This window comes from Babylonia areolata, chromosome 10 (assembly GCF_041734735.1).
Source record: "Babylonia areolata isolate BAREFJ2019XMU chromosome 10, ASM4173473v1, whole genome shotgun sequence".
In the NCBI taxonomy this organism is placed as follows: Eukaryota; Metazoa; Mollusca; class Gastropoda; order Neogastropoda; family Buccinidae; genus Babylonia; species Babylonia areolata.
Genome location: NC_134885.1, coordinates 21,935,331 through 22,006,983, shown reverse-complemented (window position 1 = coordinate 22,006,983; position 71,653 = coordinate 21,935,331). Strand labels below are relative to the sequence as shown.

The following is a 71,653-nucleotide window of genomic DNA, read 5'->3' as shown; positions in this document are numbered from 1 at the left end:
ATGTGTGGGTGTATGTGTGTCTTCATGTTTTACATTTATTTGCTTATTTATCATCATTGTTGTCTTATTTATTTATTTATTTATTATTATTTTATTATTATTAATATTACTACGACCTTTTTTTTATTCTTTTTTTTTATTATAATTATTATTTATTTGCTTATTTATGTAAGCTTATCTATTATTTATTCACCTTTTTTTTCTTTTTTTTTCTTTTTTTTTTTCTCAAGGCCTGACTAAGCGCGTTGGGTTACACTGCTGGTCAGGCATCTGCTTGGCAGATGTGGTGTAGCGTATATGGATTTGTCCGAACACAGTGACGCCTCCTTGAGCTACTGAAACTGAAACTATGCACGATGATCTCCTGTGGGAATACAGAATACTTTATTATCTCAATAAGAGAAATTCATATGTGGTGCATGCTACGCAGACAATACACGAAATTCACTGTCACTGAATGTAAAAACATAGAGGACATAAAATAAAATGCTGAAATCCTAGGTTGATGTGGAATGGGGATTCATTTACAGCTTGGTCTTTCGCGAAGGACTATGGTTCTTTCAAACTAGGAGGCACAATTGCACTGGCTCTTAGTGCTGCAGCCTTAGGGCCAGTTGGCCTTTCGGGACCATCCCTAATGCTAACTGTCCTAAAGCCCTCTTGGCTGAGAGAGTAGGGGTGTAACTTAGGCAAGGCACTCTCCTTTGTAATCAAAATCTACCCCAGATAATGTATTTTGATATAAAAACTGAAAACTGAACATCAGTACTAACTAAAAATAATGAAAATTGAACATTGGTACTGAAATATTCATCTGTCTTTTTCAGCAGTGGTGTAGCAGATGAATTGTTTATTTGGCTTTGTTTTGAAAAAACTATAGAATTTTATTAATGTATATGGGAATCCAGATATATATCAGCGTTGTTTATGGAGTCACTGGATTGAATTGTGTTGGCATTGTTATAGAATGGTGATTCTTCACTTGTTGTTGTTGTTGTTTTCAATATAAAAGCGTAGAAAACGTGAGGACAGAATGCTGTGTGTATACTTGTGACATTATCTCGTACCATGATTACTTCCCCTGTGGACCAGGTACGACTTTTTTCGTACCAACACACTGATCTAATTTTGTTCATTCTTTCTTGCTACAGTTGACATTGTAAACTGAACCATTTACAGATTCCAGAAGCGTGAAAACAAAGCTTTGTTTGACCGATTAAATCAACAATTTTCCATCTGTTTTCGTTGTTTTAGTGAACCACCCTGTTTTTTTTTCTGCATTGGTCTCATGTAGTGCTGGTCCAGGGGAGTTGTATCAGGCATGTAGCTGTGGGGTGGAATGAATTAAGATTTAGTGTACTGTATTTTACAAAGCATGAGGTGATTCATTTTTCCTTTACTTCAGCCATGAGCCTTAGAATATAGTGCGCTTAATGTATGTTAAAATCTGTCAAAACGATGTCATGAATCAAAGTCGTATCTCATCAGCCTCAACTTCTAAATCCAGAAGTTTTGTGCTCATGGCAATGAAAATGAATGAAACCTTTCGATGAATCAGAATGAAAACATCTCACAGTCAGCTCACATCAACAGAGCAGACAAGCAAGCAGATGCCGCAAAAAGTGAAGAGACTGCGATGATGATGCCAGTGTCTTGGCATCGACTCTGCTGCTCCTGCAAACTTGGCTACAGCCCTTTGGTATTAAGAAAATAGATAAATGAATAGATACATTTGAAACTTTGCCACAGTTGTTTGATATAAAGATAGATAAATAAATAAATACACTTGCTGACAGAAAAGAATTAAGGAATAGCAGGTTTTCCATCAGTGCTTGACCTGTCTTTCACTTGGATGTGAAACTGTGTAGGCATACATGACCATAAATCTGTTTTGTTAATTGAAAAAAAAAAGAATAATAATTTGCTGAGAGAGAGTGAGAGGATGAAAGGATGTGCAGTGAAGTAGACACCTAAATGAATCCCCTTGCAGGTGGGGGTGTGGCTCCCCAGGCATCAGCAGCAACAGGTGGCTTCTTCGGTTTAGCTCCACCCGCTTCCTCCACCGCTGCTGCCTCCGTCCCCGCTTCCACCACCTCCACCACCACCCCGTCCTTCTCCTTTGCCACTCCAGCAGCCGCCACAGCATCCACTGCTGGTGGGTTCTCCCTGGGTACAGGTGCACCCAGTCTGGGTTTGGGCGCACCGAAGTTGGGTCTGACGACAACCACAGCTGCTGCAGCCAGCACTACTGCAACAGGGTTCTCTCTGAATCTGACGTCGTCCACACCCAGGTGAGGAAACAAATGAACGGACCTAGGTATTGGAATGAATGGAAGAACCTAAGTATGGAAATGAATGAGTGAATGGGTGAAGAAACTAGGTATGGAAATGAATTGGTAAAGAACCTGGGTGTGGCAATGACAGAATCTAGTTTTGGGAATGAGTGAAAGGACACAGGTATGGGAATCATGACGATATGGATACTTATATAGCATCGATCCTCAGTCAGAGACCGAGCTCTAAGTGCTTGACTAACACAGAGTCATTTGCACAACAGGGTGCCTACCCAGCTTGAGCCAGCTGACAGCAGCCATTGGGCGCTCATCATTCATTTCCTCTCTCATTCAATCAGGTTTCAGTCACACACTCACATACTCATACAGACATGTGATATTTTACGTGTGTGACCATTTTGCTTATTTACCCTGCCATGTATGCAGCCATACTCCATTTTCGGAATGGATGAAAGAACCAGAGTATGGAAATTTAAAGAGTGAATTGGTGAAGAAACCAGGTTTGGAAATGAATTGTTTAAGAACATTGGTTTGGAAATGAAAGAATCTAGTAATGGGAATCTGGGAAAGAACCGAAGCATGGAAATTAATGAGTGAAGTGGTGAAGAAACCAGGTATGGAAATGAATTGTTATGGAACCTCTGTATGGAAATGAATGAAAATAGCTAGGTGTTGAAATGAATGAAAGGACCTAAGTTTGAAAATGAATGAAAAGAGCTAGGTGTTGAAATGAATGAAAGGACCTAGGTACAGAAATGAATTAAAAGAGCTGGGTGTTGAATGAAAGGACCTAGGTACAGAAATGAAGGAAAAGAGCTAGGTGTTGAATGAAAGGACCTAGGTATGGAAATGAATGAAAAGAGCTAGGTGTTGAATGAAAGGACCTAGGTACAGAAATGAATGAAAAGAGCTAGGTGTTGAATGAAAGGACCTAGGTATGGAAATGAATGAAAAGAGCTAGGTGTTGAATGAAAGGACCTAGGTACAGAAATGAATGAAAAGAGCTAGGTGTTGAATGAAAGGACCTAGGTACAGAAATGAATGAAAAGAGCTAGGTGTTGAATGAAAGGACAGAGGTACGGAAATAAATTGGTGAACTGTTGAAAGAGCTAGGTATGAAAATGAAGTGAGATACAAAAAGTATCCAGAGTACTGAAACAGTTAATTTGTGTGGAGATTCTTCCAGTTAACTATTGCACACACGTGCTTGCATGCATACACACACACTTGCAAGCACACATGCTCACTTTTGCTCACATTTACAGGCTGTCCCACCGCTTTGCGTGAAACCCTAATAAACTTATTGTTGTTGTTATAATTAAAAACATGAACCCAATCAACCCTGAGGAGTTTACAGCCACAGCAAGTTTCTATGCCACACTGTTGCATAAAAAACGCAGAGAAAATACTGTTTTTCCTCTAAATAACATATGGACACATCTGGAAGTTCTGTAAAAGTTAGTTCCCTTTCCTTGTGGTTTATGCATATGTATGATAGTATGATAGTTGTTTTCATCTATGACCATCAGAACAGCAAAAGGAGGTAACTGCTGTCCCGGCTAGAATTTGATTATAGTGAGAGTGTCTTGCCCAAGTTACATCCCCACTCTCTCAGCCTAGAGGGTTTTCGGAAAGTCGGCGTTGGGATGGTTCCCAAAGGCCAACTAGCCCCCATGGCAGCAGCACTAAGAGCCAGTGCAATTTTGTAGTAACGTGAAAACTAGACAAATGTTTACTCCAGAGCAGTGCTGGGACACAGGGCCTAATGATTTAAAATCATGGCAAAAGCAGGTCACCGGGAGTGGAACACACCACTAAAAAAACACACACACTGTCAACTCTCCTCACCAGCCTCGCCACATCCACCACCACCACCAGTGCCGCAGCCCCAGCATCCACGGCAGGCGGGGACAGCGGGGCGAAAGCGGGTCGCCAGATGACCTACAAACAGCTGGAGGAGGAGACCAACAAGTGGATGTCGGAGCTGGAGGAGCAGGAGAGGAACTTCCTGCTGCAGGCCACGCAGGTCAACGCCTGGGACCGACTGGTCATCGAGAACGGGGAGAAGGTGGGTGACAAGTCTTTCGCATTCATATAAGAGTTTGGTGGGTGTTTGCTAAGGGAAACCAGTCTTTTGCCAGCATGTTGTGTGCCTCTGTTTGTTTGGTGGGTGTTTGCTAAGGGAGTCTTCCACATTCACATAGCGTGCCAATGAGAGTTTGGTGGGTGTTTGCAAAGGGAGGAAGGTTTTTCGCATACACTTAGTGTGCCTGAGTTTGATGGGTGCTTGTTAAGGGAGACCAGTCTTTTGCAAGCATTTAGTGTGCCAATGAGAGTTTGGTGGGTGTTTTCACATTCACTTTGCGTGCCTATTAGAGTTCAGTGGGTGTTTGCTAAGGGAGACAAGTGTTTTACATCCACTTAGTGTGCCTGAGTTTGATGGGTGCTTGTTAAGGGAGACCAGTCTTTTGCAAGCATTTAGTGTGCCTATAAGAGTTTGGTGGGTGTTTGCTAAAGACGACAAGTCGTTTGCATACACCTTGTGTGCCTATATTGAATTTTTGTCAGTGTTTGCTAAGGGAAGGGAGACGTCTTTTGCATTCACTTTGTGTGCCCATAAGAGTTTGGTTGGTGCTTGCTAAGGACGTCAAGTCTTTCGCAGTCACGTAGCGGGCCTATAAGAGTTTGATGTGTGTTTGCTAAGGGAGGCAAGTCTTTCTCATTCACTTAGCATGCCTGTAAGAGTTTGATGGGTGTTTGCTAAGAGTGACAAGTCTTTCTCATTCACTTAGCATGCCTGTAAGAGTTTGATGGGTGTTTGCTAAGAGTGACAAGTATTTTGCATTCGCTTAGCATGACTATAAGTTTTCCGGGTGTTTGCTAAGGGAGACATGTCATTCACATACTTTTTTCGTGCCTGTAAGAGTTTGGTGGGTGTTTGCTAAGGACAACAAGTCTTTCGTATTCACTTAGCGTGTCTATGTGAGCTTGGTGTGTGTTTGCTAAGAGAGACACAAGTCTTTCCAATGCACTTTGTGCATTTATGAGAGTTTCACTTTCAAGGTATCAAAGCATGCAAACTGATCAGTTTGCGCTACATCACATCTGCTGTCAAAAAACAAAAGAAGAAAAAGAAAAGGGGGCATAATGCATGTAAAACAACAGGCCTATAAGAACTAAAGGCAACAAAAGTTGCATGTTAAATGAAATTCAACTTTAATATTAAAAATAATAATAATAAATACACCCACTTGCAGACATAGAAAAAATAAAATAAAATAATGGATCGTGAAGCGCTGTAGCAATGATAAACGAAGGTGATGTATAGTATGCACTTTGTACGCACAAAAACCCTGTGGCCATCAGCTGGTTTGCCCTTGGCAAAAAAAAAAAAGCACTTTGATTGGTCTGGTTTGCTACCACCTGGTTTGGTGGACAATTTCCATGTCTTCTTTAGTCACTGGCACCCAGACTTTGTTGGTAAAAACTTTCACACAGTGTCCAGCACAGTTCTCTTCTTTCCACAGTGAGTGTTGAACTTCAGTGACAGATTCAGAAAATCCACAAACAGTGAGCATAGTTAGTGACAGATTCCATGAAAAGAACCTGGTAAGTGTGAGATCCAGAAAATTCCCAGACAGTGAACATAGTGACAGATCTGGAAAATCCCTTACAGTGGACCAAGCTTGCTTAGTGACAGATCCAGAAAAACCCCTCAGAGCAAGAGAAGTTTGTGACAGATCCAAAAAAAATTCTAAGAGTGAGCAAGTGAGCATGGTTACAGACAGATCCAGGAAATCCTCTAACAGCTGATACCTTATCCCCACGGGATACATTGTGACACACAAACATCTACAGTCTTCCTCCATGGGGGTATAGTGACATAGGACATTATTATACACACACCACTGATGTCGTGATAGGATTTGATTTTATATGGATGCTTGTATAACGCCTGTCCTCTGTCAGAAACCAAGCTCTAGGCGCTTTACAGATTCAGTGTCATTTGCACAATGAGCTGCTTACCTGGGTGGAACTGATTGACGGCTGCCACTGGGCGCCCGTCATTCATTTCCTGTGTCATTCAATCAGATTTCAGGCACTCACACGTACACACTTAGACAGGTGTATAATATTTTACGTGTATGACCATTTTGTTTATTTACCCTGCCATGTAGGCAGCCATACTCCATTTTTGGGGGTATGCATGCTGGGGATGTTCTTGTTTCCACAACCCCACCAAACACTGACATGGATAACAGGATCTTTAACGTGCATATTGGATCTTCTGTTTGCATATACACACGAAGGGGGTTCAGGCACTAGCAGGTTCTCAGATATGTTGACCTGGGAGATGGAAAAAAATCTCCACCCTTTATCCACCAGGCGCCGTTACCAAGATTCGAACCTGGGACCCTCAGATTAGATTGAAAGTCGAATGCTTTAACCACACGGCTATTGTTCCCAATGTGACAGATCGTGCAGCTGAACGCAGACCTGGAGCGAGTGAAGCTGGAGCAGCAGAAGTTGGACCACGAGCTGGACTTTGTGCACAGCCAGCAGAGGGAGCTGGCCGACCTTCTGACCCCACTGGAGGCCGCCCTGGAGGCCATGCCGGCCATCTCCTATCAACAACACGCCGACCTGGAGCGTGAACACACGTCAGTACTGTGTGTGTGTGTGTGTGTGCCTTGGGTGTTGTCACTGTTATTACTTCGTGTTCTTGTGTGGATATTTGAAGTGTTGCATTACTATGTGTGTCTGTGCCATGGGTGTTTTTCACTATGATTCCTTTCATGTTGTTGTCTGGATACATGTAATATTGTATTGTCACTGTCATTACTTTCACTGTTGTGAATACTTTTTGTTTTTTGGTTCGTCATTGTGCATCAAAAAGTTCTTCCTTTATATATATATATTATATTACATCTGTGTGTGTGTATAGATATACAGAGTGAGAGATATGGATAGAAAGCATAGATATAGATAGGCAGCTGTAGGCAAAATGCAAACAAAGCAGGGAAATATCTTTATATTACAAATAAAACATTTGCATTTTCTCTTATATTTCTAACAAATGTCTGCGTAAGAAACTGCTATGTTTGTGAATTGTATGGACTTCATAGACACATCTTTTGTTGTGTTGCTTAAATATCCTGACCGACACTGGAAGCATGTATATTTCTCAGGCCTAGTTGACACGGGATATATTTTGAAAAGAAGCGTAAAATACAGCTTTGTCAGGTAATCCCAAATCTCACTAGACTTCCTCAGCAACATTATCATCCCCACCATCATCAGTAAACAAAATATTGAAAATGAAATGTCCCAAATACCTTAGCACCCAAAAGATAAGTGTTCAGTACACTGTGAGGACTGTTTGATGCAAAATGTATAAACAATGGATGGGAATAGCAGCAGCTGTTTCACCATTGATGGCATGAATCATTCTACCGTCCGTCTGTGATGTGTGCAGTTACCAGCTGGCAGAGAACCTTGACGCTCAGCTGAAGCGCATGGGTCAGGACCTGAAGGAGATCATTGACCGCCTGAACTCTTCCAACACCAAACCCGACCCCGGGGACCCTGTAAGACACAGAGATTGGTACAGACAGAGGAACAGAGATCGATACAGACAGAGAGATAATAAGATATATAGAGAGAAATACAGATAGAGAAATAGATACAGAAATTGTCAGAGATACCAAGAGACAGAGAAATAGTTAACATGCAGAGAAACTGAGATCTATACAGACAGAGAAAGAAAGAAACAGAGGAGATACAAAGAGAGAGAGAGAGAGAAATATTTATATCTGCACACGCGTGTTCACACAAACAAACTTATCATTTTTGGTATTGTGTTCTTTATGTATTTTTTATAGTTTAGAAATCTTAGAGAAGGGATAAAACAAAAATTAGGTTACATAGATCTACTGCTTCATACTTAGAATGAAAGTGTAAAGATTGATAGCTTGAGTCGAGTCTTCTATGACGAACGCAACACTCTCTCATTTTGATGTTGTAGGTGGACGTATCTCATACCTGTTTTTTATTCTGTGCTCGTGAACTGTGGACAGCATACTTCTCACATACATGTTGTGGACAAATGATGTGTGAAAGAACAAGATGAATAGAGAGAAAGAATGCTGTTAAACCATGGGTGTCGTGTCCTTCTTCAGGTGCAGCAGATCACCAAGATCCTGAACGCCCATATGGATTCGCTTCTGTGGATTGATAGACAGACAGGTAAGACACGCAGAAGTGATTGAGTAAAGGACAGGTGAGAGAGTTTTTATATGTAACAGACAGGTGTGACACAGAATTGGTTAAAGGGCAGGTGAGTTTTTATAGCTCACAGACAGTCGTGACACAGATCTGAAAGAGTGAAGGATAGGCGAGTTTTAAATTCTCACACAGAGGTAGGACATACAGATCTGATTGACTAAAGGGCATGTTAGCTTTTTTATTCTTACATACAGCGCAAGCTTCGTGAGATTCAAAATGGGTGGTGGACCAACCTGGCAGAGAGGGCGCAGCTTTGTGCAGACACTGGTGACTACCGGGGCTTATACGAAGCCTTGAAGGCGGTGTACGGTCCCTCATACCAGGTCCAGAGTCCTTTGCGCAGCGCAGACGGCCAGGCGCTCTTCACAGACAAGACGTCGATCTTGAACAGGTGGTCGGAACATTTCCAGGCCCTCTTCAGCGCCAACCGCACGGTTCAAGACTCGGCAATTCTCCGCATCCCACAACAGCCAGTGAAATTACAACTGGATGAGCTACCAACCCTAGAAGAGACTGTCAAGGCCATTGAACAGCTGAAATGTGGCAAGGCAGCAGGGGTTGACGGAATTCCGCCGGAGGCGTGGAAGAATGGAGGCCCAGCACTACACTCCAAACTCCACAACCTCTTTGTCTGCTGCTGGGAGCAAGGCAAACTACCACAGGACCTCCGTGACGCAGTCATCATCACCCTGTATAAAAACAAGGGAGAAAAGTCGGACTGCTCCAACTACAGGGGGATAACTCTGCTCTCCATCGCAGGCAAGATCCTCGCCAGAGTCCTCCTAAATCGGCTGGTGCCTACTATCGCCGAAGAACATCTCCCAGAGAGTCAGTGTGGCTTTAGAGCCAACAGAGGCACCACTGACATGGTCTTCGTTCTCAGACAGCTACAAGAAAAATGTCGGGAACAGAACAAAGGACTGTATGCGACATTCGTCGATCTCACGAAAGCTTTCGACACCGTGAGCAGAAAAGGTCTGTGGGAGATCATGAAACGTCTAGGATGCCCCCCAAAATTCCTCAGCATGGTCATCCAACTACATGAGGAACAGCGTGGACAGGTCAGACACAGCAACGACCTTTCGGAGCCCTTCCCAATTGGAAATGGAGTGAAACAAGGTTGTGTCCTCGCGCCGACCCTCTTCACGATCTTCTTCAGCATGATGCTCCAACAGGCCACTGAAGATCTTGGCGACGACGACGGTATCTTCATCAGATACCGCACTGATGGCAGCCTATTCAACCTGAGGCAGCTACAGGCCCACACCAAGACACTGGAGCAACTCATCAGAGAGCTTCTGTTTGCCGACGATGCTGCCCTCGTCGCCCATACAGAAGCGGCCCTGCAGCGTATAACGTCCTGCTTCGCAGAGGCTGCGCAGCTCTTCGGCCTAGAAGTCAGTCTGAAAAAGACGGAAGTTCTCCACCAGCCTGCCCCACAGGAAGAATTCCACGCTCCTCACATCAACATCGGTGAGACAGAGCTGAAGTCAGTCCACCAGTTCAGCTACCTAGGCTGCACCATCTCGTCTGACGCCAAGATCGACAAGGAGATCGACAACAGACTTGCAAAGGCAAACAGCGCATTCGGCAGGCTGTACAAGAGAGTGTGGAACAACAAACACCTGAAGAAAGACACAAAGATCAGCGTGTACAGAGCTGTTGTACTGCCCACCCTGTTGTATGGCTCCGAAACCTGGGTCACCTACCGGCACCACATACGACTGCTTGATCGCTTCCACCAGCGCTGCCTTCGCACCATCCTCAGCATCCACTGGAGTGACTACATCACAAATGTCGAGGTCCTGGAGCAGGCAAAGACTATCAGCATCGAGGCAGTGCTGCTAAAGACCCAGCTACGTTGGGCAGGGCACGTGTCCAGGATGGAGGACCACCGCCTGCCCAAGATCGCGCTGTATGGCGAACTGTCCACTGGCCACCGTGACAGAGGAGCACCCAAGAAGAGATACAAAGACTCCTTGAAGAAAGCTCTCGGTGCCTGTCACATTGACCATCGCCAGTGGTCCGCAGTAGCCGCTGATCGAGAGACCTGGCGACGCACCATCCACCAAGCTGTCTCCTCCTTCGAAAACAACCGCAGGGCCAGCCTTGAGGACAAACGCAGAAGGAGGAAGAACCACGACGCTGCAGCCGCGAACCCAGACCAGACTTTCCCTTGCAACCGCTGCGGCCGACTCTGCTTTTCCCGCATTGGCCTTGTCAGCCATGAGCGTGCCTGCATCAGACGTGGACAACGCCCTTCCTAGATCTTCGTCAGCGAAGCCAGGCCATGACAGGTGTTACACAAATCTGAGTGGAGAATAGGTGAGTTTTTAATTCTCAGACAGGTAGAACTTTGAGATCTGATTGAGTAATGGGCTGGTGAGATTAAATTCTCGCAGAAAGGTGAGACGTAGATGTGATAGAGAAAAGGGCCGATGTGTTTTTTTTAATTCTCACAGACCGGTGTGACACATATCTGATTGAGTGAAGGATAGGTGAGTTTTTATTTAATTATCGGATATGAAGGACACATAGATCTGATTGAGTAATTCTCACAGGCAGGTAAGACACATAGATGTTACATTGTTGTCAATCAGCAGAAGTGATTCTGGTTATCCTGATGAGGGTTACACCCTCCCAACTACATCAACAGGTAGGAGGTGTGGTCATGTTGGAAGTGGTCGTAGAACAAAAATAACTTGAATTTAGCTTGAAGCCTTCATTTGGGGGTTTCTTTTTCTAGGAAACCTCTGGATGAAAGCTTTAAGCTGAAATATTGTTTACAATATGTTGTATGACTGTATGATAATGTGGATGTGTGACTGTGTATAGAACATGATAGTGGAGGAAAACAGCATAACTGCACTTTGTTGTTGTGTTAAATACATTTGCAGGTGTTTAGTTCCATTTCCGCCCAAAAAATACTGACTTGAATTTTCCTCTCTTTTTTCTCCAAAATAGTTTGTATATATATATTTTTTTTTAATCTTAGTTATCTTCCAATGATTGTCTCATCTTGTCATCACTGAACATGTTATCATAATGTCCATTCATTTTCTTTCAGTGAAACATTGAGATACTTTGAGCATTTTAATTTTTGTGTTTTTTTTTTTTTGTGAGGTTGGTGAGTTTTTGGCAGAAATTGCCAATAAAAAAGAGCACCTTTGACTGAGATTCAAGCCTAGGACCCTCGGATTGAAAGTCCAAGGCTTTGAACGCTCAGCTGTTGAGCCTTTCTGTGTTACTTTTTTTTTTTCTTTTTTTTTTTTTTCATCACTTGCATACAGGTCATGGAGCACCTGCTTTTTTGACTCACTTGTGTAAACAAAGTGAGTCTATGTTTTAACCCGCTGTTCGGTTGTCTGTGTGTGTGTGTCCGTGGTAAACTTTAACATTGACATTTTCTCTGCAAATACTTTGTCAGTTGACACCAAATTAGGCATAAAAATAGGAAAAATTCAGTTCTTTCCAGTCATCTTGTTTAAAACAATATTGCACCTCTGGGATGGGCACAATTTTTTTTTTTTTAAAGCCTAATTATATGCAAACTGCATTTACTGTTATATTTATATTTTTTGTATTCTCTAAACTTGGCACTTTGACCTCTTATTCGACACAACAACAAGAGGAGTCATTATTATCATTTTTTGTTCAAACAGGAACTTCTTTTGCTAAGCATGGAATTTTTATTTATTTTGCAAACGTTTTGGTGCAGATAGTAAAAAAGGGAAATTACTCTGTAATTAATGCTAGGGGACTTAATTTATCACAAGTGAGTCTTGAAGGCCTTGCCTCTCTTGTTTTTCCTTTTTTTTTCCCTCGTGCTTCACAAAAAAACACACCCAAAATTCTTCTTTAAAAAAACAAAAACAAACTTTTTTCTTTTTTTCTTTCTTTTTTTTTTCCACATCACTCTTTCATGAATCCTAATTTTGTCTTTCACCTACATATACCACTCTTTCATCATCTCAAGGCCAGACTAAGCGCCTTGAGTTACACTGCTGGTCCGGCATCTGCTTAGCAAATGTGGTGTAGAGTATAATGGGTTTGTCCGGACGCAGTGACGCCTCCTTGAGTAACTGAACTAAACAGTGGCTTCATGGCTAACTTCTGTCGTGGCAGGTTCCCTGAACCGTCGGGTGGAAGAGATGGGGAAGGTGATGGAAAGCGAACGCAAGGAGCAGGAGAGGAACTTCCGTCTGGCCTACAGTTGAGGCCCCTGACAAGGCCTGCTGTTCTGGCCCCTGACAGGGCCTACAGTTAAGGCCCCTGGCAAAAACAAGAGTTAGGTGCTGGCTTCATGGGAGGAGCTGATGGGACTGGAAGGAATAAACTTGAAATGATTGTGGATAGACTTTCTCTTCTTTTTTTTCTCTTTTTTTTTTTCTTCTTTGTATCTGGATAGACTTTTTTTTTCTTTTTTTTTTTTTTCCTCCACAGATTTACAAGGTGAAAGTGTGTTCAATGTTTGCTCTTTGAATATTTTGAAATGCATGCACAGAATGTGCTCATCAAGAATATAAAAAAAAAATTTTTTTTAAATAAAAAGATAGAAATTTGTTTGTTTTGTTGTTTTCGTAATGTCTGTATATGTCTTACTTTGAAATAGTATCAAAGATGTTATTGTGATCAAAGAATACACTGTTGCACCATTCTTGAGCTTGAAGCAGTACACTTTTTGTATGAAAGAATCTGAATGACTTTCCTTTTTTCTTTTTTTCAATTTGATTTCTGGCCTCTCGTGTTGTTGTTTGTGTGTGTGTGTGGTTTTTACTTCCTGACTTACTCATTCGAAGGACAAATACCACAATTTCCAGCTCATGAGGTGTATAACTTTTTACTCAAATCTTACCCAGTGTTCTTTTACAGGATCCATGCACCCTGTCTGTATCTGAGAACTAAGTTCTGATTGTCACTTTCTTCATCATCTGCACCATTTCAGTGGCATTACTCCCAAGCTGCTCATTCCGAGTCCCCCAAACACAGCCACACCCGGGTTCATCTGTCGTGGTCCCAGTGCCCGCTGTCCACAGACCACCTCTTACACTTAAGAATAAATCACATATGACACCAAATATAAAGTGAAAATAATCAGGATTTGCCCTTAGGACAGAACAAAAGAACAGCATTTGAGCTGGGGATACAGTTATGACAAGAAAAATTGAGAAATTAGTATTATATGTATGTTGTTGTTTTTTGATTGTTTTTTTAACTTGCAAAGCAAGATGGCAGCCAGGACCGAAAGCAAAGCTAGCAGATGATTCTGATTTCTGATTTCTGATTGATAAGTTGATACACTGGAACTTGACAACAACGCAAGTTTGACTGAAAAACTGGTGAAATTGTACCAGCTGTTGAAGAAGCAGATAACAAAGCTGATTCAACTAGCAGAAAAAAACATTTTCAGATTCTAATCTAGTTTCCAAAAATGACGCCACGAATCAGAAAACAGCACGCATGGTCAGCAGAGCCGTATTGCACAAATTGACTTTGACCTCTTTTTGTGAATTTTGGCAGATGTGGCTTATCAGAATATGTATGGTTTTTATCGTTCAAAACAACTTTTTTCTTTAAAACCGGGATGTGTAAATTGCTCACCAAATGGCATTTTATGCTTGAAATTACTGTATTTACCAGCTCTCGCTCTCTCTCTCTCTCGCTGTCTCTGCATTTTTTGCTTGAATGTCCAAAATTCAGTGAACTCATGGATGAATTAATTCCAGTTTGACATCAGGAAGCAGAGTTTAAGTTTTTGATTCCTTCTGTATAAGCATTGTCCACTCCACTTGTAAAGGGTCAAGCCCTGTACAATTAAACCATCTCTCTCTCTCTCCTTTCACTGTGTCATACTGTATTTTGACTCATTTTGATGGATTTCCCATCTTTATTCAGATTAGTAACTATTTCCCATCTTTATTCAAATTAATAAGTATCAGTGTGTTTGATAAAATTTTAAAAAATTAAAGTAGAGATATGAAGATCTTTGAATATACAGTTGACAGCTTTTGCTCACACATTTGCACAGTGAAACACAAAACAATACAATCATGCAATCATGCTAGCATGCATTCACTATGATACATGAAACAATGATATGCATACATACAGAACATAAACAACTGTGTTTTAACCTTGTCAAGAGTTACTCATGACGAGAGTGAGTACTCACAGAGACAACTGAATGAGGAACTTGTGTCTCAAATCCTACTTTCACTTCTCATGCACCAAAGCCGGTTTGTCATGTTACAAATGGATAGAAGTTTGCCAGTGACCCTTGATACACAGATCCTTGGAGGAGGGTGCACTCATAGGAACTGTGGATGGAAGGACTCCTGTTTCAAAACTAACTTTCTGTTCAAATAAAATTAGAATTTGAATTGATAAATGAAATAATGGAATGGAGTAAAGTAAAAACTTTGTAAACTAAAAGTAATGAATAAGAGTTGGCTTCCTACAGAGATAGCACACACACACACACACACACACACACACACACAATCACACAACACAGATATGTTGTCTCAAGGAAGCCTAGACTGTGCCTCCACCAACATGCGTACAATCCCAGTCCCCACCCTCCAAATACCCAATTTTCACAATGACATGTGTTAGGTACATCACACAGGCACAAAGCATGACTTAGCTAACATGATGCATGCACACACACAATTCCATAAACCCCATAAAAAAAATTGTCACCTGTATACATTTGTTCAGCTGCACTCAAACCCAGCTCACACATGCACACACACACAAGTTTCAGTTCAGTTTCAATGTGCTGCTGAACAAGCACACACACACACACACACACACACACACAATACCATAGATCCCACAAACGTAAGGAACCTGCATTCATTTGTATACCTACACTTCAATTTGCACACACAAAAAACACACACACACATCGGCAGAATGTGAGTGTGAGGCTGACAGGCAGCGGGCACGAGCTCCTGTGGAAACATCTTAGTCCTGACGTTTTAGTTTTGGTTTGGAACTGAATAAGGAATTGCATGGAGAATTTGACCTGAGTGTGGTATGAGTCTACACGGGTGCATGACAGAACAACCCTTCACACCTCGTCCCCCCCCCCCCCCCCCAGGCCCTACAAAAAGAAAAGAGTTATGGTGAAAAGGGTGTGGGAAGCCTCAAGAGTGAAAAGGTGGCTAGTCAAAGTCGCCGGTTGGTTTGTGTTGAGCCCAGTGATCGACAAATCCACCCATACCTTATCCTTCGCGTACTGCGTGGGTGAAAAATTACCCACTCTTTCAAAACTTCATTATTCAGTTGTTTTTGCAACTATTTAATTGAAATTTGATGGCATTGTCTATTCATAACTTGTGCATATCCCCATCGAAAATGGTGCTGTTTTGCTTATAAACAAAGGCGTAAACGAACAATGAAATCGGTGTAATACCCTCGTGTTACCATCAGTGTTTTATCTGTAATCTGTTTTATCTGTAATCTCAAAACAAGCATCAGTGTTTTATTTGTAATCTCAAAACAAGCATCAGTGTTTTATCTGTAATCTCAAACGCCAGACACGATGGGTGACCAGGCACCCATACTGCTCATAAAAAATATAGTCTACATGCAGCCTTTTCATTCTCACGCGGTTGCCTGGTCACCCACGCCCAGCAAAGAGGCAGCTCCTATGGTTACAGAAAGTAGTGTCTTTACTTTGTGTGTTTGAGTGTGTGTGTGTTGCATGCGTGTATATGTATGTATGTTGCGGGTCCGTGTGTATGTGTGTGTCGAGGTGGGGTGTTGTGTAACATACCGTATGTGTGTGCGCACACGCATGCCAATGTGTTGTGCGTGTATGTTGTGTACATGGTTTTTTTTTCTGTATGTCTGTGTGAGCGGGTGCATGTGCTGTGCCGGTGTGTTTGGCGTCGTGTGTGTATTGCGTGTGTGTGTGCGCGCGTCCGTGTGTGGGTGGGGGGAGGTGCGTGCGTTTTGTGTGTCAGTGAGTGTGTGTGCGTCATGTTGCGCCGTTGTGTGCGTTTTGTGTGTCAGTGAGTGTGTGTGCGTCATGTTGCGCCGTTGTGTATATGTGCGCGCGCATGCTGCGCCCTGTGTGTTAGAAAGCGAGAGTGCGTTGTGTATTTTGCGCGCGCCCGCATGTGTTGTGTCCGTTTGAGCGAGCACATGATGTACTGCGTGTTGCTATGTGTGCGTAACATTCTTATAAGGCATTTCTTTCACACCCACAACTTTAAAACGATCAACTTTGCAATGAGATGTCCAACCCACTTGGGAAGACGAGGGTGGCCCTAAAAAGGGCCTGGGAGAAGCTGGAGCAGCTGGAGCTCTTCACTTCTTGGCCGGCTTCTTGGCAGCAGCCTTCTTGGGGGTCTTGGCCTTCTTGGGCTTCGCTGCCTTCTTGGCTGGAGACTTGGCTACCTTCTTGGGCTTGGCAGCTTTCTTGGCTGGAGACTTGGGCTTCTTGGCAGCAGCCTTCTTGGCCGGAGACTTGGCCTTCTTGGCAGCAGGCTTCTTGGCTTTGGCAGCCGGCTTCTTGGCAGGCTTTTTGGGAGACTTGGGCTTCTTGGCTTTCTTGGGCTTGGCAGCCGCCACCTTTTTCTCTCCCAAACGGAAAGAGCCAGAAGCTCCAGTGCCCTTGGCCTGCTTCAGGGTGCCGGCCTTCACTCCAGCCCTCAGGGCCAGTTTCAGATGAGCGTTGATCTTGGTGGCTTCGACGCCCACCTTGTAGTTGGCCATGATGTACTTGAGGATGGCCTGGCGGGAGGAACCACCGCGCTCCTTCAGAGAGGTGATGGCAGCGGCGATCATGACGTTGTACTTGGGGTGTTCTGCAGGCTTGGCTGGCTTCCTGGGCTTGGCGGCCTTCTTGGCAGGAGCAGGGGCTGGTGCGGCGTCAGACATGGTGTAGAGCGTTGTGGCTGGTGGCGGCGAGATCTGCTTGCTAGCTGAACAAAAGAGCGAATGAAAACTTCAGCCGGCCGAACCTTATTTATACAGCGCGAGCGAACTGCAAAGCCAGCGCCACGTGGCTGCAAGCAAACTGGCCCTCGCGAGGCCTCGATTTGGCAAAGTTGTGTTTGTTAGTGTTTATTTCAGGGCTTTTATTTCACCGAAAACAACAAGAAGACCAACACATTGCATATCACCAGAATCGTCGATAAATTTTCTTTCTTTTGATGCATATTGCGGGACTATGTTTACTCTTGGTGAAAAGAAATCTTGAAATAAAGCTCTTTTTTGTGACCAACTGAAACGAGTTCGTTGCACGAAATTATTCAGTTCACTCAGAATATCGATACTGCCAATGACGATATGTTAAAAACATTTTTTTGGAACATTAATCTAGCCATTCGTGTAAGCTGTTTGTTTCCATTTGGTACCTGGAGCGAGTATAAAGCAGTTTTCTGGGCACCACAAAACACAAAATTGAACCCACCTGCCATTGTCCCCTTTCTCTCTTTACGCTTACTAAAGTTTCCGACCACTGGTTTTCGTACATTTGCGTTTGAAATCTAACCTTTGTACTGTATTTTAATAGATATTCGACAAGGCAAACAGATGATGTTATTGATTTTAACATAGTGACAGAATTTAAGGCCTATTCATGACTGTTTTTGTCCCTTTACCGAGTCAATCTGTTTCGTTAGTAATGGCGTTGTATTTACAGGCCTCAGTCCGTCGAATATTTATTCTCAATACACAGCTTTGTTCGAAGTAATGTGTGTACATAAATGAATAAAACATGCTTATTATTCGACAATATTCTTATCTGAATGCTTTTGTGCGTAGTTTTTCGTATCAGGTGCGTGTATAAGTTTGTTTGTCTGGGGGCAATATCAGAGAAATGGAGACCAGCATGGCTTGTCACTTTGTTTGTCCCCGAATCGGATATAAACAGGTTTTATTTGTCTTCGAAATAAAATTGTGCATTCACTCACTATTCTGCATGCCTATAGCATCCGTCTGTTGTTCTAATTGTGTTGTATTCGATGTGTATTTTGTTATTTTTCTGGCTCGAAATTCAAAAAGAAATGGCGGGCGTTCGAACAGCACTCTCAGTCAAGGATCGAGAGATCAAAAAACTTTGTCGTTTGATTGTATTATGTGCTGTGTTTTTTTGTAGGATATTATTATGAGTAATATGGTTTAGATTATTTTTTCTGTGTTCTAATACATGTGAAAATTGTATTTGAATGGCATAATTCTGAAAGAAATAGAGAAGAAATTATGGTGGGAAATCTAGGTCAGTTGATGTAGACCGCTCGAATACCAATGTGTTCATCATGTGTGTGTGTGTGTGTGTATGTTTGTGTCTGTGTCAATGTGTGTCTCTGTGAGTGTGTGATGTGTTGTGTGTGTGTGTCTCTGTGTGTGTGATGTGTTGTGTCTGTGTGATGTGTTGTGTGTGTGTTTGTGTCTGTGCCTGTGTCAATGTGTGTATCTGTGGGTGTGGGTGTGTGCGATGTATTGTGTTGTGTGTGTGTGTGTGTGTGTGTGTGTGGGGTGAGTGTGTATGTACGTTTTGTCTCTGTGGTGTCTGTGTGATGTGTTCAGTAGTGTGTATGTGCGTGCGTGTGGTTTTGTTTGCTGTAGTTTTGTTTTGGCATTTGAACGGTTTTGAAAGTATGTGCCCCTTTCGGGTGCAAAGGCCTACTGGTACACGATCGACGTGTGTGTGTGTGTGTGTGTGTGTGTGTGTGTGTGTGTCACAGTGTGTGTGTGTCAGTCAGTGTGTGTGTGTGTGTGTGTCACTCAGTGTGTGCGGCCAGTATATATGTGTATGTGTGTGTGTCAGTGTGTGTGTGTGTGTGTGTGTGTGTGTGTGTGTGTGTGTGTGTGTGTGTGTGTGTGTGTGTGTGTGTGTGTGTCACAGTGTGTGCCTGTCTCAAATGGATAATCAGTATACGGCTTTGTACGACATGCGGGCTAGCCGACAGACGGAGTCACCGTCCATGATGGTACACTACCAGGCCATCTTTACTTAGTATTTCTTGATAACTTGCTCCCTCTGTACTTGGCCAAGGGAAGGGGGGGGAAGGGGAGAGGGTATTGGGAGGGGTGTTGGTGGGGATAGATGCCATGGAAGGGGGGTGGGGGGAGAAGAGTAGGGAGGTAGGAAGGAGGGGTCCATCAGTGCGCAGTGTGTCTGAGAAAATCCCATGCTTCCACAATAGGCGCCTGACACACTATAACATTAGTATTATTATTATTATTCATGATAATCCATGAGTCATTTTATACATCTCAATCAGATCCCCACGCAGTCTTCATAACTCTTAAAGTAGGTAACTGAAGTGTTTTCAGTCTACTATTCACAGTCCATATCAGTCAGCAAAGCCAGTACTATTCTTTTAGTATATTCGTTGAATATTTTCAATACTGTCTATGTTTCACTAAGCCTGTATTCCACTGAAACAACATTCCCATATATTCCAAGACCGGACTGACCAATGACTTAAATAATGGCACCTTTTTCTTTCTCTCTGTGTCTCTGTCTGTCTGTCTATCTGTCTCTGTCTGTCTCTGCCTCTGTCTCTCTCTCTCTTAAGCGCTGTGCACACCCAAGTCACTCGAAGGTCTAAAGAAGACGGCGTGGACAGGAGATTGAAGATTGAAGACAAACCCATACGAGTTCGGCAAAACGATGCTTTGTTAAATCCACTTCCGGTTTACTCCACACGTGTTCTTGCCGTTGTTGATAGATCGCAGTTTGCAGAGTCAGGTGGATGGTGCATTATTCACGTTGTGTTTTGACCACGAGTGATTATCAACGAAAGGCAGGTGAGGACGAAATGTAGTTCACCATATTAAGCCAAATTATGCAGTATAGAATGGCTCAGTAAATGGAAAAGCTTCGGGTCAGTTTCCACGACTAATAGTGATACCCCATTTTACTTTTTGACTAAATAAGTTACTTCAGGTTCTTCTTCTTCTTCTTTCCCTTGATTACCGCCTTCATCATTGTGAAGATTCTGTAGACTATAAAAAAGGTTCAGCAATGGCAGTAAGTGCCTGATTTTTAAAGGCATTTTTCGTGCACGTGGTTGTGCAGGCATGAAAGAATTTACGCTCAACATACAGCTTTTTCTTTTGAGATCACGTGTAAGACATGGATTTACATTATAGGTTAGGTAAACTTATAGTGTACTATAGTAGAATTTAAATGGTACATCTTTAGACCGTGTACATAAAATCTTGGTGAGAGAAAGGAGCACAACAGAAACTTCACGGGCATTACGACGCACAGAGGCCAGTGTTCCAGTCGTCACTTAGTGGGAACCTCAGAGGCAACACCCTAAAACTCCAAAAACAACGCTTTCGCCTTGATGTCAGGGGGAATTATTTCTCTAACAGAGTAGTGACACAATGGAACGGGCTCCCAGACTCTGTGGTCCTGGCGCCATCAGTCAATGCCTTCAAAACCCGCTTAGATAAACACTGGAGGGGCCTACCTGGCCTGTATAACCCAGCCTGTCAGACAACTGATCTGGTCTAGCCGCGCTCGCCACGCATGCTACTATTTCAGTAATAGTTCTTTAGGAACACGAACAGGCCTCGGGAGAGGCCTAAACCGTCATCTAGTCAAGTCAAGTCAAGTTACTGTTTTGTGCGTAATACTAACACTAATGACTATAGTGTTTGTTGTTTGAAGATTATGTTCCTCAATATCCAGTTATATAAAGATATATTTTAATCAAATGTAATAGAATATACCAAATTATTTTGCCATGTAATAATCAGCATCTTGTAAAATTAATATTTTATTGATAAGCTAACAAAGAAAGGAAAAACGGAATTATATATTTCATTTATTATATATGTATCATTAATCAAATTTTGTAAAGCTGTGGTTGAGCAATTACTGTATAAATTCACCAATATGCTATCAAATATGAAGCATTAAAAACCACAAAAAGACTGGCAGTTGGTAAAAAAGAAAAAGAAAATTCAAATAACTTTAAAAGAAAAGAAACAAAATGAATGACTCTGACTGACATAAGATTTAAAAGATAATTTATTTAACCCATTCAGTGCCAGGGAATTTATGTAAAAAAAAAAAAAATAATAATAATTTTTTTTAATTAAAAATTAAGTGCTGTCTCTATGCCAGAGATTTCAGGGGTAATATAATATGTTTTTCAATTTAATTTTGTACGAAAAACTATACAACTTACGAGATACAGAATCAGAGTAAACATTTTTATGATGGAAAATGAATATGGATTCTCCATTTAGTTTCTTTGTTGATAACCATTGAGGCATTTCAAAGTGATGTTGATAATTTTTTTGCACCAAAAAAGTATAATAGCTCCATAGAATGATACCAGGGGGAAAAAAGGCGAAATAGCATGGTTTTAGTCAGATTATTATCATTATATCTGTGGATGAAAATAAAACAATGCTTGTATGCATATCACTTTGGTAAGTGAATAACTGTCCCAACAATGACAAAGGAGGGTTCTGTAAAGATAAGAAGTCAGTCATGTTCTCAGAAACTGAACAGTCAAAATGTTTTTTCTTCTTCTTTTTTTCTTTCTTTCTTTTTTTAAAAATTTATATATATATATATATATATATATATATATATATATATATATATATATATATACACCAAAGAGCATTCCTCATTTAGAAATAGGGGTGGGGTGGGGAGAAGCTCTTTGATGATATTTTCTCCCTCCTGATTTCAGTTGAGCTGAAAAAGTGTCTGCTGTGCATCTGGTTTGTCTGCTCCACTAACGAGTCACTCAGTCAGTCAACAGATCACTCATCAGTTACAGAAAGTGTGAAAAATAAAATCAGAAGATTTCCATCCACTGTCTGTCAACCCTGGTTTCATGGAAATTGTTTATGATTGGCTGTTGTCCAGTTCCTGCCAGATGAACACTGTGAAAGACAGTTCACTGAAGTCATGGACATGCCCCTTACTGCCTTAGCCACGCCCTCTGTCTGGTCTTTGAGTCGAGTTTGACCTGTTGTCTTACACCACTCCACTCTCTTCTCCCCCTCATCTCAAATTACAAGTAATGCACCCTTACACTTACAGTCACTGAGTCAGTCATTGTCGCCTGCTCAAAATCGATGTCTGATTGGAAAGGACAGAGCACTAAATATCGCTGGCAGTTTTGTCACTGCTGTTGTCATCAGACAAGATAGATGCATCCCTCATTGCTTTACGGTGTAATCTCTTAATGAGGTTTTAGAATCATGACATGTATGTGCTTTTATATTTTCTGTTAGATTCTTTTGTAAAAATGGGGGAAATCAAAACTATCTTATATTTTCAGTTGTACGCACGTGATTGACAGCTGACATGGAGGAAGGGGACAAGAAGGAGAAGAAGAGCACACTGAGGAAAATCGACAACCGCATCCGAATCCTGATTGAAAATGGGGTGGCCAAGCAACATCGCTCCATGTTTGTTGTGGTGGGGGATCACGGAAAGGATCAGGTGAGTTCAGTTGCCTTTGTAGCTGGGTTTGTTGTTTTTTGTTGTTGTTGTTGTTCTTGTTTTTTCTGCTGAAATTCAGCTCTAAGCACCACCCTTTCCACACAAAAAAAGAGGAAATCTCCAAAACAGCCAGAACAACCATGCCATTACTCTGATCAGCCTTGCTAGCAAACTAATGCGCAAAATCATTCTGATCAGATTACAGCCGTAAGCAGACACCTTTGTTGCTAGGGATCAGGCTAGAGTCTTGCTGGGGGTTGGCAGGTCTGTGGAATAAAGAAATTTAAAAAAGAAAGAAAGAAAAAAACAGCCCAACCCATGATTTTCAGATTAATCAGTTATCATGGTGTTGCAGTGTCAGAACAATTTCAGTGAAGTTGTACCAATTTTCAAACACACTTCATCAGTTCAATCATGGTGGCCAAAGGTTAGACTCGGTGTTACCTTCACACTTCAGACAAACCGGTCGGTACTGACAGTTGTGAATTATTGACTCTTGTGTGAGGAGTGTACCTGTATCAATATGATATAGTATGATTATCCCAATTTAGTGTCTGTAAGAACATTACTATAATAGACTAATTCATCCTGATTTAGTGGCTTTGTGGATGTAACTATAATAAAGAATAAAAGCATGATCATCCTGATTTAGTGGCTTAATGAGCATGACTATCATAGTACTAGTACAATCATGCTAATTTAGTGGCTGTTTGAACATGACTATAATGTAATATGTATATAAGATCATAAGTAGAATCATGCTGATGTACTGGCAGTTTGAACATGACCATAGTGTAATGTATAAGTATATAATCAATCTGATGTACTGGCAGTTTGAACATGACCATAGTGTAATGTATAAGTATGTATGATTTTATATATAATCAATCTGATGTACTGGCAGTTTGAACATGACCATAGTGTAATGTATAAGTATGTATGATTTTATATATAATCATTCTGATGTACTGGCAGTTTGAACATGACCATAGTGTAATATATAAGTATATAATCAATCTGATGTACTGGCTGTTTGAACATGACCATAATGTAATATGTAAGTATATAATCAATCTGATGTACTGGCTGTTTGAACATGACCATAGTGTAATATGTAAGAATATAAATTATAATCATGCTGAAGTAGTGGCTGTTTTAACATGACCATAGTGTAATATATAAGTATATAATCAACAAACTAGGCCTATTGGTTTGCTCTGCTTGGCCAAATTTCGCGCGGCTAACAGTGAAAAGATGGGCCCACCGCTCTCAGCCAATCAAACGCCTCTAAAAACTATAAGCGCTTAATCATTCCGTGGCCATGAACAAAAATGCCCCATGAGAACCACGGCGGAGACGCGGGGACGGACGGGCGGGCATTCGAGTTTGACATGGTAAGTATATTTAACACCAAACATGGAGTATAATACAAACTCCTCCTTTTGGTGTCATATACTGTACCATGTCAAACTGATGCAGAATTTAAAGCAAATGGAGGCGGGCAACGCCTACTGGTTCATATGGGGAGCCCTTGTAACTGAGACGGCAGTGTTAGCCGCGACAAAGGAAATCCCCTTGGAACCGTCAGCCCTGGTCATACGGAAATTCCTGAGGTAGAAGTTGATGAAGGGATTCTCACGACGGCCAGAAGGCTGCCTCCAAGACATGCTGCGTTGGCACTGAGTGCTGGAAGGCAGCCGAAGTAGCTATGGCCCGCACTTCGTGTGCCCTGGGATGAAGACAGCTGATATCCCTGTGTGCATGAGAGTAGGCTCTACGAATGACTTGGGAAACCTGGCGGGAAATGGTGCCTGCAGCGATGTCTTTCTTGTAATTCTCATTGAGGGAGATGAGCAGACCCCTCTGAGAAGAACGCCTATGGCGAGACCTATCCCAATAATATTTGAGACACCGAACAGGACAGGTGCCTATCCTCATCATCTTGGGCAAGAATATCAGACAAAGGTCTGACCCTCGGAGAGGGGGAAGGAACCTCAGGGTCTTGGTTCTTAGCCAGAAACTCTGGAAGAAAACGAATAGTGATGGAACCATCTCTGTGGAAGGCCAGATCTTGTGGCATTTCACTAAGCCCGTGCAGCTCACTTCTACGACTGCCTGTGGCCAGCCACAGAAGGAAAGTGGTCTTGAGGGTGAGGATGTCAACAGGAATAGTCCCCAATGGTAGGAAGGGCTGTTTTCGAATGAAATCCAGCACCAGGAACAAGTCCCAGAGGGGCACTCTTCTGGGGTCTCTAGCTTCCTTCAGAGGGGCACCCCTAGCCACCTCTCTGAGCAGGCAATCCACTTCAAAGGCGGAACCACCTAGCTGTTTGCATTGTGGTACAGAAGGCAGACCTGTACCCTCGCACAGAACTAGCAGACAGGATGAACCGAGGAGCAGAGAGCCAGAAAGTTGGCCAGCTGCATGCTCGTAAGGTTCGTAGGGGTAATGCCCTGAGCTGTACACCACCGCAACCATATCTTCCAGCGAAAGTCATACAAAGTCTCCATTCCCTGCCTCCTTGCTCTGGTGACTATGGAGAGGAGGTCAGAGGAGGCAGACCCCTGGGTCAGCACAGCCGACACAGAGGCCGACCGAGGGGTCGAGGACTTCAATGGTGATGCTGACAGTTCCGACCGCACAGCAGCCATGCGTGCTGGTGGAGCAGTTGAGGATTGGAATGCGGAGTGCCCGAGTGAGGCTGCCTCAGCAGATGAGATTTGGTTTCAAGTTCCAGGGGTGGGAACATGTGTCAGGGACTGAAGGTCCGGAAACCAGGTCTGGGCTGGCCATTTCGGCGCAATGAGGATCGGCTGCGGGTGTTCCAATCTGTCTTTCCGTATCACCTTGGACAGAATTGGAAAGGGAGGAAACGCGGAGGCAATCAGACTGCTCCAATCTAGAGAGAGAGCATCCACTGCCCACGCTTCTGGGTCGGCAACCGAAGACACGGAAGTGGGAAGTCTCTTGTTGAACAAGGTCCACCATCGGCCGAAACCACTGTTCCCACACCCCCTAAAGGCTGTCCTTGTCCAGGGTGCACTCTGTGCGCATGACACTCTTGGGCCTGCTAAGAGCATCTGCCAAGAAGTTGGTTTTTCCTGCTCAGTGTCTCGCTGAAAGTGCAATGCCCTTGCTGTGGCACCAAACGGAGGAGAGCCTCAGTCCGCATTGAGAGGTCTGCCGAGTGCGCTCCCCCCATTTGTTCACATAACATGCGACCGTCGTCTTGTCCGTGAACAAGCGGATGGTCTTGCCAGTGGCCTCCCCCATGAAGTGCAGGAGAGTCCTGCGAACTGCCTCCAGTTCCAGAACATTGATGTGGCATAGGCGCTCCTCCGGGGACCAAGTCCCTGCTGCATAGAGTGAGTCCATGTGGGCTCCCCAGCCCAGGGAGGAGGCGTCTGTGAAGAGTGCCACCTGAAGAGTAGGTGGGGCTCAGGGCACCCCCTGTGTCCAAAGGGGGTGATTAACCACTCTGATGTCACCTCGAGGAACCACTCGCCCAGACATATCTGGGTATCCCATGGCTGAGTGCTCTGGGACTGGCGTAACCTCAGTACCCTCTGGAGAGGGCGCTTGAGAACCCTGTCCAGGGGAATGAGAGGTGCCGTGGACTCCATCATGACCAAGAGGGAAGAAAGTGTCTGCGCTGTATCTTGGGAGGAGTGGCGCCAGTGGCTGAGGAGGCCTGCCAGACGGTACCAGTGATCTGGCGCCAGAGAGACTATCATAGACCGCATGTCGAATCTCATCCCTAAGAAGTCGAAGGACTGACATGGGGACAGATCGCATATCTGCTGGTCCATGAGGAAGCCCAGTTGGGAGCAAAGGTCTAGAAGTCTGGCCGTATGACTCAGGCACCGGGCCTGCGACTGGGCCAGGATAAGCAAGTCGTCCAGGTACACACAGAGACAAATGGATTCCGAGCGGACGATGGACACCAATTCCCGCACCACCTTGGTAGACAGGAAAGGGGCAAGGGACAGACCAAATGGGAGGGCCGGGAACTGGATCCCCTTGTCCCTCCACACGAACCTCAGGTACCGACGGGATGCCGAATGGATGAGTATATGAAAATAAGCATCTTCCAGATCGATAGAGGTAGGCCAATCACCTTGTTGGATGGTCTCCCGAATCTGTGCCTGTGTGTCAATCTTGAGTTTGATTTTGGGGAGGAATTTGTTGAGGGGGGACAAGTCCAAAACTGGTCTCCACCCTCCCGAGACCTTTGGAATCACCAACAACCAGCCGTAAAAACCGGGGCCCGGGTCCGAGAGTTGAGATATAGCCCCATGAGGAGTGGGTGCGATATCTCTTTTTCTAGGACGTTCTCCTGCTCCGTTGAGCTGGGCACCTAAGGAGGAAGAGTGGATCTTTAGAGGGGGGAGATCCTCCACCCAAGACAGCATGTACCCCGACTCTAGCACCGACATAATCCCGTCGTTGAGTCCCAGAGCACACCACTGATGTGCATGCCGGGACAAGTTTCCTACTTGGAGGGGCTGAACGACTGGCGGTGCTGAATCGGGGCCCAGTCATTGGGGGTGCTGCCTTCTGGCCTTGGGCATGGCCGGTCGGCTTGGACAGACCTAAGGTGGTTTATTCCTCTGCCACTGATTCGGCACACGCTGCCTTGACAGGCGGCGTGGTATATGGAGGGGCCCTGGTGGCCAGTCTCTTCAATGGCATAGAACCCTGGAGCCCATGAGAGGTGTGGGCCAAATATGAGGCCACCTCCCTGTTTGTCTCTGCCCTGTGGCTGACAAAATGGAGCGGGAACTGGCCGAAGAGGGAGTGCTGCTGTGCTGGGATGGACCGCAGGGCAGCCCTCTCCTCCACAGGAATGTTAGAGAGGCTGAAAATGGCATCACGCCGCGCTAGCACAGTATTGAAGTGAAGGCTGGTAGCTGTGTCTGCAGCTGCCGTGAGACCAGATGCTACCCTATTGCCAAAAGCGTGTAACCTCTGGTCGGTGAAGAGGCCCGGCGGGACAGAGGAAGGAGACCCCTTGTCCTGATTAACTGGACACTGTTCGCACAGGTCATTGGCCCTGTGAAGGAACGTGTCGAAGGTGTACGCCGTGGAAACCTCGAGGGGGCAGCGGCGGGCCAATTTGTCCCACTCTGCTAACGTTTTAAAGGATAGGTTAGCTGAAGTGGGGAAGGTGGTGCGCTGTGAGACCAACATCCTGTCCTGTGCGGAGGGCTCTGCTCCGCTGTAGGCAGGGTGGTCCTGCGTGTACCAGGACCACAACCCTCCCTTGTAGGAATCTTTAAGAAACTTTCCCGGGGAAAAGGCGCCCGGGGCAGAGAGGGACTCCCTGCCTAGAGGAGGGATGGAAGCAGCACCCCTGACAGTGCGGGCTGACTTAATAAGCCATACCTGCACCATTTCTGGCACTCTGAGTTGCCTTGTGGTTCTGGAGTTAGAGTCACATGGCGTAAGGAGGGTCAAGGGTAACAAAGTAGCCTGAGGGACTGCTTCAGCATACGTGGCCCTATTGGGGAGGGTCAGTTCGAGCTCGGCAAAGTCCGGGTTTGGTTCAGGCTGGTCCCTAGGGAGGCACGGGCTCAATCTGTCCCCCCTGGGATGTGGGCGAAGAGTGCTCATCTGCTTGTTCGTCCTCATCCGAAGACAGGGGCTCCCACTCTTGTTCGCAGTCCATCCCCTGCTGGGTGCCATCCCAAGTGGATGTACCCACTGGGGCGTCCTGTGAGCTGTGGTCAGCCCATCGGGATGAGCTGGGACGATCCCGAGCCGGGACCATGGCCGCCACTGTTATGTCCTTGACACCTGAAGCGGGTGGGGAGCGTGTGGACCGTAGGGAGCCCAGACCTGGTTTCCGGACCTTCAGTCCCTGACACATGTTCCCACCCCTGGAACTTGAAATCTCATCTGCTGAGGCAGCCTCACTCGGGCACTCCGCATTCCAATCCTCAACTGCTCCACCAGCACGCATGGCTGCTGTGCGGTCGGAACTGTCAGCATCACCATTGAAGTCCTCGACCCCTCGGTCGGCCTCTGTGTTGGCTGTGCTGACCCAGGGGTGCAAACTAGGCCTATGGTTTGCTCTGTTTGGCCAAATTTCGCGCGGCTAACGGTGAAAAGACGCCCCTCTTAGTCTGGCCCGCTCTTAGCCAATCAAACGCCTCTAACAGCTATAAGCGCTGAATCATTCCGTGGCCATGAATGAAAATGCCCCATGAGAACCACGGCGGAGACGCGGGGACGGACGGGCGGGCATTCGAGTTTGACATGGTAAGTATATGTAAACACCAAACATGGAGTATAATACAAACTCCTCCTTTTGGTGTCATATACTGTACCATGTCAAACTGATGCAGAATTTAAAGCAAATGGAGGAGGGCAACGCCTACTGGTTCGTATGGGGAGCCCTTGAAACTGAGACGGCAGTGTTAGCCGCGACAAAGGAAATCCCCTTGGAACCGTCAGCCCTGGTCATACGGAAATCCCGGAGGTAGAAGTTGATGAAGGGATTCTCCGACCGCCAGAAGGCTGCCTCCAAGACATGCTGCAGTGGTACCGAGTGCTGGAAAGCAGCCGAAGTAGCTATGGCCCGCACTTCGTGTGTTCTGGGATTAAGACAGCTGAGATCCTTGTGTGCATGAGAGTAGGCTCTACGAATCACTTGGGAAACCCAGCGGGAAATGGTGCCTGCAGCGATATCTTTCTTGTAATTCTCATTGAGGGAGATGAGAAGGCGCCTCTGAGAAGAACGCCTATGGCGAGACCTATTGCAATAGTATTTGAGGCACCGAACGGGGCAGAGATGCCTATCTTCATCATCTTGTGCCAGAATATCCGACAAAGGTCTGACCCTCAGAGAGGGGGAAGGGACCTCGGGGTCTTGGTTCTTAGCCAGAAACTCTGGAAGGAAACGAAGAGTGATGGAACCATCTCTGTGGAATGCTAGATCTTGTGGCAGACCACTAAGACCATGAATCTCACTTCTACGACGGCCCGTGGCCAGCAACAGAAGGAAAGTGGTCTTGAGAGTGAGCAGGTCAAAAGGAATAGTCCCCAATGGCTCAAAGGGCTGTTTTCGAATGAAATCCAGCACCAGGAACAAGTCCCAGAGGGGCACTCTTCTGGGATTCCTAGCTTCCTTCAGAGAGGCGCCCCTAGCCACTTCTCACCCAGCGAAAATCCGACCCCCAACAGAGAAAGGAAAGACAGGATCGACTTAGAGGCAGAAAAAATCGAACGAATCGAGGGTGCCGAGTCGAATCGAGTACACAGAATGTAAGAATACAATAAACACAAGCCGCATGCAACAAAATAAGGCCAAAAGGATACGCTGAACAGCCGAAAAAAGCGTAAGACGAGACAGAGCGTAAACCTGACAAGATGGCGTGGAGAGCCTTGGCCAAAGGAATGATTAAGCGCTTATAGTTTTTAGAGGCGTTTGATTGGCTGAGAGCGGTGGGCCCATCTTTTCACTGTTAGCCGCGCGAAATTTGGCCAAGCAGAGCAAACCAATAGGCCTAGTTTGCATCAGTTTGACATGGTAAGTATATTTAACACCAAACATGGAGTATAATACAAACTCCTCCTTCTGATGTACTGGCAGTTTGAACATGACTGTAGTGTAATGTATAAGTATGTATGGTTTTATATATAATCATTCTGAGGTACTGGCTGTTTGAACATGACCATAGTGTAATATGTAAGTATATAATCATGCTGATGTACTGGCTGTTTGAACATGACCATAGTGTAATATATAAGTATATAATCAATCTGATGTACTGGCAGTTTGAACATGACCGTAGTGTAATGTATAAGTATGTATGATTTTATATATAATCATTCTGATGTGCTGGCTGTTTGAACATGACCATAGTGTAATATATAAGTATATAATCATGCTGATGTAGTGGCTGTTTGAACATGACCATAGTGTAATATATAAGTATATAATCATGCTGATGTAGTGGCTGTTTGAACATGACCATAGTGTAATATATAAGTATATAATCATGCTGATGTAGTGGCTGTTTTAACATGACGAGTGTGTAATATATAAGTATATAATCATGCTGATGTAGTGGCTGTTTTAACATGACGAGTGTGTAATATATAGAAGTATAATCATGCTGATGTAGTGGTCCGTGTGTGTCCCTGTGTTGTTCAGGTGGTGTTCTTTCATCACATGCTGTCCAAAGCCATGATCAAGGCCAGGCCCAGTGTTCTTTGGTGCTACAAGAAAGAGCTGGGCTTCAGCAGGTGAGTTTGTTTTTTGTTTTGATTATCTTCTGTTGAGCGTGTAATGTGTGTGTGTGTGTGTTTGTGTGTGTGTGACTGTGGTGTGTGTCAGCACATGCAGCAGGTTTGTGCCGTTGGCTGCATGCTCAGTGTGGTTTCTAGTTTAACATGAATGGGTTTGTTTCATGTCTGTTTAGTATTCAGTATTCTATATGCGTAGATGGTGAGTGTGTGTGTGTGTGCGCATGTGTATGTGTGAGAAGGGTGTGTGTGTTTATCACATGTGTCTGTGAACTACACATGTATTATTATTTATCTCTGTGACAGTGTCATGTGCTGTCGTTTATACGTAGGCATTTGTATCACATGTACACTTTTGACATTTTTTTTAATTCTATTGTCATAAATTTACCATGCACATACAGTGCATTTCTTACCATATTTAGGCAGCACAAGACTCTTTCCATCTGATTTTCAAAATGTAATCATTGCGTTTTTGTGTTTTTTAGGATAATGAGTTTATGTGTTTCAGTTGTTTTTTTCCAGGTAATTATTGTTGACCTTGTGTCTCTTTCAGTCACCGAAAAAAGCGAATGAAGAAGCTGGACAAGAAGATCAAGAGTGGCCGGATGAACGTAAACACTGATGACCAGTTTGAGCTGTTCATTGCTGGCACTAACATTCGATACTGTTACTACAAAGATACCCATAAAATCCTGGGTAACACCTTCGGCATGGCAGTATTGCAGGTGAGCTGCAGTTAGAATAGGCATGGTTTAGATTAGCCGTCCCTTGCAGGTGTGTGTTAATTTTCCTACCTATACCACCTGTGGATCTGCTCATGCATGTAAATCAGAGTTTGTCGTTAAGCTTCTGTCTGTGCCATGTTGATATTTGTTCATAAAGAAACTATCACTGATACAGTCATTGGCAGGGTCTTTTTCATGATTGTACTGAACAGGTATGTCTGCCATATGATTATCTGCATACAAATATATATAAATGGTGATCAGTTATGAATTCAGTGAACAGGTCTTCAGATAATGAAGGAACCAACAAATTTTTTAAATGCCAGTAATTTGAAGGTCTGGCTACAACTGAAAACTGGGGATATGGCTACTACTGGGGATATGGCTACTACTGAAAACTGGGGATATGGCTACAGAAGCATGATGTGTCTGGTAGGCAGGTCTGCAGTGTTTAGGAGACAAGTCACTGACATTCAGTTGTTAGAATAATTTTTGGGTGAAGAGTTGGATGTTTCCAATGTTTGTTTTCAGGACTTTGAAGCAATGACGCCAAATCTTCTGGCCAGATCCATTGAAACTGTGGAAGGAGGGGGGCTTGTCATTGTCTTGCTTCCTCCTAAACAGCTGAAGACGTTAAGCATGGTGAGTAGTATATAACTCTTTTGTGTTTGTGGGGGGAGGCGGAGGGTTGTGTGTGTGGGAGCGGGGGGGGGGTGCATCGCACAGAAGTAGTAATAAGAAATTTGAATTCTGCCTGATCCTGTGTATTTGATGTTGAAATTGAAACTGGAAGGCTTACTTCAGTTGTTTTGTTATATGTAAATTTCAAATAATAGCTTTGGTTAGAACTTTGGATTCTGCTTGATGCTATGTTAATGTAGAAATTGAAGGCATGGCAAAACTGAGTCCTTTTCATTTTGGGAACCTAATTTCAGCAGGGCATTTTTCTACAGCTTTATTTATCTTGGTTTTACTGTTACATTTCTGAATCTACTTAACAGCAAAAGCAGTCAAAAACATACAAGGAATACAATGATATTGTTTTCTTACCCAAATCACTGAGCTGTTGTTTAAAAGGAAAGCACAAGAAACAGCCACCATTCACACACAGAGTAGTGGCCTAGTGGTAGTGAGTCTGGTTAGGAAGCAAGAGAATCTGAACATACGGGATCGAAACCCACACTTGCCACAATTTTATTCCCCTCTGTTAGACCTTGAGGGGTGGTCTGGATGCTAGTCATTTGTATGAGACAGTAAACTGAGGTCCCATATTAGTATGTATTTGATGCACATAAAAGAACCCACAGCAACAAGAGAGTTGTCGTCTCTGTTAAAATTTTGTCAGTAAAATCCACTCTGATATACATGTATGTATGCGTGTTTGTGTGTGTGTGACTGAGGCCTCACTGTATGACACAGGAAACAAATGATGAGCACCTAAAGGCAGCTCTCACTTTCATTCAGATCTACACAGGTAGACAGCCTGTTTTGCAAATAACTTCATTTTTGTAAATTGCTTAGAGCTTGGTCTCTGATTTAGGATAGATGCTATATGTTATTGTATGATTTTCAGTCATGTCAGACTATGACCATCAGAACAGCAGAGGAGGCAACTACTGTCCCCAACTATCTGGGCTAGAATTTGATTTTTGTGGATAATGTCTTTCCCAAGTTACATCCCCACTCTCTCGGCCAAGAGGGTTTTAGGACAATCTGCGTTGGGATGGTTCCCAAAGGCCAACTAGCCCCCAAGGCTGCAGCACTAAGAGCCAGTGCAATCTTGCCTCCGAGTTTGAGAGTCATAGTCCTTCACAAAAGACTAGGCTGTGAATGACTTCCCATGCTGTATAAGTATCCATATAAATCAATCAAAAAATGTGTTTTTCATGTTGAAACAATCCTTCTCTACAGGATGTTCATGCTCGCTACAGAACAGAGGCCCATCAGGATGTCTCTGCACGTTTCAATGAGAGGTAAGTGCTGTGCATCCTGTTACTTTTTTATTTCTGTTGCTTCATTCTTGGTTAGTGATCCCATAGCCATTACAGTGGTATTAGTGAGAGCAGGGATTTCACATCCACTGTGTCTAGGGCTCGGCATGGGAAGGTGGGGGCCCAGTCCTCTCCTTACACCATTTAATCTTCACCAGTGTTGATGAATGAAAGTAGCTGTTTTAATGTAATTTGTATTGCTTTGTGTTACTGTTGTTTTTCGTTTTCTTGTGACAACAGATTTATGTGTTGATTTTCTGCCATTTTCCCTTAGAAAGAGCACATAAACATCCCAGTGCTGTTCACTTTTTTTTTCTTCTTTTTTTTTCCCATGTATTTTGTGTTCTGACTGTTTCAGCTATACAAGCGAATCAGTCACCCATATTTTTTCCCCCACCATCTTGCCTACAAAATGGTTTCTATGTGATGTGTTTGACAAGTGTTTGGAGTTTTCAACATGAAATATCCAAGCCAGAAAGCAGTGATTAAGCCAGAACAAGGCTATAACATCAGTAGATATTGATTCAACCATACCTGTTGCCTACACATTAAAACAGTGAAGTGCCGACTAATCTGGACAGGACCGTCTGAATTACATGGAAATGTTCTCTCTCCTGCACATAACTTTCAGTTTTAACAAGTTTCCTGATGGTGAGGGGGAAAAAAAGCATAATTTGAATCAGTTGGATGCAGTTTTACATGTCATCTTTTAGCAGTATCTTTTTTTTTTTAATCATTTTTATGAGGTCATGCTTTACAAATTGAGTTTAAAGCCAGGGTTCCGATCCAGTCATGGAAGCTGAACAGTCACAGAAGTAAATTCTTTACCCTGCAAGATATGGAAAAGTCTGAGACTTTTCATGGTAACTGTCACCTCACCTGCAGTGTCGAGGAAGATGTTGTTGATGCAAAAGGAAACATTTTAGAAAGAATAAAAAAGAAAGGTATTTGATCAAAGTGATGAAAATTAAGTACAATGAGTCTCTTTTTCTCTCTCCTCCCACCATCCATACACCCTCCACTGATTCCTTTACAGTCTCTCCCTCATTCTCTCTCTCTCTCTCTGTGGAAAGTCTGATGTGTATGTGTTTGTGCATACTTGTATGTTTGCACATGGCTTTGTTTGTACTCTCTCCTCCCACCATCCACACTCCCTTCCCACTGTTTCATTCACAATCTGCCCCTCTCTCTCTCTATGGAAAGTCTGATGTGTGTGTGTTTGTGCATACTTGTATGTTTGCACATGGCTTTGTTTGTACTCTCTCCTCCCACCGTCCATACTCCCCTTCCATTCTTTCGTTCACAATCTCTCCCTCTCACTCTCTCTTTCTCTCTGAAATTCTGATGTGTGTGTGTTTGTGCATACTTGTATTTTTGTGCGTGACTTTGTTTTTGGGGCCTTGAAAATGTAACACAAGGTTTTGGAAAAAGTATGTCGAAGGGTATGGGATTTTGTTTGTTCCTAATTGTGTGAGTCCTGATTATTGAAGGGTCAAATGCCCCCGAAAGCGGAGTATGGCTGCCTACATGGCGGTTTAAAAACGGTCATAACGTAAAAGCCCACTCGTGCATATACGAGTGAATGTGGGAGTTGCAGCCCACGAACACAGAAGAAGAAGAAGAAGGGTCAAATGTTTCTGTAGCTGTGCTGGATGTGTCATCAGGTTCATGCGATCACTGTCCATGTGCGGGTCATGCATGGTGCTGGACGACAAGCTGCAGGTTCTGTCACAGAACTTCTCCATCGAACCCATTCCTGCTGGATCACTGGTCAGTACGTGTGTGTGTGTGTGTAGGGTTTGTGTGTAGGGTTTGTGTGTGTGTGTGTGTAGGGTTTGTGTGTGTAGGGTGTGTGTGTGTGTGTGTGTGTAGGGTTTGTGTGTGTAGGGTGTGTGTGTGTAGGGTGTGTGTGTGTGTGTGTGTAGTGTGTGTGTGTGTAGGGTGTGTGTGTGTGTAGGGTGTGTGTGTGTGTAGGGTGTGTGTGTGTGTAGTGTGTGTGTGTGTGTAGTGTGTGTGTGTGTGTGCGTGTGTGTAGGGTGTGTGTGTGTGTGTAGGGTGTGTGTGTGTGTAGGGTGTGTGTGTGTGTAGGGTGTGTGTGTGTGTGGTGTGTGTGTAGGGTGTGTGTGTGTAGTGTGTGTGTGTGTGTGAATGGGTGTATACACTGTATGCCTGTACAAGTGGCTGTGTGTGTGCGTGTGTGTGAATGGGTGTACGTGTGTGCAAGTTGGGATAGGTGTGTGCATTTTTAACACTTTATTTGTGTGTTTATGTGTGAATGGGTGTATACACTGTATGCCTGTGCAAATGGGGCGGAGGGGTTGCATGTGTGTGAATGGGTGTATGTCCGTGCAAGTGGGGATACATGTGTGCATTTTTAACATTTTATTTGTGTGTGTGTGTGTTAGTGTGTGTGTATGAATGAGTGTATACGCTGTGCCTGTGCAAGTGGGGGTACATGTGAGCATTTGTGTGTGTCTGTATGTGTTTATGTGTGTGTGTGTAAGGAACTGCTAAGATAAATTCATCTGCATAACCAAAATGGTCTGGTAGATTTGTGTTTCTGTGTGTGTTGTGTTATTTATACCTTTTTCTTTGCTTTGGTTTTTTTTCTCTTTTTTTTTTCTTTACATTCTAATTTGGTATGATTTACATTTTGTTATAGGAAATCACATTTACATAATGTGTACTTTGTTGTTTCTTAGACACACTGTAAGTCGGTAAGTGAATGAATACCTAATTTTTTAGACACTTTTTTTTTAGTTGGTATTGATTATATGTAAATTGTTCTGTAAATGGGACTGTGCAGGACATCTCAGACTGACCCTTCGGTTTGTAATCAAGCAGTGGCAGAGTTATGTGATGAAGACAAGCAGTTTCTGTGTCCCATGCCTGTTGCCTGCACATTGAAACATTTTGTTTTCTACATTCCAGTGATGATGGAAACGATGAATATGCTGTTATGGGGGCCCGTTTAGACTTAGGACCACTTGACAAGGCTGTACTCTCATTATATTTCCCAGTGTCAACCAGGCTGAGAGATGCAGACACCTGCAGTGTTGGTCAGGAAATTTTAGCAACACTCAAAGATGCGACCATAGAATGGATGACCCTGGACTGAGCGGTCCCAGTCTTCCCATTTGAGTCCATAGCACACTCAGCTGTGGGTAGGAGCCGGCCGCTGGTCGAGAAACCCTCACCTCTGATGGGACTCGAACCTGCGTTCTCCCAGTTGTCAGTCCGCAACACTGACCGCTTCATCACAGCAGCTGAAGCAGCATTTTTATCGTTTGCTTCTTCGTTTGTTTGTTCAGGATACCAAGGTTGATCTGTCAGACATTGAGGGTTCCAATCCTCTGACGCAGCCGCTGATCCGAAGGTGTAAAACCAGAGACCAGGTAAGTGTTGACTCTTCAGTCACACTGTGGCTGATTGTTGCATCTGTCTGTGGAAGGGAGAAAAGGATTGGTGCATCTGTCTGTGGAAGGGAGAAAAGGATTGATGCATGTCTGTGGAAGGGAGAAAAGGATTGGTGCATGTCTGTGGAAGGGAGAAAAGGATTGGTGTATCTGTGGAAGGGAGAAAAGGATTGGTGTATCTGTGGAAGGGAGAAAAGGATTGGTGTATGTCTGTGGAAGGGAGAAAAGGATTGGTGTATCTGTGGAAGGGAGAAAAGGATTGGTGCATGTCTGTGGAAGAGAGAAAAGGATTGGTGTATTTGTCTGTGAATGTTTTCTTTTTACATGATGATTGATAAAGTAATCAAGGAAGGGTGTATGGCCTATTAATTTATTCTTATTTCACTGTTGACCAAGAGCTTTTGAATGAGACTGAAGAAAATATTCTGTTTTAATTGCTTAAAGCAGACAGTAATAAAGTCCTTTGACCCGACTGACATGGAACACAAGAACATTTTCTGTTTTGATTGCTTGAGGTAGATAATAATTGATTTATTTTTACCCAGTTGACATGGCTGTCTCCATTGGTGAGACTGAAGAAACGTTTCTGTTTTAGTTGCTTGAAGCAGACCAGAATTGAATTATTTTTACCCAATTGACGTGACCTCCGTTGGTGAGACTGAGAAGAAAATTTTCTGTTTTAATTCCTTGAAGCAGACAATGATAATAAAGTCCTTCGACTTCTTCTTCTTCTGCGTTCACTCGTATGCACACGAGTGGGCTTTTATGTGTATGACCGTTTTTACCCCACCATGTAGGCAGCCATACTCCGTTTTCGGGGGTGTGCATGCTGGGTATGTTCTTGTTTCCATAAACCACCGAACGCTGACAAGGGTTACAGGATCTTTAACGTGCGTATTTGATCTTCTGCTTGCATATACACACAAAGGGGGTTCAGGAACTAGCAGGTCTGCACATATGTTGACCTGGGAGATCGTAAATTATTATGACCTCCGTTGGTGAGACTGAGAAGAAAATTTTCTGTTTTAATTCCTTGAAGCAGACAATGATAATAATAAAGTCCTTCGACTGACGAGACTCTGTTTGTTGCAGGCGAATGCTGTCGTAAAGTGTGTGGAGGCGATTGCCGACAAAACTTTGCGCAACACACTGACCATGACGGCCGGCAGAGGGCGTGGGAAATCAGCCGCTCTTGGCCTGGCCATCGCTGCAGCCGTGGCCTACCAGTGAGTGCTGTCACTTGAGGATTCCCCCCCCTCCCTCCCTGCCTCCGCCCCACTCCCAGAATTTGGGACTGGATTTCATTGGGTTGGATTGAAATAGGCTGTTTCACAAATTGGTGTTTTCGTGTTGATTATTGAAATGATACAAATCAGTTTTGTGCAGATTGATTTAGACTTTATGAGTTCAGATTTGTCAGAAATTGTTTTGTTGTTATTTCAGGGAATTAATCTAGTTTCATTGTTTGTCTGTGATTATGATATTTCTTGGGAACTTTGAGGGAAAAAATCAGTCTGTTTTGGGAGAAAGAATCACATAGATGCATTTGTCACTTTAGATGCATACATGTGTAATTGTCCATTAGAAATGCAGACTAAGAAAGTGTATTTAACTTTTTGGAGAATGGATAAGGCAGAATGTGCACATGTTACAAAAGTGTATAAAAAAAAAAGCATTTTGTGTTTTTGATTATTCTTGATGTGTGTATTTTCCAGATACAGCAATATATTCGTCACAGCACCATCACCCGAGAACTTGAAGACTCTCTTTGAGTTTGTGTTCAAAGGCTTTGATGCCTTGGGATATCAGGTATGCCCAGATTTGTAATTTTGAAAGCCTGAAAAAATTAACTTTTCAGATCTTGGTGGGTGTGGAAAGAAGGGATAGGGTGGGGGCAGAGGGAAGAGACTTGATTTCTTGTGGATAATCTTGTTTTTGTTTTTCATATATTTGACAACAAAACAACTGAATGAAGATATGAAAATCAGACAAACTAATGCATTGCTACTCCTGTCTGTAGTGAGGATGAAGTTTTCGGAATGTGGACGACAGTGATCGCTTGATTCATCTTCTGTCACTGTGAACATATCTGAGTGTTCAGGAGACAAAAAAGACAAAGAGGGTATGAAAAGAAAGAATTGTTGTACTCTTCATCAAGGTTACCGTTGACTAAACAATGAATGACCAGACTTAAGCCTGCACCTTTATGAGGTGGGTTTTTTTTGTTTTGTTTTTTTCCTTTTTGAAGGGGTGGGATGGGGGGAGGGAGGGGGTTGACTCACTTGTTAGTTTTTTTGTTTGTTTTTGTTTTGTTTAGGTGGGAATGATGCTTACTTTTTAACTTCAGAAGAGTGAAACACTTGGACTGAAGCATTCATCATTTGGATATTGAAGAACACAACCAATGTCCATCGCTATAAAAGCAGTGAAAGAAATGTGAATGAATGTGTGTGTGTGTGTGTGTGTGTGTGCGTGTCAGGAACACTTGGACTACACCATCCTGCAGTCCACAGAGCAGGACCACAACAAAGCTGTGATCAGAGTGAACATCACCAGGGAACACCGCCAGACCATTCAGGTCAGTGGCCTCACCGGCGCCTCTAACCTGCATTACAGTGCGACGCAGTACAATGTTATGTGATGCAGCGTAATACAGTGTAATGCAATGCAGTGCAATACCATACAATACAAATCTATGCAGCGCAGTACTAAGTAATGCAGTGCAAAGCAACACAATACAATATACAAAGCAATGCAGTGCAGTTCAGTGCAGTACAATGCAATACAGCACAATACAAAGCAATGCAATACATTACTATGCAATGCAGCACAATACAATGCAATACTATGCTATGCTGTACTGTACTGTACTGAACTGTGCTATGCTGTGAATCTGTCTTTGGAATCATGTATTTATCTTGATTATTTTGAGTTTATTCTGCACCAAATTTCTGTAGCATTCACATTATTTAGAAGTCAAGTCTTTTCTCTCTGATGTGACCATATGCCTCTGCATGTGTCTCTGGCTGTCGTATATTTAGCAAGTGACATTACAATGTTTTCTTCATTTTCGAAGTAAAGATTAGAGTGAGTGTGTGAGGGCTGAAGATGGGTGATGGTGATGACTGTTTCAGGAAAACTGTTTCTCACCTTTCAAATTTTTTTTTTCTTTAATAATAAAAACATGCCTCTTCACCTCTCAGTGTGCACAAGTGTGTGTGATAGCCTAGAGGTAACGTGTCTGCTTAGGAAGCGAGAGAATCTGAGCGCACTGGTTCGAATCACGGCTCAGCCACCGATATTTTCTCCCCCTCCACTAGACCTTGAGTGGTGGTCTGGACGCTAGTCATTCGGATGAGATGATAAACATAGGTCCCGTGTGCAGTATGCACTTAGCGTACGTAAAAGAACCCACGGCAACAAAAGAGTTGTTCCTGGCAAAATTTTGTAGAAAAATCCACTCCGATAGGAAAAACAAGTAAAACTGCACGCAGGAAAAAATACAAAAAAATGGGTGGCGTTCTCAGTGTGGCGACGCGCTCTCCCTGGGGAGAGCAGCCCAAATTTCACACAGAAAAATCTGTTGTGACAAAAAGAGAAAATGCAATACAAATACAATACAATGTTTCTGTTTTCTGTATGTGTCGTGTGGAGGGGGAGTGGGGTGGTGGTAGACTGATTTTAAGTATTGTGGATTTGAATGTGCACTATTCAGGCATTGTGATGTGTGTGATTGTTTTTTTTACATGATGTGATGTTGGTGTTGAAGTATTGTGATATGAGAAATGCATGATTTAGGCATTGTGATATATGTATGATGAGTGCTGTGTTGTATGTGATTTGTGTGTGTGTGTGTATATGTATGTATTACTGTTGTAGTATTTGGTTGGGTTTCTGTTCAGGGTTTTGCATGTAAGTTGTTGTTTTAATGTTTAAGAGCATTTTTATGCATTAGTTTTTATATTGTACTTGGTACAGTGCAAGCGAGTATGGTTTTACATAGAAAGGCATTTTTCAAAATAAAACGATACTAGTATTACAACTATTATTATTGTCAGTGCATCCACCCAAATATTATTATTGTTAAAATTCTTATGATTTTGATTGTTATTAATATTATTGTGAATACATCTACCCAAACAGCAGTAGTAGTGGTAGTAGTAGTATCAGTATGTCAACCCAAATATTATCATTATTATTATTGATACTATTATTATTATATGATAGTCAGTGGTGTCTGACTGTGAACATCAGAACAGCAGAGGAGGCAACTGCTGTCCCAACTATATGGGCTAGAATTTGATTATAGTGGAGAGTCTCTTGCCCAAGTTACATCCCCACTCTCTCAGCCAAGAGGGTTTTAGGGCAGTTGGCGTTGGGGTCGTCCCCAAAGGCCATCTGCCTCCCAAGGCTGCAGCACTAAGAGTCATCGCAGTCTTGCCTCCTAGTTTGAGAGTCATAGTCCTTCACAAAAGACCAAGCTGTAAATAGCTTCGCACCACTATGGAGAAACCATTGATCATACAGCTCTCGCTTTGCTGTTGGCCCAACAGTCTGTGATACAAACTTTATTATTGTCATTATTATTATCATCATCGTCATCACATTGTTAGTGTTAGTATTATTATTATTGTTGTTGTTGTTGTCAGTACATCCACCCAGCGGACAGCGTGAAGCTGAGTCAGGCAGATTATCATGATCATTATTATCATCGTCATCATTAGTAGTATTAATGTTGTTGTTACTATCATCATCATTAGTAGTATTAATGTTGTTGTTGTTGTCAGTATATCCACCCAGCGGACAGCGTGAAACTGAGTCAGGCAGATTATCATTATCATTATTATCATCGTCATCATTAGTAGTGTTAATGTTGTTGTTGTTACTATCGTCATCATCATCATTATGAGTATTAATATTGTTGTTGTTTTCAGTACATCCACCCAGCGGACAGCGTGAAGCTGAGTCAGGCAGAGCTGGTGTGTGTGGACGAAGCAGCGGCCATCCCACTGCCTCTGGTGCGGAACCTGCTGGGTCCCTACCTCGTCTTCCTCTCCTCCACCATCAGCGGGTCAGTCATCAATGAGAACAGTGATGATGATAACGGTCGTGGACTTATTAATGAGCACTTTCAGAGCTCGTGGAGCACTTTACATTGATTGACATGTCAGTCAGACATAAAGCATGCAAAAATTTGCGCTCATGTGTGCATGCATGTACACATACACTTACTTGCAGACACACACACATGCACGCGCGCACATGCAGGCATACACACGTGCGCGCACAAACATGCACAGACTCACACACACACACGCACACGCACGCACGCACGCAAAAGAGGGAAGAAGCATGAGGAGGGGGGGCAGATCTATTTTGGAAAGAGTTGGGGTTCAAAACCAGACTTGAAAGAGAAGAGGGAGGAGTAGGTGGGGTTGTGGCTATTTTGGAAAGAGGGAGGAGGGGCTGGGAGTGGGGGTGGGGGTTGTGTGTGTAAAGGCTCCACGGAATCTGTATTGACAGTGTTTTAGCCCCTGATGCAGCCCTTTTCTTTTTGACTCACTTGTGTAAACAAAGTGAGTCTATGTTTTAACCCGGTGTTCAGTTGTCTGTGTGTGTGTCTGTGTGTCCGTGGTAAACTTTAACATTGCCATTTTCTCGGCAAATACTTTGTCAGTTGACACCAAATTTGGCATTAAAAATAGGAAAAATTCAGTTCTTTCCAGTCATCTTGTTTAAAACAATATTGCACCTCTGGGATGAGCACAAAAAAATTTTTTTTTAAGCCTAATTATATGCAAACTGCATTTACTGTTATATTTATATTTTTTGTATTCTCTAAACTTGGCACTTAGATCTGATATTCTGACCCAACAACAAGAGGAGTCATTATTATCATTTTTTGTTCAAACAGGAACTTCTTTTGCTAAGCATGGAATTTTTATTTATTTTGCAAACGTTTTGGTGCAGATAGTAAAAAAGGGAACTTACTCTGTAATTAATGCTAGGGGACTTAATTTATCACAAGTGAGTCTTGAAGGCCTTGCCTCTCATGTTTTTTTTGTTTTTTTTTTGTTAGCTGTGTTACAAAAGCAACAATCATGACACAGATTAGCGGAGGATACTAGAGATGAGTATCAAGCAAACAATGCGCCATTTTTTCAGGTATGAAGGAACAGGTCGCAGCCTCTCTCTGAAACTGATACAGCAGCTGCGACAGCAGTCGGCCACATCTGGAGCGCCTGCGTCTGGGGAGAAGCCACGTGCAGACCTGACTTCTGGACTGTCGGCAGGTGAGTTACAGGGTTTGTACAGTCGAGGGAGTCTGGAAAAGTCTTGGAGGAAGGGAGATAACTTTTTCTCCAGGGCTGGAAAAGTCTTTGAAAAACAGAGGACTATTTCTCGGGCTGGAAAAAATCTTGGAAAATTATGTTTTGCGATTCAGAGTTTTGAAAAGTCTTGGAATTTGGATCAGACGTTTTACTAGTACCATTCAACAAAGAGCTTTCAATACAATTGAAAAACTGAACAAGCAAAAAGTGATGAAAATTCAACAATGATACCAGAGTATCCACCGATCTCTTTCATCAGCAGTGTGGCAGATGAATTTTTTATTCATTGTGGCATTGTGTTTGGTGTGGAAAGTTTCCAGTCTGGTCTGCAAAAGGTCTTGAAAAAAAACATGGAATCTGTGGGAACCGTGATATATGTTGGCATTATTTATGGAATGGTGATTCTTCAGGGGTTTTTTTGTTTTTTTTTAATATTGAAGAATAGAAACTTTGCATCTACTGTCTTTAAGAGTTGCAATAATGATACATTGGTGTGTACAGTGTGTGTGTGTGCTACATGTTAACAATGGTGTGTACAGTGTGTCTGCTACATGTTAACAGTGGTGTGTACAGTGTAGGTGTATGTGTGGTACATGTTAACAGTGGTGTGTACAGTGTGTGTGTGCTACATGTTAACAGTGGTGTGTACAGTGTAGGTGTGTGTGTGGTACATGTTAACAATGGTGCGTATAGTTTGTGTGTGTGTGACGTCCTCAGGTCGCAGACTGATCAAGGTCAGTCTGGAGGAGTCGATCCATTATGCCAGCAACAGTAATGATACAGTGGTGTGTACAGTGTGTGTGTGTGTGTGTGTGTGTGTGCTACATGTTAACAATGGTGTGTACAGTGTGTGTGTGTGTGTGTGTGCTACATGTTAACAATGGTGTGTACAGTGTGTGTGTGTGTGTGCTATGTGTTATCAATGGTGTGTACAGTGTGTGTGTGTGTGTGTGTGTGTGTGTGCTACATGTTAACAATGGTGTGTACAGTGTGTGTGTGTGTGCTATGTGTTATCAATGGTGTGTACAGTGTGTGTGTGTGTGTGCTACATGTTAACAATGGTGTGTACAGCGTGTGTGTGTGTGTGCTACATGTTAACAATGGTGTGTATAGTGTGTGTGTGTGTGTGTGTGTGTGTGTGCGCTACATGCTAACAATGGTGTGTACAGTGTGTGTGTGTGTGTGTGTGTGTGCTACATGTTAACAACAGTGTTGTATAGTTCGTATGCGTCGCAGGTCGCAGGCTGATCGAGGTCAGTCTGGAGGAGTCTATCCGTTACGCCAGCAACAGTAATGATACAGTGGTGTGTACAGTGTGTGTGGTACATGTTAACAACGGTGTTGTATAGTTCATGTGTGTGACGTCCTCAGGTCGCAGGCTGATCGAGGTCAGTCTGGAGGAGTCTATCCGGTACGCCAGCAAAGACCCCGTGGAGCGCTGGTTGAATGGACTGTTGTGTCTGGACGCCACGGTGCCCCGAATCAGTGCCGGCTGCCCCGCCCCCCAGAGCTGTGAGCTGTTCTATGTCAACCGCGACCAGCTCTTCAGCTACAGCAAGTCGTCTGAGACCTTCCTGCAGAAGGTTGTCTCTCTCTTTGTGTCGTCACACTACAAGGTGGGCTGCTAGCTGTTTGTTGAGGAAGAGAGAGTGAGCGAGCAGGAAATCTTTACTAAGATACCTGTGTTTGCAAAGTTCTTTCATGCTGGCTGTTTGTTGAGGAAGAGAGAGTGAGCGAGTGGGAAATCTTAACTAAGATACCTGTGTTTGCAAAATTCTTTCATGCTGGCTGTTTGTTGAGGAAGAGAGAGTGAGCGAGCAGGAAATCTTTACTAAGATACCTGTGTTTGCAAAGTTCTTTCATGCTGGCTGTTTGTTGAGGAAGAGAGAGTGAGCGAGCAGGAAATCTTTACTAAGATACCTGTGTTTGCAGAGTTCTTTCATGCTGGCTGTTTGTTGAGGAAGAGAGAGTGAGCGAGCAGGAAATCTTTACTAAGATACCTGTGTTTGCAGAGTTCTTTCATGCTGGCTGTTTGTTGAGAAAGAGAGAGTGAGTGGGAAAACTTAAAATATTGTGCTTGCAAAATCTTTCATGAGTTCTGTGATGTATTCCACATTTCTTTTTAATACACTGGTTTGGATATTAAATCACCTGACTGAGGGACCAGAGCTGTAGAGGGTGGACAGGTTCATAGTTTGGATATTAAATCACCTGGATGAGGGACCAGAGCTGTAGAGGGTGGACAGGTTCATAGTTTGGATATTAAATCACCTGGATGAGGGACCAGAGCTGTAGAGGGTGGACAGGTTCATAGTTTGGATATTAAATCACCTGGATGAGGGACCAGAGCTGTAGAGGGTGGACAGGTACATAGTTTGGATATTAAATCACCTGGATGAGGGACCAGAGCTGTAGAGGGTGGACAGGTAACACACATAAAAGAACCCACAAGAAGAAGAGGGTTGTCCCTGGCCAAATGTTGTAGTAAAATCCACTCTAGTATACATGTAGAAATGGAATAGAATAGAATAAAATAGATTTTATTGTCATGAAACCGTAAGGTTTATAAGACAAGTGCAATGGTAAGTAAATGAATGAATGAAAAACACACAATTAATCAATCAGTTAATGCAGTAAATTGCAGCAGCATTCATAAAAATTTTTTCCTAATCTTGTTTTTATATATTCATCATCTGTTAGCATCACCTGACTGGGAATATTTCCTGTGTTATTCAAATATTGAATATCTTTTGTGTGTGTGTGTGTGTGTGTATGTGTGTGTGACTGAATGACTCAGTAAACGTATGATGAGCCCCTAAAGGCAGCTTTCAGGCACTTGTTCCCAGGTAGGCAGCCCGTTGAGCAAATGATTCCATGTCTGTAAAGTGATTAGAGGTTTGTCTCTAACCAAAGAAAGGTGCTATGTAATTTATCAGTGATAATCGTAAAGAGTAGAGGGTGTAGAGGAACAGCTGCTCATGTTACAGTGTGTGTTGTGTTGCAGAACTCGCCGAATGACCTACAGATGTTGTCTGACGCTCCGGCACATCACGTCTTTGTCCTGTTGGGTCCTGTTGGCACCAAGACCACCGGCCTGCCTGATGTCCTCTGTGTGTTGCAGGTTTGTGCAGTCTGTTTACGTGTCTGGTACATTCCTTTTTTTTTTTTTCTTTTTTTTTCTGCCCCAATATCTACACCATTTCAGTGGCATTACTCCCACGGTGCTTCATTCATTCCAAGTCCTCCTTTTACACGGCCCACACCCTGGTTCGTCTGTCACAGTCCTAGCGTAGGCTGTCCGCAAGGAACCGTGGTTCAACCTTTCAGTGTTGTCATGTGATAAACGTGTACCTTGTGCTTGTCTTGCTGTTTGTGTTACCTGGACAGGAAACCCGGTGGGGGGTGCATGAAAATGTTCTGTGTTTCATGGTCACTGGTTTTTAAAAACATGAAACACGTTTGGCATTCTGCTTACAGTCAGTTACGATGGTCATACCACCTGGTCTGTTCAGAGATAAAATTTGAAGGAAATAAACCCATTGCGTTTGTTAAGCAAGATATACAAGGTTTAGTGTGTGTTTATTGTATACATGCTAGGAGTGATTTTTTTATGGGTTTTGTTGTTGTTGTTGTTGTTTTTTGGGAGGGGGGTTGTTTTGTTTTGTTTTTAACTCAGTTATAAGCCATGTATGTAGTTTTGTTACCATGGTGGTACAGGTGTGTCTGGAGGGGTAAGCCATGTATGTAACTAGTTTTGTTGCCATGGTGATACAGGTGTGTCTGGAGGGTGAGATCTCCAAGAGCAGTGTGGAGAGCAGCTTGGAGCGAGGGAGACGGGCGGCTGGTGACCTCATTCCTTGGACAGTGTCACAGCAGGTAGGGCAGTGTGTGTGTGTGCATGTGGGTGTTACTCTGTGTGTGTGGGAGGGGGCTGTGGGGGGATGGGGGTGGGGGGGGTCACTGTGAGTGTGTTTGTGCATGTGTGTGTGTCACTGTGTGTGTGTGTGTGTGTGTGTCACTGTGAGTATGTTTGTGCATGTGTATGTGTCACTGTGTGTGTCACTGTGTGTGTGTGTGTGTGAGAGCGTGTGTGTCTTTGTGTGTGTGTCTGACTCTGTGTGTGTTTGTGTGTGTGTGTGTCACTCTGTGTGTGTGTGTGTATGTGTGTGTGACTCTTTGTGTGTGTGTGTCTGTTTCTGTGTCTGTGTGTGTGTTAATGATTACACATGTGTGGATGTATGTCATGCTGATGTGGGTGTGTGGGTGTTAATGATTAGTATCATTACACATGCATGTGTTTATGTCATGCTGGTGGGGAGGGGGGGGTGTTAGTGTGTGTCTTTGTGTGTGTTTGTGTTGATTGCACATGTATGTGGGTGAGTGTGTGCATGCATCTTAATGATTACACATGTATGTGTTTATGTCATGCTGATGTATGTTTGCATGTGTGTGTGTGTGTTTGTATTCATAATTGCAGTTTGTGCATGTTTGGGTCAGTGCTACTGTGCAACTATGGGTAACCCATTTTTCCCATTCGTAAGCTGCCCTGCACATGAATACAAGATCTTTTTCTTCTGTTTTTTTTCTTCTTCTTTTAATACTACTTTCCTGTTCCCTTAATTTTAATTTTCCTTTGATGCGTGTGGGTAGAGGGATGTGTGGATATGAAATTAGATTTGTAATTTTCTTCACATACATTTTTGTTTCAGTTTGACGACAGTGACTTTGCTTCCTTGGCTGGTGCACGAGTCGTCAGAATTGCAACCCACCCAGACTACCAAGGAGTAAGTTATTTTATGATGTTTTTAAAAGTATTTGTATAATGCTGAATCTTGTGCAGACAGTTCAAAGCGCTTTCACACCAGTCATTCACACAAGCTCTGATTCTAAAGGATGTAAAACAAAACATGACGGGTGCAACAGCCGAGAACATGAAGCGTTTTAACGCGTTATTCAATCTGAGGGTCCTAGGTTTGAATCCCTGTCATGATGTCTGGTGGGTAAAGGGTGGAGATTTTTTTCTGATCTCCTGGGTTAACATATGTGCCAACCTACCAGTGCCTGAGTGTGTGTGTGTCACTGTGTTTGTCATGGTGTGTGTGTGTGTTAGTGAGCATGTGTGTCTTTGTGTGTCTGTGTCACTGTGTGTGTGTGTCTGATTGTGTGTGTGTGTGTCACTCTGTGTGTGTGTCACTGTGTGTGTGTGTGTGTGTGTGTGTGTGTTTCTGTGTCTGTATGAGTGTTAATGATTACATATGTGTGGGTGTATGTCATGCTGGTGTGTGTGTGTGTGTGTTGATGATTAGTATCATTACATTACATGTCATGGCGCCTGGTGGGTAAAGGGTGGAGATTTTTTCTGATCTCACAGATTAACATATGTGCCGATCTGCCAGTGCCTGAGCCCCCTTTGTGTGTATACGCATGCAGAAGATCAAATACGCTCATTTAAGACCGGCAATCCATGTCAGCGTTCTGTGGGTTATGGAAACAAGAACATACCTGGCATGCACTCCACCTCCCACCCCCGAAAAATGGAGTATGACTGCCTACATGATGGGGGTAAAAAAACAGTCATATACTTGAAAACCCACTCGTGCATACATCTGAGTGAACGTTGCGAGTCGAAGCGCACAAATGAAGAAGGAGAAGAAGAAAAAACCAAAACATGAATTCATGTGAAAAGAAAGCCAGAGACAGTGTAACCAGTAAGAGGAGAGGTGGAGGTGGGGGGGAGAGCTATTTTGCAAAGAGGTAGGCTTGAAGGCCAGACTTGAAAGAGCTGAGTACAGAGATTTGACAAAGTGAGAGAGGGAGATCATTCCAAGTGTAAGGTCCAGAGACAGGAAAAGAGTGATGACTGACTGTGGAGTTGTGTTCCCTTTTCTCTCAGTCTTCATCCCGCCACCCGGTCACTGCAGTCAAATTTATATAAAAACTACTGTTACATAGAGTTTGGGGCACACACAAAAAACACCCCAAAATCACACTGTTTATGACATTTTCTGATAAACGTGTAAAAGTCTGAATTTCTTTAGTGTTATTTAGGTTTGTACCTGTTCATTACAGATGTATCTGAAAAAGGTCACACAGAACACCCGATCAGAAGTCCAATACCTAACAGAGTCTGCCACACCACCTCTTGAATAGAAACAAATAAAAAAAAAACATGATTTCTTGTCTTGCAACTTCTGATATGTCTTTTCATGGTTCAACCCACACAAATGTGGAATGTCTGTGTCCATGTATGTCTAAATACTTAAGGTGATCTTCCTAGCATTAAGGCATTGTTAAGTGAACAAGTAAACAAAACTTCTGTTAAAAAAGCAGTGTTATATCAAGAAAAAAAAAAAAGAATTAAGAACAAGAGAGGCAAGGCCTTCAAGACTCACTTATGATAAATTAAGTCCCCTAGTATTAATTACAGAGTAATTTCCCTTTTTTACTATCTGCACCAAAACGTTTGCAAAATAAATAAAAATTCCATGCTTAGCAAAAGAAGTTCCTGTTTGAACAAAAAATGATAATAATGACTCCTCTTGTTGTTGTGTCAGAATAAGAGGTCAAAGTGCCAAGTTTAGAGAATACAAAAAATATAAATATAACAGTAAATGCAGTTTGCATATAATTAGGCTTCTTTTTTTTCTTTTTTTGTGCCCATCCCAGAGGTGCAATATTGTTTTAAACAAGATGACTGGAAAGAACTGAATTTTTCCTATTTTTCTGCCAAATTTGGTGTCAACTGACAAAGTATTTGCAGAGAAAATGTCAGTGTTAAAGTTAACCACGGACACACAGACACACGGACACACACACACACACACACATACACACACACACAGAGACAACCGAACACCGGGTTAAAACATAGACTCACTTTGTTTACACAAGTGAGTCCAAAACACCAGCAGAGAAGGTAATGACAAACCAGTGAAGTTTGAACAGGAGACTATCTGCTAGATCTCTGTGATGATCTGTAGCCAAATCGAAGGAGTGAGGCTTTGGCTTGAGGTTCACGTTTGTGAGCTTCGCCAAACCATCCTCCTTTGATGATAAATCAAAGGCGAGAAAGCGAAGCAGTCTGAGAGATCCAGCAGAAAGGAGTTAGAGAAAATGTTTAACTTTGGTTTTTTTACGTTTTCTTTGATATATTCTTTTCTCATCATATGTTTATGCAGTACAGCTGGCCAGGGGCTCTGAATTGTTCACCAAAATGCCTGTGTGTGTGAATGTGTGTGTGTGTGTGACTGTGTATGTGTGCACTGCCTACAGATGGGCTATGGAAGTGACTCAGTGTGTGTGCATTGCCTACAGATGGGCTATGGAAGTGACTGTGTGTGCATTGCCTACAGATGGGCTATGGAAGTGACTGTGTGTGCATTGCCTACAGATGGGCTATGGAAGTAATTCAGTGTGTGTGCATTGCCTACAGATGGACTATGGAAGTGACTATGTGTGCATTGCCTACAGATGGGCTATGGAAGTGACTCAGTGTGTGTGCATTGCCTACAGATGGGCTATGGAAATAACTTGGTGTGTGTGCATTGCCTACAGATGGGCTATGGAATTGACTGTGTGTGCATTGCCTACAGATGGGCTATGGAATTGACTGTGTGTGCATTGCCTTCAGATGGGCTATGGAAGTGACTCAGTGTGTATGCATTGCCTACAGATGGGCTATGGAAATAAGTCAGTGTGTATGTATTGCCTACAGATGGGCTATGAAAGTAACTCAGTGTGTGTGCACTGCCTACAGATGGGCTATGGAAGTGACTCAGTGTGTGTGCATTGCCTACAGATGGGCTATGGAAGTGACTCTGTGTGTGTGCATTGCCTACAGATGGGCTGTGGAAGTGACTGTGTGCATTGCCTACAGATGGGCTGTGGAAGTGACTCAGTGTGTGTGCATTGCCTACAGATGGGCTATGGAAGTGACTGTGTGCATTGCCTACAGATGGGCTATGGAAGTGACTGTGTGCATTGCCTACAGATGGGCTATGGAAGTGACTGTGTGCATTGCCTACAGATGGGCTATGGAAATGACTCTCTGTGTATGCATTGCCTACAGATGGGCTATAGAAGTGACTCAGTGTGTGCATTGCCTGCAGATGGGCTATGGAAGTGACTCAGTGTGTGTGCATTGCCTACAGATGGGCTATGGAAGTGACTCAGTGTGTGCATTGCCTACAGATGGGCTATGGAAGTGACTGTGTGTGTGCATTGCCTACAGATGGGCTATGGAAGTGACTCAGTGTGTGTGCGATGCCTACAGATGGGCTATGGAAGTGACTCTGTGTGTGCGTTGCCTACAGATGGGCTATGGAAGTGACTGTGTGTGTGTGCGTTGCCTACAGATGGGCTATGGAAGTGACTGTGTGTGTGTGCATTGCCTACAGATGGGCTATGGAAGTGACTGTGTGCATTGCCTACAGATGGGCTATGGAAGTGACTGTGTGTGCATTGCCTACAGATGGGCTATGGAAGTGACTGTGTGTGCACTGCCTACAGATGGGCTATGGAAGTGACTCAGTGTGTGTGCATTGCCTACAGATGGGCTATGGAAGTGACTGTGTGTGCATTGCCTGCAGATGGGCTATGGAAGTGACTCAGTGTGTGTGCATTGCCTACAGATGGGCTATGGAAGTGACTCAGTGTGTGTGCTTTGCCTACAGATGGGCTATAGAATTGACTCTCTGTGTGTGCATTGCCTACAGATGGGCTATGGAAGTGACTAAGTGTGTGTGCATTGCCAACAGATGGTCTGTGGAAGTGACTGTGTGTGCATTGCCAACAGATGGTCTGTGGAAGTGACTGTGTGTGCATTACCTACAGATGGGGTATGGAAGTGACTAAGTGTGTGTGCGTTGCCTACAGATGGGCTATGGAAGTGACTCAGTGTGTGCATTGCCTACAGATGGGCTATGGAAGTGACTCTGTGTGTGTGCTTTGCCTACAGATGGGCTATGGAAGTGACTCTGTGTGTGTGCATTGCCTACAGATGGGCTATGGAAGTGACTCTGTGTGTGTGCATTGCCTACAGATGGGCTACGGAGGCAGAGCCCTGGAACTGCTGACACAGTACTACGAGGGCAAGATGCCCAACCTGAGCGAGGATGCAGAGAATGATGACGCAGAAACACAGGTATGATAATTTATACTTCACTAGTTCCAGATATTTGTTTAACCCATTCCACCCCACAGCTACATGCCTGATACAACTCCCCTGGACCAGCACTACATGAGACCGCTGCAGAAAAAAAACTAAACAGGGTTGTTCTCTAAAACAGCGAAAAAAACAATGGAAAATTATTGATTTGATTAGTCAAACAAAACTTTGTTTGCACGCTTCCAGAGTTTGTAAACGGCTCAGTTTACTATACAAAGCAAGGATGAACGAAATTGGAATAGTGTGTTGGATTGAGAATACTCATACCTGGTGCACAGGGGAAGTAATCATGGTATGAGTTAACTTGTGCCTGGAGGAGAATGAGTTAAACTAACACAGGTTACTAGCCTACATATGTTACTTTGTTTGACATAACATATCTTCATGAGTGAGGATGCAGAGAATTACAGCACAGAAACACAGGTAAGATTAGTATTTTGTACTTCATGAGTTCCAAATATTTATTTAAAAACCAACACAGGTATCCAGCCATCCTCTGTCACTTTGTTTGACATAACGTAACTGTTTAAAGTTTGTTTTATGGTGATACATTCTAGCAAGACTGTGTGCATAATGGCTGATATTGGAGTGACTGAGAGGGATGGGGTGTTATGATGATGGTGTGTAGTGTGTAGCTGGTGGTTTGTATTGTAGAAGTGGTGTGTGTGTGTCCTTATGACGATTGTGTGTAGTGTATTGGTGGTGTGTGTGTTGTTATGATGATAGTGTGTAGTGTGTAGGTGGTGTGTTGTTATGATGATTGTGTGTAGTGTAGAGGTGGTGGTGTGTAGTGTAGAGGTGGTGTGTATTGTTATGATGATGGTGTGTAGTGTTTTGGTGGTGTGTTGTTTATTGTTATGATGATGTGTAGTGTAGAGGTGGTAGTGTGTGTTGTTATGATGATAGTGTATAGGTGGTGTATGTGTTGCTGTGATGGTGTGTAGTGCATAAGTTGTGTGATGTTACGATGATATTGTGTAGTGTAGACAGAAAAGAGCTATCCCCATTGATCCATGTTATGTGTCTGCCTCTCAGTTGCTGTATTTGGAAAGGGGTGGGTGAGGAATGTCAGAAAGGATTATCTGAATGTGTCAGCGTGCTTGACTGATTTTGCTGAAATACATGGACTGAGTTGTTAAGTTAGAATGTTGTTGTCGCTTTTACAAGACAGTATGTACTCATTAACATTAGCACTAGCTCTCACACTCTCTCTGTCAGCTGTTGCATGTTTTCACTACGAACATATGGACTGAGTTGTTAAGTTAAAATGTTATTCGCCTTTACAAGACAGTATGTATTTATTAACATTGGCATTAGTTCTCACACTCTCTCTGTCAGCTGTTTCATGCTTTCTCTATGAACATATGGACTGAGTTGTTAAGTTAGAATGTTATCGTCGCTTTTACAAGACAGTATGTATTTATTAACATTAGCATTAGCTCTCACACTCTCTCTGTCAGCTGTTTCATGCTTTCTCTATGAACATATGGACTGAGTTGTTAAGAGAGAATGTTATTTGCCTTTACAAGACAGTATGTATATATTAGCATCAGCTCTCACACTGTTATCTGTCAGCTGTTGCATGCTTTCACCATGAAGCCCTTTGAACGTTGTGCTGACAGACCAACGGAGCATCTGACGATGGCGCTGACAGGAAGTTACCTCCCTTGTTGAGCAAGCTGACAGCGCGGCGTGCTGAGAGACTGGACTACATTGGCGTGTCCTATGGTCTGACATCCCAGCTCCTCAAGTAAGTCGGGTTGCGTTGGATGTGCTTTGTGAAACATGAGTCCCATTATCTGTCGGTTCTCTCAACAGTCAGGTCAGTTTATTGCATTCCCAGCAAACGTTCAAGGTGGAGTCTTGGCCTAGAGGTAACGCGTCCGCCTAGGAAGCGAGAGAATCTGAGCATGCTGGTTCGAATCACGGCTCAGCCGCCGATATTTTCTCCCCCTCCACTAGACCTTGAGTGGTGGTCTGGATGCTAGTCATTCGGATGAGATGATAAACCAATGTCCCATGTGCAGCATGCACTTAGCGCACGTAAAAGAACCCACAGCAACAAAAGGGTTGTTCCTGGCAAAAGTCTGTAGAAAAATCCACTTCGATAGGAAAAACAAATAAAACTGCACGCAGGAAAAATACAAAAAACTGGGTGGCGCTGTAGTGTAGCGACGCGTTCTCCCTCGGGAGAGCAGCCCGAATTTCACACAGAGAAATCTGTTGTGATAAAAAGAAATACAAATACAAATACAAACAAATGCAAATTAGTTATGCCAGTTGTTTGCCTCACACTTGTCCGTGTAATTACAATTACATCAATTCCTTTAGCTTGTCTGCATAAGTCTTGTTCATCAGTCTTATTGGGTAGGGCTTAGATAAGGCATGCTTGATGCTCTTCCCATGCTTTTTGTGTTTGTGTGCTTATGCTGTGTTGTTTCTCTGAATAAGTTTCAGTTTCAGTTTCACTTTCTCAAGGAGGCGTCACTGCGTTCGGACAAATCCATACACGCTACACCACATCTGTTGAGCAGATGCCTGACCAGCAGCATAACCCAACGCGCTTAGTCAGGCCTTGAGTGCATGCTTACATATTTGTGTACCTATGAAAGTGGATTTCATTTTATGTAATTTCGCCAGAGGACAACACTCTCGTTGCCATGGGTTCTTTTTCAGTGCGCCAAGTGCGTGCTGCACACGGGACCTCGGTTTATCGTCTCATCCGAAAGACTAGACGCTCAGTTTGATTTTCCAGTCAAACTTAGGAGAAAGGGCGAGAGCGGGATTCGAACCCACACCCTCACGGACTCTCTGTATTGGCAGCTGAGCGTCTTAACCATTCTGCCACCTTCCTCCTATAAGAATTGTTAAACTAAAAGCAGTTTAGCCAGTTAACCCCTGTAGTCCTTTTTTTTTCTTTCTTTTTTTTTAAACTATGAAGAAATTGTGTAGGGAAGGAATTTCTAAAGGCATTCTCTAAACATATCAAGTTTTCAGGCTGGATACCACCTACCCAGGTGGAAAGCTCACCTTGATAGCTTTCACATACCTTTCCTCAAACATCTATGGAGCAATGTTGGATGGAGCAATGTCGAAAGAGGAGAAATGGTCGCTGCTGCAGGCGTGTGCCTCCAGAAGTATGTCCTGCAGCTGTCCAATCACAGTCACACTTTATCGCACGGTTGCTTCCTGTCTGATTGTTTCCCGTCGCCTTTTCTTTTCTTTTTTCTGTATGATATTTAGCATGTTTGCTATGACTGTCACTTGCATCTGTTGTCTGCAGCATGAACATTTCACACACACGCACAAAAATCGCATATGCTGAACCTAAGGTCATGTCAAAGGTGAAGGCAACGAGGTCAGAGTGAGGCTTTCAACTCAAGAGTTGTCTGTACAAAGCTGGAAAAGCAATAAGGAATGTTGACTAATATTGATTGGTCATTTGTCTGAGCTATGCCGGAGTCACTGTGACCTTGGGACAGGTACTAGACCATGTTTTGCTAATTGTTCACGTGTATCAAAGTGATGTATAAAAGTGGTCGTTAATCATTGTCAACTGTGATGTGCAGATTCTGGAAGAAAGGGGGTTTCACTCCTGTCTACCTGTGTCAGAAGCCGGTGAGTTGCAGCTAAAAAGTGCAGATTCTTTGTTGTGTGTCTTCTAACACCAGGTTACTACCCATTGTGTACTGATATTTCCTTACTGCAGCGGGCACTGTTCAGTTTCGCTTTCTCAATCAGTTATGAGTTTTGTATTTTAATTTTTGAAAGTAAGTACCAACACGATTTTTCTAAGTGTTCACTGTGTTGGCCGGTCAATTGTGATCACACCTTAATATGAGCTCGATCGCCCAATCAGGCCAAGTAGTTTTGTGACCTGTTGTGATTCATCATCGGACACAAAACGAGAGCACCAAAGAATCGATAGACAGACAGAAAATACGAGAAAAAAAACCTAGCCATATGCAGAGCACAGGAGCAGGAGTCAAGATGGCTGCGCTAGTCAGGAGGGCAAAGGGGAGGTAACCTACTTCCGGGAGGTTATCGGCTGTAGCTTCTTTAGTTTTCTCCGCTTAGGCAGATAGTAGTTTGCACAGGACAGGAATTAGACCCCTGCCGGAGTCTGCACTAGTGGGTCACAGTAAGTATGTTACTTAAACGTCATTTTAAGAGGAAAATTTCCTTTTTTTTTTCTCACATAGTGTGCTAAGCATATTGGCTTTAGCTTCTGCATTGTTCACCACTGTTTTCTGAGGGATTGAGCATGTTTTTTGATTATTTTGTATGCGCCTTGTAAAGGAAATATGGCTTGGACAGTGCACTTGGCTGTTGCTGGGCTGGTGCAATTAAATTGCAGTGCAGCTGCACTAATAGGGTACAGAGTGCTACAGAAATACCAGTTATGATGATGAGGGGGTGCAGTTTAGAGGTGGCGGACAGCTGACAGCAGGGTGTGTGTGTTGTCAAGATGATGGTGTGTAGTGCACAGATGGTGTGTTGTTATGAAGATTTGTGTAGTGTAGAGCTTGTGGTGTGTAGTGTAGAGGTGGTGTGTGTGTTGTTATGATGATGGTGTGTAGTGCACAGATGGTGTGTTGTTATGAAGATTTGTGTAGTGTAGAGCTTGTGGTGTGTAGTGTAGAGGTGGTGTGTTTGTGATGATGATGGTGTGTAGTGCATAGCTGGCATATTGTTATGAAGATTTGTGTTGTGTAGAGCTTGTGGTGTGTTTGTAGTGTGTAGTGTAGAGGTGGTGTGTTTGTTGTTATGATGATGGTGTGTAGTGCATAGCTGGCATGTTGTTATGAAGATATTGTGTAGTGTAGAGTTTGTGGTGTGTAGTGTAGAGGTGGTGTGTGTGTTATGATGAAGGTGTGTAGTGTAGAGCTGTTGGTGTGTAGTGTAGAGGTGTTATGTGTGTGTCATTATGATGATGGTGTGTAGTGTAGAGGTGTCATGTGTGTGTCATTGTGATGATGGTGTGTAGTGTTGAGGTGGTGTGTGTTGTTGTGATGATGGTGTGTAGTGTAGAGGTGGTGTGTGTGTTGTTATGATTAAGGTGTGTAGTGTAGAGGTGGCATATGTGTGTTATTATGTTGATGTGGTGTAGAAGTGGCATGAGTGTTGTTATGATTAAGGTGTGTAGTGTGGAGGTGGTGTGTGTGTTATGGTGATGGTGTGTAGTGTATAGGTGGTGTGTGTTGTTATCAGTGGTATGTATGTGTTGTTATGATGATGGTGTGTAGTGTACAGGTGGTATGTGTGTGTTGTTATGAAGATTTGTGTAGTGCAGAGGTGGTATATGTGTTGTTATGATGATGATGTATAGTGTAGAGGTGGTACGTGTGTGTTGTTATGTTGAAGGTATGTAGTGTAGAGGTGGTATGTGTGTCGTTATGACGAAGGTGTGTAGCGGTGGTATGTCATGTGCATGCCGTTAAGTTGAAGATGTGTAGTGTAGAGGTGGTATGTGTATATCGTTGTGATAAAAGGTGTGTAGTGTGGAGGTGGTATGTGTGTGTCATTGTGATGAAGGTGTGTAGTGTGGAGGTGGTATGTATGTGTAGTTGTGATGAAGGTGTGTAGTGTGGAGGTGGTATGTATGTGTAGTTGTGATGAAGGTGTGTAGTGTGGAGGTGGTATGTGTGTGTGTCCTTCTGATAAAGGTGTGTAGTGTGGAGGTGGTATGTGTGTGTGTCCTTCTGATAAAGGTGTGTAGTGTGGAGGTGGTGTGTGTGTGTCATTGTGATGAAGGTGTGTAGTGTGGAGGTGGTATGTGTGTGTCATTGTGATGAAGGTGTGTAGTGTGGAGGTGGTATGTATGTGTCATTGTGATGAAGGTGTGTAGTGTGGATGTGGTATGTGTGTGTCGTTGTGATGAAGGTGTGTAGTGTGGAGGTGGTATGTGTGTGTCATTGTGATGAAGGTGTGTAGTGTGGAGGTGGTATGTGTGTGTCATTGTGATGAAGGTGTGTAGTGTGGAGGTGGTATGTGTGTGTCATTGTGATGAAGGTGTGTAGTGTGGAGGTGGTATGTGTGTGTCATTGTGATGAAGGTGTGTAGTGTGGAGGTGGTATGTATGTGTCATTGTGATGAAGGTGTGTAGTGTGGAGGTGGTATGTGTGTGTCATTGTGATGAAGGTGTGTAGTGTGGAGGTGGTATGTGTGTGTCATTGTGATGAAGGTGTGTAGTGTGGAGGTGGTATGTGTGTGTCATTGTGATGAAGGTGTGTAGTGTGGAGGTGGTATGTATGTGTCATTGTGATGAAGGTGTGTAGTGTGGATGTGGCGTGTGTGTGTTGTTGTCATGAAGGTGTGGAGGTGGTATGTATGTATCGTTGTGATGAAGGTGTGTAGTGTGGAGGTGGTATGTATGTGTCGTTGTGATGAAGGTGTGTAGTGTGGATGTGGCGTGTGTGTGTTGTTGTCATGAAGGTGTGGAGGTGGTATGTATGTATCGTTGTGATGAAGGTGTGTAGTGTGGATGTGGCGTGTGTGTGTTGTTGTCATGAAGGTGTGGAGGTGGTATGTATGTATCGTTGTGATGAAGGTGTGTAGTGTGGAGGTGGTATGTATGTGTCGTTGTGATGAAGGTGTGTAGTGTGGAGGTGGCAGACAGCTGACTGCACGGTGTGTGTTGCAGAATGACCTGACCGGGGAACACAGCATCATCATGCTACACGTCCTCAATGAACAGGAGCAAGGCACTGACGGTTCATGGCTGGCCGAGTTCTGGAGACGTAGGTTTTTTTCTTTGGTATCGTGTAGTATGATATTGTATTATTTTGTGTTGTATGTTTGGTGTTGTATTGTACTGTATAATACCTAAGACTTGAAGTAATTCAGCTCCATTTTTGTTTTGGATGGTGCACATGTTTGTATGTGAAACTTTTTTCTTTTTTTTCATTTGTGAAGTTTGGTATTGTATCATCTGTACTGTATAGCATTGTATTGTAATATACATTATACCTGAACCACAGGTTGAACACATTGCCAGAATTCAGTTTCAGTGGGGGAGGGGGGGTGTTTTTTTTTGTTGTTGTTTTTTTGGGGGGGAGTTGGGGGTTGTTGCTCACATGTGTGTTTACACACGTGAGTCTCTCATAACATTGTTTCAGTAAATTTCTTTTAACTGTTTAGTTTTTCTGGAACTACTTAATAATAATAGACTCTAAATTTGGCTTTAAAACATAATTTTTAAAAATCAGTTCTTTCTACTTTTTTTTTTTTTATTATAATGATAATGTGATTGTGGAAAGGGCACATGAAATTGTAAAGAAGCACATTCATGTTGTTATATTTTTTGTTATTCACAACACTCAGCACTTTTATCAGACATACTGACACACTAAAGAAGCACATTCATGTTGTTATATTTTTTGTTCTTCACAACACTTAGCACTTTTATCAGACATACTGACACACTGATTAACAGCAGTCATTGTATCACTTTCAGATCAAATAGGATCTTCTTCTTCTTGATATGCTTTTATAAACGAATGGCACTCTGAAGAAATAACTAATTTCACTGTGCATTACAAACTTGTTTTTGTTTGTTAGATGAGAGATTGCGCATTGAAACTTGTGCAGGTAACGTTTTTTATTTTGGGAAGGTTGATGCATAGGGCCAGGCCAGTCCCATTCTCACAGCGGTACAAAGGTATCTTCAAATAAACGACTGTTCAAAGCAGTATCTGATGTTGCTGTGTTGGGCAGAGTTCAGAGAGCGGTTCCTGGAGCTGATGCCGTTTGACAGCTTCAAGACGTTCCCTCCCCAGTTGGCTCTTAGCATCCTGGATCAGAAGAAGTTTGCTGTCAAGGCTGAGGGTGAGCTGTTTGTTTTTGTGTTTATCTTCTTCTTCATCATCACTCTCGGGCTGTGAACTCTCTTGTTCACTGGTATACACGAGTGGGCTTTTAACCTCTCCATGTAGGCAGTCATACCCTGTTTTCAGGGGCATGGGGGTTTGGGAGGGGTGCTTGCTGAGTATGATCTTGTTTCCGTAACCCACCAAATGCTGACATGGATTATGAGATCTTTAACATGTGTATTTGTTCTTCTGCATGCGTATTCACATGACAGGGGTTCAGGCAGTAGCAGATGTACATATCTGTTGACCTGGGAGATCAGCGCCTATCCTCGGACAGAGACCAAGCTCTAAGTGCTTTACAAACTCGAGGTCGGACACCAAGCTCTGAGTGCTTTATAAACTCAAAGTCGGAGACCAAGCTCTGAGTGCTTTATAAACTTGAAGTCGGAGACCAAGCTCTAAGTGCTTTATAAACTCAAAGTTGGAGACCAAGCTCTGAGTGCTTTATAAACTCGAAGTTGGAGACCAACCTCTGAGTGCTTTATAAACTTGAAGTCGGAGACCAAGCTCTGAGTGCTTTATAAACTCGAGGTTGGAGACCAAGTTCTAAGTGCTTTGTAAAACTTGGTGCTGTGACCGAGTTCGAACCCGACACACTCGGATTAAAAGTCCAACACTTTAACAACTTGTCTGTTGCACCCGTCTGTTCATGAGGGAGAGGGCATTTTGTTTCTGTGTGTACTGGATAGTTTGGGAATAAAGGTATTTATGACCTATGATGAGTGTTGTGTGTGATGATTTTGTCTTTGTATAAGCATAAATTAGTGTTTGGGTTGGATGTCTGTACAGTGTTTTGCATGTAAGTTTTTCATTTCACTTTTAAATGCATGTTTTTACATGTTGGTTTTTTACATTGTACAGAGCAGCTAATCATGTTTTACATGGAAAGGCCCTGTGCGAATCAAATTATTATCATAAGGGACTGGTACAATTGAGCATTCAAAAAGTAGGACAGCTTACAACAAATCTCTTTCTTTCTTTTTTTTTTTTAAAGAACAATTATCCATGCACATTTTGATGTTTTGAAATGTTAGATTTATCAGCATCTGCATGTAATTTTTAGCATTTGTTTATATATATGAATCAATACCACGCCATGGTCTGCAGCGTTTGTTTATTGATTCGTATTTACGAATCTTTACTGTGGTCAGCAGTGTTTGTTAATTGAGATATAATTGAATACATATTTACTATGTTCAGCAGTGTTTGTTAATTAAGATATTTGTATCAATATATACTATGGCCAGCAGTTGTTCTTAACTATAAAAAAAAAAAAAGATTATATAAAAAAAGAAAGAAAAAATACATAGAGAGAGACAGACAGACAGACAGACACAGAAAGAGAGAGAAGGAAAACAAACACATCAGTCTACCGTGTTTCCCATATTTTTGGAAAGTCTCACTCTTTCCTCTAACAAAGGGATCAATATTTATTTATCAATATTTACTTTGGCCATCAGTGTTATTTCATTAACAGTGGTTGGCAGTATGTGTGTATATGTGTGGGTGTATGGTTGTGTATATGTGTGGGTGTATGTGTGAATGTGTGTCTTCATGTTTTACATTTGTTTGCTTATTTATCATCATTGTTGTCTTATTTATTTATTTATTATTATTATTATTTTATTTTTATTATCATTACTACTACCTTTTTTTATATCATAATTATTATTTATTTATTTATGTAAGCTTATCTATTATTTATTCACCTTTTTTTTTCTTCTTTTTTTTTCTCAAGGCCTGACTAAGCGCGTTGGGTTATGGTGCTGGTCAGGCATCTGCTTGGCAGATGTGGTGTAGCGTATATGGATTTGTCCGAACGCAGTGAAGCCTCATTGAGCTACTGAAACTGAAACTGGTTGGCAGTGTCTGTTATTTAACTCATTCTACACCACCCCTACATGCCTGCTGCAACTCCCCTAGACCAGCACAACATGAGACCATTGCAGAAAAACAGGGTGGTTATCTAAAACAGCGAAAATCAATGGAGAATTGTTGATTTAATCGGTCAAACAAAGCTTCATTTTCTTGCTTCCGGAAACAGTAAACGGTTCAGTTTAGAATGCCAGTTGTACCAAGCAAGAATGAACGAAATTAGAATAGTATGTTGGTACGAGAATACTCAAACCTGGTCCACAGGGGGAAGTAATCACGGTACGAGTTAACTTTTACCTGGAGCAGAATGAGTTAAATAACAGTGATCAGCAGTGTCTGTTTGTCTATCTACATGTATCAGTGACTGTTTTCCAGGTCCTCTGAGCCTGGGCAGCACCCAGCTGACAGCTCGCAACATCAAGCGTCTGGAGAAGTATGCTCAGAACCTCGTTGATTACCACCAGATCTTGGACCTGATCCCCGGCCTCTCCCACCTGTACTTCACCAACAGACTGAACGTCCACCTGTCCGCTGTGCAGAACGTAAGTTTGGCGCACAGGGTTTGGAGGGGAGGGGGTGGGGTGCGAAGGTGGGTTTTCATACCTGTGGAGTCTTGTTCCAACAACCCAAGCCCTGAACAATATGGCCTTATCGACTTAGAGGTAGATCCCTGGCCTGTCTCACCTGTACTTCACCAACAGACTGTATTTTGTATTTTGTATTTTGTATTTCTTTTTATCACAACAGATTTCTCTGTGTGAAATTCAGGCTGCTCTCCTCAGGGAGAGCATGTCACTATACTACAGCGCCACCCATTTTTTTGTATTTTTCCTGCGTGCAGTTTTATTTGTTTTTCCTATTGACGTGGATTTTTCTACAGAATTTTGCCAGGAACAACCTTTTTGTTGCCGTGGGTTCTTTTACGTGTGCTAAGTGTGTGCTGTACACGGGACCTCGGTTTATCGTCTCATCCGAATGACTAGCGTCCAGACCACCACTCAAGGTCCAGTGGAGGGGGAGAAAATATCAGCGGCTGAGCCGTGATTCGAACCAGCGCGCTCAGATTCTCTTGCTTCCAAGGTGGAACGTCCAGTTATCCGCTGTGCAGAACGTAAGTTTGGCATACTGGGTTTTGAGGGGAGGGTGGGGGTGATCTTTCATACCTGTGGAGTCTTTTACTTCTTTTTTTTTTTTTTAATTCAATTATAACATAATATGAAGAACAAAAACTTCATTTAGCTGACGATACATTGCAAACACTAACAATTAGAAAGGTGTACCTGTGGAGCCCTGGTCCAAGACGCAAGCCCCAGAACAATTTGACCTCATCAGCTTAGAGGTAGGTAGGTCCAAGCATTGTCACACAACCAGCGCCCTAGAGGAATCTGGTAAAGAGTTTATCTGTGTGGCGCCCCCAGTGACTCTTCACAGAGTTGAGGGAGAGAAGAAAAAGAAGACGTACCTTTCAGTGTGTCAGCCAAGCGGTTGTTAAATTTGGAAATCTTGGGAAAGTCTTGGAAAAACATGTTTTCATCTTCAAGGTCTGGAAAAGTCTTACAGATTGAGAAATTTATAAGGACTGAAGCATGTTTAAAGTCTGAGGCATGTTTTAAGACTGAGGAATGTTTAAAGACTGAGAAATGTTTTAAGACAGGAATGTTTGAAGACTTTGGCATGTTAAAAGACTGAGGCTTGTTTAAAGACCAAGGGGTGTTTCCAGTCCGTGTTTAAAGACAAAGGGGTGTTTTCAGGCAGTGTTTAAAGACCAAGGGGTGTTTCCAGTCCGTGTTTAAAGACAAAGGGGTGTTTTCAGGCAGTGTTTAAAGACAAAGGGATGTTTTCAGGCAGTTTTTAAGACCAAGAAATGTTGAAAGACCAAGGGGTGTTTTCAGGCAGTGTTTAAAGGCCAGGGGGTGTTTTCAGGCAATGTTTAAAGACCAGGGGGTGTTTTCAGGCTTTGTTGAAAGACTGATGGGTGTTCAAAGACCAAAGGGTGTTTTCAGGTGGTGTTAAGACTGGGACATGTTTACAGGTGGTGTTTAAAGGTCAAGGGGTGTTTTCTGGCAGTGTTTAAAGACCGAGGGGTATTCAAAGACCGAGGAGGTGTTTTCAGGTGGTGTCTAAAGACCAAGGGGTATTGAAAGACCGAGGAGGTGTTTTCAGGTGGTGTTTAAAGCCCAAGGGTTGTTTTCAGGCAGTGTTTAAAGCCCAAGGGATGTTTTCAGGCAGTGTTTAAAGCCCAAGGGGTATTCAGAGACCAAGGAGGTGTTTTCTGGCAGTGTTTAAAGACCAAAGGGAATTCAGAGACCGAGGAGGTGTTTTCAGGTGGTGTTTAAAGCCCAAGGGGTGTTTAAAGACCGAGGAGGTGTTTTCAGACAGTGTTTAAAGACTAAGGGGTGTTTTCTGGCAGTGTTTAAAGACTAAGGGGTGTTTTCAGGCAGTGTTTAAAGACCAAGGAGGTGTTTTCAGGCAGTGTTTAAAGACTAAGGGGTGTTTTCAGGCAGTGTTTAAAGACCAAGGAGGTGTTTTCAGGCAGTGTTTAAAGACTAAGGGGTGTTTTCAGGCAGTGTTTAAAGACCAAGGGGTGTTTTCAGGCAGTGTTTAAAGACTAAGGGGTGTTTTCAGGCAGTGTTTAAAGACCAAGGGGTGTTTTTCAGGCGGTGTTGCTGGCCCTGGGCCTGCAGAGGAAGAGTGTGGACAGTCTGACCAAAGAACTGGACCTGCCCGCCACCCAGCTCCTGGCGCTCTTCAACAAGAGTGTCCGCAAAATGGTCACTGTGAGTTGTCTCCCATTTCTTTCTCTCCTTTTTTTGTTGATGTTGTTGTTCTAATTTCTTTTCTATGTTTATTGTTTCTTTTTTGTTATTAATGTCGTTTCTTTTGTTACTGATTGTCTTTGTTGTTTTGTTTTTTCTGTAGTTATCGTTGCTTTCTCTTTTTTATTTGTTGTTTTTTGTTTTGCTTTTGTTTTGTTTTTTTTGTTATTGTTATTGTTGTTTGGGTTTTTTTATTGTCATTGTTGTTTTCTTTTTTCTTGTTTTATTTATTGTTGTTGTTTTGTTGTTGTTTTGGTTTTTTCTGTTTGCTTTTTGTTAATTTTTTTATGGTGGATTTGCACAATTTGGATTGCTTGATCATACAATGTGCTATATATATATATATATATATATATATATATATATATATATATATATATATTGTTGTTGTTGTTGTGAGTTTGTGTTTTTAGTGAGGATCAACATTTGTGTTGTTCTATGTATGAGATGCCCTTTTAGAAAACAAAAATCTTATATCACATTTTTATCAGCAAATCTGTCAATAATTTTTCTTTCAGTGATAATTTGGTATTCCTGTTGAAATAAACACATTCATGCATGCATCCACACTCACATTTGTTGATTGTTTATTTGCATATGTTCATTTGCATATGTTCACTTACACATGCACAAACATGGACACACACACACACACACACACACACACACACACACGACATGTAGGTACACAGATGCATACACCCTTTAGAGACTGCACATGCACATACTTGTGCAGAGAGATTACATTGAAGATTGGCAAGGATTACACACAATGCAAAATTACATTATTTTGAATTTCCTTGCTTCAGAGCAGATGCACTGGCCTGAAAAACATTTTGAACAATACACAATGTAAAAGAAAATTGAAATGCTAAAATATGAAAGGATTTTTTTTTTTTAAAGAAAGGAGAGAAAAAACAAGTTTTACTGCACATCAGAGATGTAGCATAGTGATATATTTATCAACACTTTTGGAGACAAGAGTGAACTAAGATAATAAGCATGAATTTTCCTCTTTTTTAACCGGAACTTTTCTCAGCACAGAGCATAGCGAAATGTTTCAGCAGTGAAAGGGTTAAGGGCATCAGCCAACAGATGGTTAAACTGCACTGCAGCATGCGTTTCAACAGGTTGTTAAACTGCATTGCAGCATGTGTTGTTGTTTCAGCAGGTGGTTAACTCACTCAGGACAAAAGGCCCTGATCGGGGCCCGACAGTTTACAACCGTTTCAGATGAAGGGGCCTGATCAGGGCCATAGATGGTTTTGAATTTTTGGAGTGGCACCTGATTTCCATAATGACATTATGAGCTTAGAATATCTTAACTGATCTTTCCACTCTCCACAGCGATCAATAAATGCAGTGTGTGTTGCTGTGCTCGTAAGCAGGAGAGTTATTTTCGCAGTGACTGGTTCACATGAAAAGTGCGTGTCAACAATGGTGTCTGACCTAGTTTCATCTCAGTCACAGGGCAGACAACAGAATTAGACAAATGATCCCTACATGGCTGTTTTACTTTCTGAATTTAATTCTTTGTGCTTTCCTGGATTTGTTTACAAGCCATCATTGTGTGCAAATTTGGAACAAAAGATATGGATGCTTTCATCATCTCACTGTATAATAGCATGAGAAGGGAGGAAATTTATACTTTGTCCCCAACTAACTTGTTATCTTACTGATCAGTTTTGAAGTTTTCAGTTCATTAATTATAAGAATTGTTTTTTGGCGATTTTATTTCTTACCCATACAAGTAGGTTGTCTGTGGGGAAAGTCAGGGGAACTAACCGGAAGTACAAAGTGAGTTAAACTGCACTGCAATATTAAAGTGCACTACAGGATGTGTTGATGTGTTTCAGTTTGTGCGAGAGGTTCAGGAGAAGGAAGTGGCAGCCACCATGCCAGTGGCAGAGCTGGAGGTGGACATGAGGCCCACCAAACAGACCCTGGATGAAGATCTGGTCAGTGCCACGGTTTTCTGTGTACACTAGTACTCTCTCTCTCTTTCACACACACACACACAAGCGCACGCACACACTCACACACACAGAGGTTACACATGCACACACGCACACAGGCATGCATATACGTACACATATACACATGCACGCATGCACACTACACACACACACACGTACACATACATGCACACACACACACACACTTTCTCACATACTATGCATGCACACTACACATGCTCACGCACGCACACGCACACACACACACACACACACGCACACACACCCAACTCTTTAGAAAATGGTAGGGGAATGCATGACCTTGGCTAACACTAGAAGTAATGTTGGCATTTTTCAATTATTCTCAGAGACTGAATTCCAAAGAGAAGGAGCTACATACTAATGTAGCTATTGTGCTCATATAAACATGTAATATTTTCATGTGCCTATGTAATTCCACAACTGACCATCCCACCAAGGCCATTGGATACAGTATGTCCCTTATACTTTGGACAGAACCTTTCTGTTCCCACCACAAGGCAGTATAGACATCACCTTCATGCTAGCAACACCTCTGCCAGATTTTACTTGCAGTTATTTTTCCAGAATTAGATAGGGTTTTTTTTTGTTGTTGTTGTTGTTGTTGTTTTTTTTATCTAGTTTACAGATTATGTTTTACTTTTTGGGGGTTTGGTTTTGATGTTGTTTTTTGTGTGTTTTTTGCTGTTTTTGTTGATTTTATGAGTGATTTTTTTTTTTTTTTTTTTTTTCAGAATGAGGCAGCAGACTCGCTGACCAGTTCCCTGGCACAGTACGCCATCAAAGGGTCTGACAAAGACTGGACGGAAGCCCTGGGCAGTGGGGTAGTGGATAAAGGCATGGTCAGCATCAAAGGGTGAGTGGTTTGCATCAGTGTGGCCTCACTCTTCAAACCACGTTGTGGTAACCGGTTTCAGACATGACAGGCGCAGTAGCTGAATGGTTAGAGCGTTGGACTTTTCAATCTGAGGGTTCCAGTTCGAATCACGGTGACAGTGCCTCGTTGGTAATGGTTGGAGATTTTTACAATCTCCCAGGTCAACATATGTGCAGACCTGCCAGTGCCTGAACCCCCTTCGTGTGTTAAAAACGGTCATATGCATGAAAGCCCACTCGTGTACATATGAGTGAACGTGGGAGTTGCAGCCTACAAACGAAGATGAAGAAGTATTATTCATGTTTGTAATGTATAGTTTTGCTTGCTGTGTCCCACTCGTGTACATATGAGTGAACGTGGGAGTTGCAGCCTACAAACGAAGATGAAGAAGTATTATTCATGTTTGTAATGTATAGTTTTGCTTGCTGTGTCTCAGGGTTCTGGGAAAGCGGAGAAGAGAACAAATGGAGGACATTGAAGCACAGAGACCCAAGGACAAGAAGAAAAAGTTCAAGAAAAAGAAACATGACAAGTTTTTTGCCAGCTGAGAAGGAAGAACTGCTTATACCTTGGAGGAAGATGTATTCACAAGATCCAAGGTTTAAACCTAGTGCGAGGGACACTTCTGGCACAGCTTTTCTTTGAGAATTGCTGCAGAGTGACAGACCATTTCTGAAAGCTGAACTTCATTTCTTTTTTTTTTTCCTAACCTGACAGCAGTCTGAAATACTGATTTGTTGTTGTTTTGTTTTCTGTAGTTGTTTTTATCAGAAAACATTGATAATTGTGACTGTGTGTATATGCATGTGTGACTCTGGAAACTGACATTGTGACAGTGTGGGGAAATGCATGAAAGAAATGTGTGTGTGTGAATTAGTGGGGAGGTGTGGGAGTGGGGGTTTAGGGGAATATGTGAAAGGAGAGAGAACTGCACATTCAGTAGTCAATCATCAAATAAAGTTATTAATGGTCATGTGATAGTGATAGTGGTTTGTCTTTGAAACAAATGGATGTTCCTCTGGAAACAGAGACCAGATGACATTAAAATGTGGCAAACTGCAGAATCGCTTCCTTGTTTGTTTTCTGTCTGTCTGCCTGTCTCTCCCTCCCTCTCTGCGTCTCTTACTCTCTCCCAGTTTCTGTCTTTGTTTCTCTGTCAGTTTAAATCTTTCTGTGCTGGCAATCAACAAAATACAGCACAAAGATCAGAGCTCTGTGCTTTCACAGGGTTCATTTTGGTTTTAAAAGATTTCAAGAATTTGAAAACAAAAAAAAAACCCCAACAACAACAAAATAATAATAATCAATGACATGCATTTTTAAGTCATTAACTCACTCTGGACTAATAGTTTTCTCCCTTGCTTTCCCCTGCAGATGACCCATTTGTTAGGGTTAGGGAAAAAATCACAAAAAATACAAAACACGAAGTAACTGAATGAAACTCCCTGTACTTTACCTACTGACCCCTCTTCTCACGTCGTGTGTACGCCCACCCCCCTCCCTCTCTTCACAGCCCTCAAAAGCTGAGTTACTGTCAGTACCTTCTTGCTGGTAGCTTTCTCCACTGCAGATACTTTATTCAACGTCTTCATCATCCTCGTCGATGTCGAAACCTTCAGTTTGAAACATTTCAATCTCTTCAGCAGCAGTAAAAAGTCACTGTCATGATCTGGTTTGCTCCAAAAATTTCCACTTGTATCACCTGCGATGCCATTTTCGATACGTATGCAGATTAGCTTGTCATGTGGGGTACCAAGGTCACCAGCTGGCCAGCGAGTGGAAAGTTACTGAACCTCACGAAGAAACTTTCCATTTGACCCTTGACATGTTCACAATGCCCGGTGTAGCTGCAATTTTTATGCTACCCCATGAGGAAAACATGGACAAATTTTTAATTGTCAAAACCGCTTTTGCGTTCCGTCGTCCGGAAGGCTACCTGACGTCAGGAACGCTATAGCGTTCATCGTCTGGAGTGAGTTAACAGTCTGTAAAGAGTAACCCAGATTTGTAACAAATTTTTTTTTAATTTGAAAGATTTCTTTTTAACTAACAAAAAAAGTATTCTTTCTTTTTCTGTCAGTAATTAAGCACTTCTGTGAAATGTCCCTTCTGAATTTGAGTTTAAAACAAAAATAATTATTTCTATAAAATTAAAAAAAAGTTAATCCTGAGAGTCTTTTTGACTGAAATGCTGGCACTCAAAATGTCATGCATGCCTTGCAAATTCCTGACATTTCAAATGTTTAGGCTTTGATGTTTATAGTTTGAAAGGTTTTTGAGATTTTTAAATTTTGTGATTAAAACCCTGTACGAGCTCGGTTTCAATCCTACTGTGTATGTGTAAGTGCTGGCAAATGAAAACAGGACAAAGCCAAGCTGTCACATTTCACAGAAAACCCCAGCACATCTTATGGCATAAGTCCAATTCAACAAAGTCACTTGGCCACCAGTCGCTGTGGCAAAGTGGTTAGCGTCGCAGACTGGTGACTGGGAGGATGCAGGTTTGAAGCCCATCAGAGGTGGGGATTATCTGACCATGTCCTGCTCCCGCTCGGAGATGCGTGTGCTACAGATTCAGAAGGGAAGACTGGGGCCACAGTCAAGAGTCATCCACTTTGTGAAATATTGCTCAAATTTCCTGACCAAAAGTTACTCTGTTGGTGCCTTATCTCAGCCTGGTTGATTCCGTGATAAATGATACGTGTAAATGTGTAGAGATATATAGAGAGATATAGATCAATATAATATCGTGAGGGTTCAACCTTGTCAAGGAGTCCCAAACCAAAATGGATCCTCACAGCTGCATTGTCATCACCCCATCATCATTGAAATATAAAAAAACAAAATGCCTGTCTTCTAGGGCACCAAAAAGGAAAAAGATCACTTAGCCCCAATACCAACAAGATGATCATCATCATTGAAATACAGACAACAAAATGTCCTTCTTCTAAGGCACCATAAACCTTAGCCCAAGGAATGATTAGCGCTTGTAGCTTTTAGAGGCATTTGATTGGCTAAGAGCGGACCGGGCAAGATGGGTCGTCATTTCACTGTTAGCCGCGTGGAATTTGGCCAAGCAGAGAAAACTGACAGGCTTAGTTTGCATCAGTTTGACATGGTAAGTATATGTATCACCAAACATGGAGTATAGTACAAATTCCTCTTCTTAGTTTCAGTTTCAGTTTCAGTAGCTCAAGGAGGCGTCACTGCGTTCGGACAAAACCATATACGCTACACCACATCTGCCAAGCAGATGCCTGACCAGCAGCGTAACCCAACGCGCTTAGTCAGGCCTTGAGAAAAAAAACAACCCC

At 42.9% G+C, this 71,653-nt stretch overlaps 3 protein-coding genes across 3 annotated transcripts in view; 2 read left to right on the top strand and 1 right to left on the bottom strand.

Moving 5' to 3' along the window:
* Positions 1-12,938, top strand: part of LOC143286495 (uncharacterized) — a 21,318-nt gene extending 8,380 nt beyond the window's left edge. Inside the window, exons 6-11 of the mRNA XM_076594073.1 lie at positions 1,991-2,291; positions 4,146-4,362; positions 6,771-6,955; positions 7,771-7,882; positions 8,474-8,540; positions 12,705-12,938. Of these exons, the coding sequence (XP_076450188.1) occupies positions 1,991-2,291; positions 4,146-4,362; positions 6,771-6,955; positions 7,771-7,882; positions 8,474-8,540; positions 12,705-12,796 (974 nt within the window). The 3' untranslated portion in view covers positions 12,797-12,938. The remainder of the gene's footprint in view (positions 1-1,990; positions 2,292-4,145; positions 4,363-6,770; positions 6,956-7,770; positions 7,883-8,473; positions 8,541-12,704) is intronic.
* A 3,960-nt stretch (positions 12,939-16,898) lies between these two features.
* LOC143286494 (histone H5-like) lies at positions 16,899-17,471 on the bottom strand. The gene has a single exon (XM_076594072.1). The coding sequence runs from the start codon at positions 17,469-17,471 to the stop codon at positions 16,899-16,901; it is 573 nt and encodes a 190-aa protein (XP_076450187.1).
* Positions 17,472-20,237: 2,766 nt separating this feature from the next.
* LOC143286493 (RNA cytidine acetyltransferase-like) lies at positions 20,238-69,322 on the top strand. Its single transcript, XM_076594071.1, has 27 exons — positions 20,238-20,351; positions 22,859-23,022; positions 31,182-31,273; positions 31,830-32,001; positions 32,533-32,643; positions 33,913-33,974; positions 35,657-35,762; positions 37,304-37,387; positions 38,501-38,634; positions 39,124-39,217; positions 39,888-39,986; positions 42,343-42,479; positions 43,574-43,701; positions 45,112-45,356; positions 46,745-46,861; positions 47,515-47,616; positions 48,450-48,524; positions 52,781-52,882; positions 54,529-54,656; positions 56,476-56,524; positions 59,550-59,646; positions 60,623-60,733; positions 63,028-63,194; positions 65,310-65,429; positions 67,325-67,426; positions 68,197-68,318; positions 68,776-69,322. The coding sequence occupies exons 2-27, from the start codon at positions 22,885-22,887 to the stop codon at positions 68,885-68,887; spliced, it is 3,006 nt and encodes a 1,001-aa protein (XP_076450186.1). The 5' UTR covers positions 20,238-20,351; positions 22,859-22,884; the 3' UTR covers positions 68,888-69,322.
* The last annotated feature ends 2,331 nt before the right edge of the window (positions 69,323-71,653 follow it).

Bases quoted from the DNA above. Each gene is read 5' to 3' on its own strand.
- LOC143286494 (XM_076594072.1), bottom strand. From the start codon at position 17,471: ATGTCTGACGCCGCACCAGCCCCTGCTCCTGCCAAGAAGGCCGCCAAG.
- LOC143286493 (XM_076594071.1), top strand. From the start codon at position 22,885: ATGGAGGAAGGGGACAAGAAGGAGAAGAAGAGCACACTGAGGAAAATC. The intron at 31,274-31,829 runs GTGAGTTTGTTT...TGTCTCTTTCAG, and splicing joins AAAGAGCTGGGCTTCAGCAG to TCACCGAAAAAAGCGAATGA. The intron at 39,987-42,342 runs GTCAGTGGCCTC...TGTTGTTTTCAG, and splicing joins AACACCGCCAGACCATTCAG to TACATCCACCCAGCGGACAG.